A 50,972-nucleotide genomic window follows, 5' to 3' on the forward strand; every position below is an offset into this window, starting at 1 on the left:
GGTGGACGTCCGCCCGCCCGTCGCGCGGATATCCGACGTCCTCACAGGACGTCCGTGTCCTACCTTTTCCTTCACAATGGCGGACGTCTGGTCGGACTTCCGCCGGTGGAGACGCTCTAAGTGAGACGGAGGGAATGCTAGTTTTGAAAATCAAATACTTACGTTCATCAATAAAAAAATGGATAAAGTTGTAAATGACATAAATTTTAATGAGTAATTGGTAAAAATAAAAGAGAAAGTGGGAAAAAATAATAGAAGTAGTATTAGCGGATTGTGAGACCCATGATGTATAGTTAGTATACTTATTTGTTTAAAACTTAATCATATTAGCATTATTTAATTTCGATGGATTACTTAAAAATAGTACTGTACTACTCCTACTAGGTGTGACAAATCGTCCGTGTTATGTCGTTATCGTGTCGACACGATAACGACACGACATGATAACAAACACGAACACGACCCGTTAAGAAAATTTCAAACACGAATACGACACGAACCACTTCGGATCAACACGATACAATAACAAAAAATATGACACAACACAATAACGACATAATAATAATAATATAATATATAAATATTATATCTTATATTAAATTTTAAAATTTTAAAATTTTAAAATAAAAAATAATATTATTATAGTATATTAATATTATTTCTTAACGTGTAACATGAACACGACACGAAGTTTTCGTGTCGTTATCGTGTCGGCACGAACTCAATAAGCCTTGATATATATCCACTAATTTCGTGCGGGTTCGTGTCGTGCCAAAAATTGTCAACCCTACCTCATATGAGTGGAGTAATTTATTTGAGCAATGATAAACAACCAAATTTTGTACAACCAAAATAAGATTATATTAGCTATTTTGATGTGTTAATTAAATATTAAAATAATAAATATAGTTAGTTAACAAATTAAAAACAATTTATTAGTCTTTGGCCTCATTTTTAATTTTTTATTTTTATATTTGAATTATTTCTCTATTATTTTTTAAATTTGAATTAAAGTATGCATTAATTATATTTTATGGTTCAAAAAAAAATTAAAAATTATACACAAATACTGTAATATTATGCACGTTCCCTATACTATATGTATGTCTATAATTTTTAATTAAATATATATATAAATTATTTTTTCTCTCAAATAAATTAATTTTTGGTTGTACAAAATTTGGTTGCATAGACTTGTTGAATTTATTTTTTTTTTATTTTTTGCGAGAGATGTAGTACTCCATTCAATTATTTCTTTAAAAATAAAATAATAAATAAATTAGAATAAGAGATGAAAAGACGCATTGGGATGTAAAATCACATAAAAAACTCCTATCAGATAACATAACACCACTTGTCCTAAAATTAAGCCTGTCTATTCCCTACTCCTACTTCTCTACCTATTTATTTAATGCAATCTGCAAATGCAATCATTTGATTCATTTAATTACCCATATTTTTTCGAATGTGTGTGCGTCTAGTGCTTCCACCTCCTCTTCTACCATCATTTTTAGTCCTTAGTTGAAGTTGAATCGATCTAGTATTACCCAAGATTCAAATTTATAAGTACTACTCCCTTCTCTACTTGCACATTTTCTTTCGATAGGATAGTTAAAAATTTGTTTAAAGATTAAGTGCATGCGAGAACTAAGAGCATCCGCAATGGTCGGCTAGCGACCGGATAGCCGACTCTTCGCGCTGGCCGATCGGCTAGCCGAACCATTGCAATCGGCCAGCGCAAAATCGGCGAGCGGATCGGCGTGGGCTTGCCGATCGCTCGTCGCTGGCCGAAACGCTAGCCGATCGGCTAGCCGCCATTGTGGAGGCCCGATCGGCCAGCGCCGATTTTCGATTTTTTTTTTTTTTAAAAAAATCATATATAAACGCGATTTTCGTTTCATTTTCATTTGCACCACTTGTTTTAACGAGTTTTCTCTCTCTCTAACTTTCTGTTCAAGAGCATCATCGAGCGATGGATCACGCGGGTGGTAGCGGTAGCGGTAGTGGTGGGGATCCTGAGGAGTACGAACGGAGGATGAACGAGGCTATGGAGGTCTACATGAACAGCGGGATGGAGCGGTACATGCGTATGGTGGAACAGCAGGCGATACCTCGCCCTCCTCCACCAGTTGTCCACCACCGAGCAGTGATTGATCGGGATCACGTAGCTGCACATCAGCGGCTGTACGAGGACTACTTTGCAGAGTACCCGCGGTTTCCCGCCAACATGTTCCGGCGGCGTTTCAGAATGCGCAGGGAGTTGTTTATGCGCATCGTTAGGGCATTGGAGCGTCAATATATGTGTTTCCGCTTCAGGCACGATGCGGCTGGCAGACCCGGCCACACCCCTATCCAAAAGTGCACGGCGGCAATCAGGCAGTTGGCCTACAGAGGCGCGGCAGACATGTGGGATGAGTACCTCCACATCGGTGAGTCGTCAGCCCTGAAATGTCTGAAGGAGTTCTGTGGGGGCGTGATCAGCATTTTCGGTGAGCAGTACCTTCGAAGCCCTACTCCCGAAGATTGTCAGAATTTGATGCAGATGCACGGGGAGAAGCATGGGTTCCCCGGGATGTTAGGCAGCATAGACTGTATGCATTGGGAGTGGAAGAACTGTCCGACTGCCTGGAAGGGGGCCTACACGACCGGCTACAAGTCAAAGAACCCCACGATAATCCTCGAGGCCGTAGCTGATTACCGGCTGTGGATCTGGCATGCGTATTTTGGGGTAGCCGGGTCGAACAACGACCTCAACGTCCTGAACTCGTCTCCCCTCTTCAACGAGAAGTGCCAGGGCGTCGGTCCAGCCGTCTCATTCGTGGCCAACGGCAACCGGCATGATATGGGCTACTACTTGGCGGATGGGATATACCCTCGGTGGCCGGTCTTTGTGAAGACGATCCGACAAACAAGTGATGAAAAGAAGGCCTACTTTGAGCAACGACAGGAGTCGGCGCGCAAGGACGTGGAGCGCGCATTTGGTGTGCTCCAGTCTCGATGGGCGGCAATCAAGGGCCCAACGCGTTTGTGGGATGTCGGATGCGTTTCCGAGATAATGTACGCCTGCATTATCCTGCACAACATGATCGTCGAAGACGAAGGCGTACAACTGACTAGTTGGGTCAGTGACGATGAAGCCGGTCCAAGCCACGGAACGGCCACCCCTAGTGTACGAGAGGGGGTACCCCTCGATGAAGCCGGCCGACTCAAGGAATTTGCCAGCATGCGCCAAGTGGATGCTCATATTCAACTCCAAAAGGATATAATTGAAGAGTTGTGGGCACGGAGGACTGCACGACGATAGTTTTTTTTCTTTATTATGCATGTACTTTTTTTTTTTATCTATGTAACTTTTTAAAATGCAATTAATGAATTTTCCCGTACACGTGTCTAAATTTAATTCCGTATTTTAATCATAATTTTAATTCCGTAAATGTAGTATATTTTGAATTGTTTTTATTGCGGCTGGCCTATGGCTGGCCTAAATCTGACGTGGCAGGTGGTTTTTTTAGTGTTGCTGACGTGGCAGAGGAAAGAATGGCTGGCCTATGGCTGGCCTATGCACCATTGCGGATGCTCTAATAAAGTGGTGTTTGATGAGTAGTTGCAAAGAGAATAAAATAAAATAGAGGAAAGATAGTAAATAGAAGTAGAAAAACAGAAGAGCTAATTAAATGTGTTGTTTTGGTCATAAATAAATGGATATGACTTATGAGTCGAGTAATGTCGAATAATTTAAAATGGTATACAACTCACTTAATGAGTGACATGAGATACACTATATAAAAATAGGATAAACATATCACTATTTTTTTATATCCATTACACTAATTTTTTAAGATATTCAATCACAAACAGAAGGAGTATTAGTTTTGGCATTCGAAAATGGTAGATTAGGTTATAGAGGCGTGTTATGATCGAAAATGGAAAGCTAAACTAGAAGCAATGTTTAACAATAAAAAAGGAAAGGCCAGCATATGACATGCAACAAATTTCCTCACTGTTGACATACTATTTTGCTTCTGACTACACTTGACCTTTCCCATTTGGAATGTTCAAAGCTTCTGTACCCACACCTCTCTGCCCCCTATTATCCCCTCTTAATTTCTTCTCTTTTAACCTACCATTGGAACTTTGTGTTTAATTTCTCATTTCTTACACTATCACTATTTGAATTATTTCACATAGAAAATACTACTACATCAAATAAAAAGACTGATCACATGTGAAGGAGAATGCATAAAAATCTACATGTGAATTGTATCATATCATAAATAAATAAACTGAAATGGAGTAGTATGTAAGATTCCCCCTTGTATAAATAATGGTGGAGCTAGGATTTTGAGTGGGCCAAATTAATGTTAAAATGCTAAATTTATTAATATTATTCGAAGACTGATCCCATGAATGTAAAATGTAGAAAAGTAGAATGTAAATGTTAATAAAAAAAAAAACATGCATGCATGAGTAATATACATGGAATCTGAACTCCAAATAAAATTAAAACCGAGGCGATCACTGATTGATTGAAATTGTTGGGTCAAAGAAACTTCGCTAGTGTGTATCACCGATCAATTATAGGACAGAACATTTGAAGAGATTTGTTAAAAACTCCATCTTTTTTTACATTTTTTTTACGTGGTTCAACTTGAATATGGGAATATCACTCAAATGTGAGACCTTTGTAGTTTGTTAATATTGAACATATCACTAATGTCCAGTCTCTTTCGAAGTTATTTGTACAATTTTTTTTATACTCCAAAATAATAAACAAAAAAAAAAAATCTAACGCCGTGTTTATCTTTCTAAACTTGAAATCGTATGTGTTGTTCACATGTTTTTTTCCCGACCATTAGTTTTCCACCGCAATTTAAAATGTGGTTTCGTACGATGTAGGGTCACTAAATATTCACAATTGCTTAGCTTGTTATTTATTTTTATTGCACTATAATTTTGATATATATGTAACCATATCTACTAATCTAATTGTAGTACTGGTAACTATAACTTGTTCATATGCATATTTTATTCGGATATTACACAATATAAGATAGATTTACTAAATGGGTGTGCACTGCTAACTGCTTATTTGAAAATAGTTCCACTGGGCCCTTGTCTATTTTAAATCATATTAGTTCGTTACAAATAAAGTCGATTCATAATTAAAGTATTGTTTGTACTCATATGCATGGTAAAGCTTATGCGTGTGCATGCAATACAGCGTAAAATAGGCCCCCCTTCTCTTTCTCAACGTTAAGAATCAATCTATCGTTCCTCAATAATTTGTCCTAACAATCTAACCATATTCAACATATACTTTCTGCACTAAATCTAAACGTTTGATTGTCTCAATTACTAATTTTTTTACTAACACTACAAATCTAATCGTATACTATGTCATAAACTACATTGTATACAGTAGTTATAGGTTTATAATATTAAATACTAGAATCAGACCAAAATTCATGATTTTTGGAACTAATATCCCTATATAACTCTTACTAGTTAGTACTCCTTCCGTCCCTGAAAATTTGTCACTTATTTCTTTTTTCGTCCGTCTCTAAAAATTTGCCACCTTTTACTTTTATCATTTTTGGTAATGGACCCCACATTCCACTAACCCATTCTCCCTCACATTTTATTTTAAAACTAGTATATATAAAAGTACGACTCACTTGCCACTAACTTTTTCAACCTACTTTCTTTTACATTTCTTAAAACTCGTGCCGATCAAATGGTGACGAATTCCGGCGGAGGGAAGGAGTACTTATTTACTTTGCAACGAGGCTAAAATATTTATATTTATTATTTTCAGTTATATTTTGCGTACATATATAGAATATCCCGTAAGTCGTAGGCATAGCATGATTTCCTGGGATAATGTCGTAAAAATAAAGAGAAAATTAATGAGAGGCCAAATCAAATTATAATTGTTGGTACAGCAATCATTGCGGGGTGCAGAAAATGAAGACTGAGCGATAAGTAATGGTTTAAAGGAAAAATGAATTGTTAACTCCAAGTAGGTTTGGAATTTGGAATGCGAGTGAGAGAGAGGAAGGGAGAAGAGTGGTGATGGTGGCGGTCGAGCAAATCATAGGGCGGCGCGCTTTTATGTTTTTCCTAGCGGCGGCCGTGCTCTTCCTCCCTTCTGTCATAGAATTAACTCTGCCGTTTCCCCCAGTCGTAGTAATAATAATACTATTATTATTTTATTATATATTCTAACTTATGCTACACACATTGGTTTTTTAGGTGTCATACTCATAGGCCATGCCTTTATTAATTTTCCACTCAATGATGCCCATTTATTGCCTTTCCATTTCAAGTTTCTTTTCTGTTTATCCTTTTTTTAATTTTTAAAATACATTTAGTTTCGATTACTTTTTGATCTGATTTTGATTTTTGACATGTTTTTTCAAAATTATTGCAATGATAAAAATGTGATTTATATGTGTGTAATTCCGTGATTAGTGCAAATTAAGTTTCCATCTATAATGTGGTAAAATACCCTCAATTTTTCATCATTTTGGATTTGTAAGAAAGTACAAACAATTTAAAATTTGATTTTATGGAAACCTACACACTGCAAATTTATGATAAGTAAACCTATTTTATGAGACTACTTGAAAAAATCAGATCGGGGCTAGCTCGAAGCTTGTAGACATTATCTACAAGTTAGTGTTTTGGCCCAATGGGCTCATAATTTCAAGCCACAAGAGCTCATTTGTTATGTTGTATATGTGCGATTTATTTAATTAGATTATTTCTATTATATGACATCTAATCTTAATATCAGTAACCCAATAACAAAGAAGAAGAAGAAGAAAAAATTCATCCACTTAAAAAACTGTATCCCAATAACAAGAAGGCAAGGAGTCCAAAAAGAAAATGTATGCATTCCAAATGAATACTCATAAAATATATGTTTAAGTACTGTTAATTTTCTACTCATCCAACTATTAAAGCAGTGATGTAAATATAATTGGTTTAATGTTTCCAAGTGCCATCATCACAAATCGCACAACCCTCTTGCGCGATATCAGTAATCTGGATTCCGGAATCATAAATCGCGCCGTTGACCCAATCAGCTGGAAGCACGCTTTTAGCCCAATACATTTTACCATCGAAGCCCGCTGTCACCACAAACCGCAACTGCAACGCGCCTTCTGGAACCCTACTCGTGTCCCAGACTGCCCCATAATTCCTTCCCATGAAATTCCAATTTGGAGTCCCCACCTGTCAAATTACATTACAATAATTGATTTTAAAAAATAGTGTCACATTATTTCAAAAATTGGATTTGTTAAGTGGAATTGAAGAAACCTTAGCAACGTCCATAGCTTCGATTTGGGTTTGGCCTCCTTGATATAGTAATTTGATTGCCAAATAGTGTGGCTTCTGGCTCGATTCCTCTACCCGGACTGCCATGTTCTTCTTCTTGTAGTCACATGGCACCCTAATTTTTTGGGTCAAAGTATATTTACAAATTAAATCATTGTAATAAATGATTATCATGAATAGTATATAATCAATTAATCATGTATGTGAATGTGACCGTTGAATACGAAAAATATCCGACAACTATGAGCTGCATTTATTATTCACTACTTTTTTCAACATTATACTAAATCATGTAGAGATAATAATACTATGGAGAAAATGTGAAATTCAAATCAATAAAATTGGGAGTTCGGGACCCGCTATAAGCCTAAAACGGTCCACACAAAAGTTGATTATTGGGCCGAATCCTACTTAGCTAATTCATATTGTTTGTGGTTTGTGGTGGGTGCAACAACGCCACTACTAACACTTATCCTTTTAACAAAATCACACTGCAACAATTTTAAATAATTCTATATCTCATAATTAATTCAACGTCATTATTACGGGATTTGTCTACCGAACCTAAACAATTTAATAATCCACACTGTTTCCGACTATGAAATTAAATAGTTTCCAATTCACTAGTACTCCGTATTTATTAGAATTAATAGCATTCCATTTCCTCTTCCCCCTTTTAAATGGTTCAAGAAAATCACCGTTTTTGTTGCAATAAATGAAACGAATCCTACTTTTAAATACACTTTTTAATAACACTATTGGGTTAGTATTATAAACAACAGACTTCAAACAAAAGAAGTATTTAATCAGAATAAAACAAATATAAGATTGTTGAGTGATTCAATTTTGAAACAAACTAAAAATAGGGTTAACATATGCATGTTAGTACCTCCGATACTGGACATTAGCGAGGCCAAGTTTGAGAAGCTGAGGCCCCATTCCATTATTGGCCATCGCCGCGAAAGCTCGGCTGCTGAGGACCAAGTCGGTCGCGTTGTCGTGATTCCGGTCCGTCACCACCACCGTCGCCCCCTCTTCACTGCATATTTTCTTATCGTCGCATCGAATCTGCCACGCCAACATATATCAATCAATCATCAGTAGCAAAATTCAGATTAGATGAATTTAATTTAATAAAATAGATAGCCTACTTGAAAACAAGCGCCGCAGGCAGCTCCGTCTTTGTAAATGGACGGAGCTGCCGCTGCGATGCGGCCGTCGTTGAATCCGATTGCCAGAGAGCCGTAGCCGCAAGCTCCAGCTGCAATTTTTGCCACATATTACTAAATATAAATGCAAATTAATTGAAATAGTATATTGTTACATTGAAGAGCTTGAGCTTTGGAGAAGAAGGCGACTTTTGATTGGTGCACGCAGCGATCGCAGGCAGCGGCAGAGGAAGCCAGAAGTAGAGCTACTAACAAGAATAAACCAATTGCGGCCATGATTTGCTACAACTGTGTGTAGGCAGTGTAGTTAGTGTGTTGTTTTCCACTGGTTGTGAATGGAATTATGCGATTGGAGTGCATACATATATAGAGGGGGTGGAAATGGAATACAGGTGTCAGAGATTTCAAAAAAGCTCAAAAATAGCTGCTACTCCTATATTGGATATATATTGGGAATTGCTGATGCAGAGTGATAGACACACCAAAGTGCGTAAACGCGCTATCAATATCAATAATAGAAAAACACTGACTTCAACATTCATATCGGCGTTTCATTGCAAAATCCCTTCTCCAACTTCTCCACTGATGAATAGTTATTGAATTTTAATAAAAATCTATTTTTCTATACTTCTAAAATGAAAGTAAATGTTAGTTATTGATTTATTATGTGAAATAGATTTAAATATGAAATCATAATTTAGAAGCACTTCCTCCTTATTTCATATTCTAATTCATTCTACTATTAATTTCATAATTAGGAGCACTTGCTTGTAAACAAAGAATAACTGTTATCCAATATACGAAGTGGACGGTTTGAAAGTGAATGTCGACGCACCGACTCTCCCAGTCAAAAACAAGACATTGTTTGCTATATTTGTGTGTGTGTGCGCATTTATTAATATTGTTGACACTAGTTTCCAAAGCAATGAAATGGCTAATTTTAGACTGTAACGCATGTCACACCATAACAAATGTTTCTTACACTATAATCAAAATCTATCCTTTGCTTCTAACATATAAACATCCATCTTTACCATAAAGAATATATTCCCGCACACATTAACATTATTATGTTAAGCAACATAACTCAAGTTGCTTCAGAAAGCGCGGACACTAGCTCTTCCCGCGCTTTCTCAAGTGCTGCCGGCAAATTCTCCGGCTCGCTCCCACCCGCCTGAGCAAAATTAGGGCGCCCCCCGCCTCTCCCGCCACACACCTTCGCTATCGACCCCACAAACTTCCCCGCTTGCAACCCGAGTTTAACCACTCCCGGAGAAAATGCAGCCACCAAACTAACCCTCTTTTCATCTGGACATGAACCCAAGATCACCGCTGCTGGATCTTGCAGATTGCTCACGAGATACTCGGCCGCACTCTTCAATGCATCAGCGTCTATGTCCTCCATGCTCGACACTAGCACTCTGCACGGTAGAGAAGTTTGAAAGTAAGATGAAGGCCAAACTTTCTCGAATAGACAACACGTTACTTACGTTATCTTAGACGAAGATCCTACTGTGAACGCGCTGCTAATGATGCTCGATGCTTTGTAGATCGCTGCTTTTGCACGAGCAGAGGAGACCTCGTTCCTTGCTTCGCGTAAATCCTTGAGAAGATTGTTCACTCTAGCTGTAACATCTTCAGCATTTACCTTTCACAAAAAAGAGTTAATGCCGGAGTCTGAGGTCGTCTCAGGTTCGAGTTCACTGTCTTTAAATAATGTGGCAATTACCAAAACAAGAAATAGTTGAGAATTAGCATACTTTGAGAGTAGAGCAGAGCTGCTTCAAGTAGTTATCTCTGGTGATGACATACTCTATAAAAGCGTCGCCAGCCACGGCCTCAATGCGTCTGACTCCCGAAGCTATCCCTTGCTCGGATATTATCTTGAAACCGCGTATTTCTGAAGTGTTCTTTACATGTGTGCCACCACATAGCTCCATGGAGACACCGGGAACCTCCACAACGCGTACCTAATGGTGTTTTCGTGTTACAAAATAAAATTATCGAACAATCTAAGCTTATGGTAGATCAGAACCACACCTCTTCTCCGTATTTTTCACCAAACATTGCGATAGCTCCAGCCTTTTTAGCTTCAGCCAACGCCATCACTCTTGTTTCAAGGAGTGTCGCCTCTCCAATCCATTGATTGATCAGCAATTCGATCTCTGCAATCTCATTCTCGCGAAGAGGTCGATTGAAATTGAAATCAAACCTGAGGCGATCAAACGCCACCAAAGAGCCGGCTTGAGAGGTTTCGTCACCTACCACTTTCTTGAGAGCAGACTGAAGGAGATGTGTGGCAGTGTGATGGACCTGAAAGAGAAGCAAATACGGTCAATCAAATGGCATAAAAAATCACACGAGACGACACAAGTGAATAAACTCACACCTTTGCCCGTTGCCTCAAGTTTGCATCGACTTCAGCTTCAACTTCTCCACCTACATTGATTAGGCCTTTCACTACAGTTCCTTTGTGAACGAATATGTTGCCAAGTGACTTCTGCACGTCTTGTATCTCCACGACGGCTTCCTTATTTTCCTGAGCATTGGTTACATACAGAAGCCCGTGATCCCCAATTTGCCCTCCCGATTCAGCATAGAACGGGGTTCTATCTAGCAACACTTCAACTTCATTTCCCTCAGAAACCTCCCCTACTGGCTTACCATTTACTAAGAGACCCTCAACCACTGCTCTAGTAAAAAGTGTGTCGTAGCCAAGAAACTTGGTGTCTGGAATGTTATCTGTCAACTCCGCTCCATCTCCAACAGAGAGCTTTACTGTGTTGTGTGCAGCCTGCGACTGGCGTCTCTGATTCTCCATTTCCACATCAAAACCAACCATATCTATACCAACGCCCCGTTCCTCAGCAACTTCACTAGTTATCTCCACTGGAAAACCATACGTATCATAGAGAAGAAACGCGTCCTTGCCAGATATACAAGGCACAGTCCCGTTCCTCTGTCCAGTCGACAACGCATCAGTTAAGATTTCTTCAAGAAGCTTCTCTCCTCTCTCGAGTGTCTGAACAAAGCGAAGCTCCTCCCTCTTCAACTCCTCAAGGATGCGGGGAGTTCGTGTCTTCAAGTCTGGATCAATATTGGTGCTTAATTTGATAACTTCTTCAGCTAAAATTGGCAAAAACGCACCTTCAAGGCCTCCCACACCATCTCTCCTAATACCTAACAGCCTTCCGGTTCTTACTGCCCTCCTGATCAGACGACGAACCACATAGCCTCTTCCAATATTTGATGGGAAAACACCGTCTGATATAAGATAAACTATTGCACGCATGTGGTCTCCGATTATCTGGATCAAAAAAAATAAAAACCGGTTCAATCACTCCATAGACAAGAAATATCAATGAATATGGCAACTCCACCAATAGCGTACTTTAAGGTTCGTTTTTGCAGACTCATCTGCAAGCGAATACGACTCGTATGCCAAATCCGCAGCCTTCTTGATAATAGGAAAAATCAAATCAGTTTCATAATTATTTGGAACCTGCAAGAGAGAAAACGAGTGGCTAAGCATGTGCGACACTCAGACACAACATATAGTACTCGAATAAGTTGTTTCTCTCGGTTCAGCAGACTTGCCCGTTGAAGAATGCGAGCCATGCGCTCTAACCCAAGTCCAGTATCTATGTTCTTCTGTTTTAAGGGTTCGAGTGATCCGTCTTCCTTTTTATTGTATTGCATAAAGACGAGGTTGTAGAACTCTATGAATCTCGAATCATCTCCAAGATCCTGTAACAAGAGTTGTATAAAATAACATGGCAAAAAATGAAAATTTTCTGTCCTAATTAAGATAGCTGCTTACAATATCTGAATGCCCTCTCTCGGGATGGAAGTCGTAATAAATTTCAGAGCATGGTCCGCACGGACCAGTCGCTCCACTCGTCCAGAAGTTATCCTCTTCACCGAGTTTCTTTATGCGGTTTGCTGGAACACCCATCTATGAAAACGAAATATAATCAGAAAAACGTAACATTTTCATAAATCGATATGCCTCTTAAGAATTTACGAATAGGTAGATCAATAAACAACAGAGGTTCTACTAACCTTATCATGCCATATTGCAAAAGTTTCATCGTCATCTTCATACACACTGATCCATAAATTTTCAGCTGGTAGTCCAAACCTATATGCAACAATTATTGCATTAGATGCTAGAAGATTTGAATATAGACACCGAAAACTAAAAATTAATGTGACAAAGCAAGATGATTTTATGAAGAGGATTTTCAAAGGAAAAAGGAACGAAGATGGTCTCTTGGTAATTTTAAGTCATGCACCATTTCTATATGATTATGATGAAACACCTATGCAGGCTAAGGTGCAATTAAAATTACTCTATATTGCACTCCTATATCAGTAGAAAGCTTTGATCAATCATCATATGATACATACTCCACTGTTGATAGTTCCCAGGCCCATTTTATAGCCTCCTGTTTGAAGTAATCTCCAAAACTAAAATTCCCAAGCATTTCAAAGAATGTCTGATGCCGGGAGGTTCGCCCTACATTCTCTATATCATTTGTTCGTATGCATCTCTGAGAGGTGGCAGCACAGGGTACTTCTCGAGGCACCTGCAAAATTTTCAAGTAAACATCGAATGTTAGTTAGCAAACATGGGATCAGTCGTATATTCAATCTAAAATCAGCATAAACTAACATGGGGTATGGAGATAACAGAGCAAGATCTTGAAGGCTTGCTAGCAAAAAGGTTTCTTAACTTGAGAAGGGAAAATGACACATAAACATATACATACTTGGCAAACGTGCAGACATACTCATATACAAACAATCACACGGTTATTAAAAGACCACCAAAACCTCAGATTTTAAGGATTTCCTGGTCATATACTATAACCTCGACTATACGTACTCACGAACCTAACAGAAAAGCTGAGGAAGCGTGTATAGAACCTTCCCAAGGAAAATAGGCTTGAACTGAAGCATTCCAGCAATCGTTAACAAAACTGTTGGATCCTCCGGGACTAGAGAAGCACTCGGGAGAATTTTGTGACCTCTCGCAGCATAAAACTCAAGAAATCTTCTGCGGATGGAGTCACCACTCGTGGAAGGATCCAACAGTTTTTCTTCCACTAACTCCCCAGTCAAGGGCTGAGCTGAAGCTGAAAAGAAAGGGAACCAATATGCATTTTGTGTATCATTCTAAGCTAGAAAATACTACAAGCATTCATCAATAGATGCAAAGAGATATTTACCACTTGCAACGAGCCTTTTCGCATGGGAACGCCTATAGCTGAATGAACAAGGATCAATTGATGCAAGAGATTGCAAGGTGAAGCCTCTGTAATCTCTACTACCTGTATTGAATCATTTCAAGTTACAATGTAACACAAGGAAAAAGGGAACAATACAACTCTTAACCAAAGAAGCAAATATCTAACCCATTTCTAAGTTCTAATCAGTAATAAATGAGTATATGTTATAACATCATAAATCCAAACAGAAACTTTTTCATACACTGGTTTAATTTAAATTGATAGAATAAACAATGTCAAAGCATATGCAAGGCTGCTTTCAGCTAATATTTGAAAGGAAAAATCTTCACCAATCAAGAATGGGGAAAATTTAAGTGAATAAAAATTGGATCATTTTCACTCCAAATAGAAACCCCAGAAATTACAAATAAGAGAAATAGCAGGAAATCCAACAAAATTCAGTCTTGGGTGGAAGCAATGAACAATAAAAACACAGCAAGACAAAATATAGAGGAAGAGATTACGAGAGGCGAAGGGAGAGTAGAATCTTGAAGTCGGAAATGGCAAGAGGAATTGGGCGACATGTCTGGTTTGTAGAGAGAAGGGCGGCTTCAAGCTCGCCATCTCCCTCTTCCACACTCTTCTTCACCCTACAATCTGCTAATTGACCGTTATGTAAGTTGAAGTTGCAACTCCAGATAAGCCTTTTGGTTTTAATATCCACACAATTAACAATCAACTAAAAGATGAAAAAAAGAAAAAAACTTCAAAAAAAAAACACACTTAACAATTAGCAATAATAATAATAACCCTTCAAAAATACAAACTAACAATTCTTTAAAGATTTTCTAGCATTGCTCAACATCAAATAACTACGTAAAATTCCTCTCTCAAACTTTGAGCTCAATATGATTTCAATCCCACATCTTTTTGGGCTTTCGTGGGCTATCAACGTACATGGGCTTATTTAAGTTGAGGCCCAATGCGTTAAATTCTTTGTAGTTTGGGCCATATTCACTCCTAGTTTCGCGTGAAACTGTTTCATTATACTAAAGTTGGATCCAAACATAATAAAAAAATACACGTCACTAAATGCAAACTTTATATTCACCCATCTCACTGTGAAATAGTCTCACACAAAATTTTGTGTTAAATAATACTTTCCGGTTTAACGAAAATTGGAGACTTATCAAGCTATCATGGAGAAGGTCAAAAAAGGAATGTAAAGCTTTTTTTTATAAGAGGGAGGGAACATAGATTATAGTACTACTATATTGTTAATTTGTATATTAAAAACTATGTCTTTAAACCTCTGTTGACAAGTGTACACTTTTGTGTTTCAATGGTTGAGTTTGACCTCAACCTTTATAAAGAGTTTACATTACTTGTAGAATTTTGTTGGTTAATATTTAAATTAAGTCTCACCGATTTTATAGTATTCTCCAAGAAACTTCTCTATTGGGTCAAAAGATATGCTTTTGAAGTTACCAACTATACTTTTATTAGATTCCTCATGTTCGAATAAATTGCCAACTTTGCTTACTTTTTAGAGATGTACTATCATTTTTCTTGCAATTTTGGCAAAGATTCTATTTCCCCCCTTAATATTCACACTCCATTTTATGTTGTGAAGCCAACACACACAGCACAAACCAGCTAGCCTCATTAAAAAATAAAATAATAATAATAATAATAATAATAATAATAATAATAATAATAATAAAGAAACATAGGAAAATAACTTCTAATACCTATATCGACCAACAAAATGGCTAAGAGATAGACCTTTCCCCTAGATCAATTATACGAAATCATCTAATTAAAATAGAAATAAAACATGTTCGATAATATATTTTTGTGCGTGTGTGATTATGATATTTTTTGTTTTCTATAGAGCATCTATATCTGATGGAGTGATGGTGTGCTATTGTTAAATATATCTGAGTATAATTTAAATTTGTAGGTAGGAATTAATTGCGATGAAGGAAAAGTCTTTAATGGCAGCATAACTATTTTAATAATGTATTTATAAGATTATGATGATTAGAGATTTGTCACATACCCTGTGTCGATTTCCATTAATTACAGACCTGAAATTCAAACTATGTGAGCCATATATAGTTGTATCTATCTATCTATCTGTTGGCTGCTATACAGCCTATACAGGATACACTAATTAAAACGTTGTCCAATTTTGATTACATAATACATATACACTTCATTCATATATAGAAGTCCAGTTTTCCCTAAGATAAGGACGACCACCTTCTTTTAGAAATTTTTTCATCAATTACTTTTAATAAGTCAAGATAAAATTCAGCAGTTCTCTCATTAGATATTTCATTTAGACTTGATGTGAGTTTTAAGCAAATGTAAACTAAATTATGTGAAAAAAGTTGATGAAATTTGTATTATATTTTTATATACAATATTAATTTTATAAATAAGTTAATGAAATATGTGTCAAATTGGACAGTACATATTTCTCAAAATCAATAGGCCTAGGTTAAAGATGTGACCACTTAACAATACTTGTAATAATAACGATTAACTGAAATGTGGCTAGATCTATTAATAAGAGGATTCTCAAACATTACTGTTTTAGTGCTATTTCTTATTTTGCTTGAGATTATATATAAGTACATCTCCGATCATTTACACTAAATTCAAATTTATTTTAATGTAAATGTTATATAAATATGATTTTACTTTAATCATTTATATTAAATTCAAACTTAAAATAATAGTATTCTCTATATTATATCTTTTTTACTCATAAAATTTGAAAGTTTTTTGTGTTTAGATTTAGTGTAAACTTAAAGATAGGTATTTTTTTCCCAAAAATAAAAATGAGATTGGTTTTGAAGTAATGTTGGAGCTAATAAATAACCTATCACATTTTAAGTTTTAGTGTACCCTTGGAGATAGGCTAAGTATTAATAAGCGGCAATTGCAAACAATAAATTAAAAGAAATTTTTTTGAAATGCTTTCATTTTCTTTATTTCAAAAGAAAGTAGAAATATAGGCCTGGGGAAATGGTTCTCGGTTCTCGGCCCTAAACCCTAAACCCGAACCTTGTTTTACGGTTTTCGGTAACCGAAAAAATAAGCTTAAGGTTTGATTCCGGTTATTAAGTTTAAGTTAATCTCGGTTCCGGTTCTAACCGAGAACTGAAAGGTTTAAACCGGATAACCGTTATTTTCTAAATATTTAATTTTTATATATTTTTTTAATTTTATTATTTTGGTTTTACAAAAGTAAAAATTAGTTTGATGAATGCTGGTTTATATTGGTTTTGGACTTAGTTTTGTAGACTTTGTTGGAATTTTGGTTTTTTTATGATGGAATAGAATCATGGTTTTTACTTTTTATCCTTTTGATTTCATCACTTATTACTTAATGTATAATATTGCACTTGAGTTCGGTTTCTTCAATGGAACCGAATACCGAACCGATTGGTTCCTCGAGGAACCGAACCAACAAAGGGTTCGATTTCGATTCTGAATTTCAAAAAAAATGAAGTCGGTTAACTGGCTAATCGGTTCGGTCGGAATTGAACCGACCGAATTTCCACCCCAATAGAAATATTTTCTCGAGAAATTTGACCAATGTACTTTTTTATTCATATTGTCGTCAATTAGGACATGATTAAATTATGCTATTAATAGTAATATAACATAAAATACAAATAAAATAGAATAATGCTAATATAAAAACAACATCATGACTCGGATTTATTCAAAGTGGTTGTCCGAGGTGATTTAAATGTTTTTTTTCTATACAACTCATAATATTTTTATAAAAAATATATGGCGTTCGGTTATAACACAAAATTTGAGATGGACTTGTGATGTGAAGCTTCTCTCTCTGCTTGTGTTTGTGACATGATTCCAATTTTATCATTTTATTTCCCCTCTATCTCATAAAAGAAATAAGTACACTACTTTCTTCATTCAATAATTCAACTTATGTACCTAATCTTTGTTTTTATCCTGCCACAAAATCATCACTAACTCTTTGATGGCTGTATTTTGTCATTGGAAACATTATTAATCAACAATAATTGTAAATAGTTACTTTCTTTTATCTTCTTTCCCGTCAACTTGTGGTTTATTTACTTTTTCTTTTCTCACTATTGGTTGAATTAAATTCGTAATATTCAAACATTGATGACCAGAATAAGTTATAGTATTATACTATTTAAATGGAGAACTAGACTGAGTGCATCACATAATGGGTTGATGAGTCTTGGATTTATTTTATTTTTTTGGCTTACAACTGCTACATACTCAAAGTGCACTCTAGCTAGTTAAATCTTGGTTTTCTTGTAATTGGCAGCAAATTATATAAGATTGATATTACCACATTATAAGATTTTTGTGTAATTTTGAATGTGTTGTTTGGATTATTCAGTCAATGTTCAATGCTCATCCAAAAAAATTGAGCGAGACCTCTTAGTTTAAATATCTTTTATTTAGATCAGAAAATGACAAAAATATATATAAAAAAAAACAATTTAAATAAAATAACACTCATGATACAACTAGTAATGCATTTCCCATATTCTTTTCGTAAACAAAGATAGCCCCCCAAACACGACCTTGTCCTTGTATGTGAAAACAATAGCATGTTTCCACGCAAATTCAGTATAATAAAAAGGGCCAACAGCATAAGCAGCCAGCCAATTTCGTAAATTCCATACTTGCTTTATTTCGTCAAAATCAACTAAAAAATTGGTCAACTTACACACACTAACCACCTATTTTTCAATTATTAAATGCTCAACTATACAATTATTCAATTCAATTACACACCCCCACACATCTAAAATACTCCACCCCATTTTAATCAAACCAGCTTTATCCTAAAAAATCAAATTAAAACACCTTAGCACACCATCTCTATAAATGCACCCTCATATTTTCCACAAAGCTTGTGACTTTGTGAGGAAATAGAAATTAGCCACCCCTACAATATTTCAATAATCACACACACTCACCAACACAAGAGAAGCCAAAAATGGGTGACCACCATCCGGCACATGGTGAGACGGAGTCCGTAAATTCGGCTCCGATAACCCCACGGCCGATGTCCGTGGCTCCGACCCCTCCTATCGTGTCGCTCCCTCCCTCGCAGTTCCACTCGCCCTCCCTCACCCGATCGCCCCTCCTCACCCCGGGCGGCACCAACCGCAAAACGCCACGAATCCGGACGCCACGTTTCATCACCCCATTGGGCAGCCCCCTTAGAAAGGCCATCAAGCTCACCAAACTCGACCCCCAAGATGCTTGGCTCCCGATCACCGAGTCAAGAAATGGAAATGCTTATTATGCAGCTTATCACACTTTGTGCTCCGGAATTGGGATCCAAGCTCTAGTCTTGCCTGTCGCTTTCACCATCCTTGGCTGGTAAAATCAATCATATAAATATAGTTACACATATTCATCAAATTTAGTATGGTTTGATTAAATTGATGTTGTGTAATTTACTAATTTTATAGGGCATGGGGCGTTATTGGCTTGACTTTGGCTTTCATTTGGCAACTATACACACTCTATTTACTTGTGCACATCCACGAATCTACCGAAGATGGAATCCGTTACAGCCGATATATGCAATTAGCTAGTGCAACTTTTGGTATGTCACGTGAAATACTATTTTTACAAAATTCGTGTATACATATTTATTTTATTTTAAATAAATAGGTGATAGGCTAGCGAAGTTTCTAGCGTCTTTTCCGATCATGTACCTCTCCGGTGGGACGTGCGTGGCGCTGATCGTGATAGGCGGTGCGACCTCAAAGATGTTCTACGAGACGATTTGTGGGGCCGGGTGCACTTCGAAGCCATTGACGACCGTGGAGTGGTACCTGGTGTTCACGTGCGTGGCGGTGCTTCTGTCTCAGCTTCCGAACTTGAACTCGATCGCCGGGGTGTCGCTGGTCGGGTCGCTCACCGCGGTCGGGTACTGCACCGCGATTTGGGCGGTGTCCGTGGCGGAGGGCAGGCTGCCGAACGTCAACTACAACCCGGTCCGGTCCAAGACGGAAATTTCCAAGATTTTTGATGTGTTGAATGCACTTGGGATCATTGCTTTTGCTTTCAGAGGCCACAATCTCATTCTTGAAATTCAGGTCATTATTTCATGCCATAACTCCACTCTTCCATTTTTCTCTTGAATTTAATGTTTCCTGAATATTCTCCAAGTTTGAAATTTAATGCATGATCACTGATTTTGGCTGATTTAGGCTCATAATGGGACTTTGGGCGAATTGCCATTTAATTAGCCTACATATTTGACTCAATATCTCGATTCTATCATTATTTTCTGTTATATGGATTTGAATTAAAAACTACACATATCTCACATCAATGATGTCATAGCATATAAGTGATTAGTATGTAACTCAAATAAAATATGAATTAAAATCATAAGAAATCTTGACTTGTGACTTTGCGGCAGAATGGACTTTTCAACAACACATGTTTCATGGTTATTTGCAAAACTAATCCTCATTGCATTTCTGGTTTTTACTTTTTACACCAACTTCGACATTAGAATGTGTTAATAATTTCAAATATTTGCACAGGCCACCATGCCTTCCAGTGAGAAGCATCCATCAAGCATTCCAATGTGGAGAGGTGTGAAAGTTGCTTATACGTTAGTAGCGATGTGCTTGTTCCCGTTGGCAATCGGCGGATACTGGGCATACGGTGGCATGGTACATACATTTATTCTAGTTATATACCAAGTATTAAAAAAGAATTAAATCTGACTTTGATTTTGTGTGAAAATTGACAGATTCCACCAAACGGAGGTATGTTAGCGGCCCTGCTAGGGTTCCATAGCCGAGACGTTGCGCGGTCCGTATTGGGCCTGATAAGCTTCTTTGTCATAATAAATGCCATATGCTCTTTCCAATTATACGGAATGCCTATGTTCGACGACATGGAATCCGCTTACACCACGAGGTGCAAGAAGCCGGCGCCCTGGTGGCTCCGGGTGATCATTCGAGCAATGTTTGGGTTCGGATGCTTCTTTGTGGCTGTCGCTATCCCGTTCCTCGGGAGCGTGGCCGGGCTTGTTGGAGGGATCTCTCTACCGGTAACGTTGGCCTACCCGTGTTTCATGTGGCTGAAGATGAAGAAGCCCAAAACATATAGCCCATCTTGGTGGATCAACTGGTTTTTAGGTCTTCTTGGAATGGGCCTTAGTGCAATTTTGACTGCAGCTGGTCTGTATGTTGTGATTGACACCGGTGTCAAAGTTAGCTTCTTTAAGCCTTAGTAAATTATTTAATTATACTAAATAGCTTGATAGGAGGAGTTCAGGGGTAAAAAATTAATCTCTCTCTTTATATATAAAAGTTACCTTCTTCTATTTTTTGAAAAAATGCTTTTGGGGTGATGTTTGTTTTCTTGTAATTTGATTTTTTTTTTCACTTTGGGAAATATTGAATTACGTAGATTGTTAGTAGGTTTTGGGAGACAATCATTGTATTTGTTAAATGTAATATGAAGTTACTTTTATGTCAATTTTCTCCTTTTGGCCATTAATTACCCTGGTTATTTGGTTCTTTTAGTATCACTATGCGATTTATCAATATATTAAAGTATCGAAAATTGACACATGAAGTGTAAGGGAAAAACATAGGTTCGGGTTCTATCGTGGATGCTCTATGTCACGGGTGTCGTGTGTGACCTCGTCAGTGGAACGACGACCTTATCGATGGATCCCTTAATAAGGGCTCAAACTTAACTTTTCTTTACCAAGAATGCAAGGGCCAGAGAAGAATATTTGCATATATAAATATGGTCACTACTACAAACTAGTAATATATCTCCTAATGATAAACACAAGAATCAGACTTGATCATACTAAGTGGCTTGCCCAAATGGTTACCTCTAAGGCTAACTTCACACATAACTTTTCTGTAGAACTTGGGCTTCACCAGTCTTCCTAAGATGTATGCCCTCGATCTTATTACAAAGCTTAGGTTCAGTGGCACCGACATGTCGTCCACACGCCCCTTAGCAACATCCAGAGCCGCTATCCCTCCATAGAGGGGCACCTGCCGCCCCTGAACCACTGCAATCACTTTCCTTTCACTCTTCCTCGACTGATAGAACTTCGCCATCTGCTCCTCAAAATTATCACAAACACGAACCACTTAGTAGTTTTCGATTAATTTTGAGCATTGTCACAAATAAGGTAGCATTAAGTTTTCCCACTCTTTCTAATATTAAGACCATACTAGTATATGGACATACACAACTTTTTGCCGTAGTTTCTAGAAATGGAAACTAATCGACCACCTGCGAAATGACACATCGAACGCAAGAACAATACAAAACAGTTAAGAGCTGCATGTCACTATTTCATAACCAATTCAGCCATGGACACACCACATTGCCATGAAAGCTAGCATTAAAAACAGCATCCACACAAACGCGTGCCCTAGCTAATCTCATGTCGATAAAGTACGAGAGTGAAACAAGGGACGAGGGCAACTCACATGGCCGGACGCGAGCTTGAGGTCGAAGTAGTGAAGCTCGAGGGGGGTGGAGGTGACGTGGACGCCAAAGAAGGTGGCTGGATTGCGATAGAAGATCTTGACCGTCGAATTCAAGGTGAGCATATCCGTTGGTACCCCACTGGCATCCATCCCAGCTTGTACATAAAAATTCTCAAACAAAATGTTCTGTCCACACCATATCATCACACTACTCAGTTTTCAATAAATGGATACACACTGAAACAGACCTTTGCAGTTGGTGATAGTAACATATCAGCACCAATCCTTATCACTTAGTATACTGAATTATTTTGATGCTTCCAACAAAATTAAATTCTACTCACATTATTCCAAAATTGTAAAATCCAATCTATTCACATCATTACAATTCAATCATGTATCTGAAGCAGTATTTTTAGTTCAAAATTTGTAGACTTGATGTGCCCCTTTTTCAAGTTAGGGTTACCAAAAAAAAGGGTGTTCCATTGCTTTTAACCAGTGGAGTAAAAATCCTTTCTTTACGCTTCTCCACTTATGAAAAGCTATTGACCGTTGGAACTACTCATATAACCCACTATACACAATATGAGAACTCGGAGAGCGAGTTAACTCAGTAAGGTCAAGTAACGACAAGAGACCAAAACACCAAACAACAACAACAAACAAACAAACACAAAAAGTGAATCTTGACACAATTTCTTGCTTCTTTTCAAGCATTCGAGGTCCACATTCACCGATCACGCATTCTTGCTCCAAAAACAGTAGACAAACTCGAAATCTAAACTAACCTTAACAAGAATCTTGGGCTTGTAAGCAAAACTCGCCGCCCAAAGAATCAAAGAGAAAATGGTGAACAGCACCACAAATGAGAGCAGAAAGCACGCCACGTAGAACCTCACCTGCAAATCAAAATTAAGCGAAATGGAAAATTAGTTTACTAATTCACATTTAATTGAAAGACAATTGACAAAGATCTCATTTTTTTCACCTGGCCGCCGTCCTCTCTCTCATCCTCACCCTCTCCCTCCTCGCCGCCTTCCGCCTCCGGGCCGTCGTCGTCGTACTTGAGGTGCATTCGGCGCCAGCCGGAGGAGTGGCGGGGGTTCTTGAGGGAGGCGGAGAAGCGGGAGGTGGAGGACTCGCGGGAGTGGTGGATGGGGGAGCAGTGGTAGTGGAAGTGGTGGTGGGCGGGGGAGGCGAAGGGGCTGGAGCCGTACGACATCTTCTCGAGGTCGTGGTGAGAGTGGGAAGGGCTCTGCACGTAGTAGAGGGGCCGCGGCGGCGAGGAGGCGTCGAGGCTCGTCACCTCGGAGTCGGATTTTACGTGCATTGCTACGCCCATTCAAGAGAGGGAGAGAGAGATGATTTGAATTGTTGTCTTCTGTTTTAATACGCTTTTTTAGAAAGTGGAAATAAATGTTTTTTGTGTTTGGATAATTTGATGGGTTTGTTTGTCTCTAAATGTTTGCGTGTGAATTCAAATAGTACTACTATATTTCTATTATCTAATCTTATGATATATTTATATTCTACACAATTGCTGAAATTTAAATTGTAATTATATGATTTTATACATTGAATTTAAATTTTCTTTGAAATTATTGAAATCTCGATTATAGTAGTACTAGTAGTATAATTTTGCTAACAAAATGTATTCAAGCTTAATTTAATGCTGACAAAGCCATTTCAAAATAAGATCTTTGATCGATTATTTTGGTTTTTAATATTGAGTTCGTCGACAACCTACACTACATTTTATACGTCACATCTCCATTTTCATCATATCATGACGCCTATGACCCATACTCTGCTTCAATAAATTTAATTTTTTAATTATCATTTACTACTAGTACTATTTTATAAAATTAAATAACACTATAAAATTTGAATTAAAAAATTTGTAAATAATACATCCTCATTCCTAAGGCTAAATTACTTGCAATATGTATATTACATTTCGGGTCTCAACTTACTCCTATCATTTCTTCTTTTGATAAAAATTTATTTTTTCTTTTAGTTTACTAGTATATTAGTACTTCGGATCTTTTTTACTCTACTAGTAATATTTTATTTTCCTTATACTACTTTATTCTGTCACTAATATTTAAATATCAATTTTTAATTTTGTACTTAATAGAAAATTAGACTTCAAGTATCTTAGAGCGAGGGAGTAGATAATTTAAATTAAAATTTAGATTAATATATACTAGTTTTAATAAAATTTTATTAATATAATAGCTTAATAGATGATGATGCATAATTATTAATTGTGCAATATAAAATCAAACTTATGAACAATTCAAGATTTTATGCTATTACTTTTTGATTACATACATATATTTAGGAGTATATGTCTCACTTATATATTACTCCTTCCGTTCCATAGTAACAAAGTCTTCCGTTCCATAGTAACAAAGTCATTTTGTCATTTTGGTACGTTCCATACTAATAGAGTCATTTCTCTTTTTAGTAAAAGTCAATACATTTTTCCACACCTACTTTACTTTTTCTTACCTTTTTCATTTTCCACTTTACTATCTCTTTACTTAATTCACCTAACACAAATTTTCTTAATCTTCGTGCCGAAAAAAACGCCTCCATTACTATGGAACGGAGGGAATATTAGTTTTATATTCCCTCCGTTCCATAGTAGTAATAGAGTCATTTTGTCATTTTAGTACGTTCCATAGTAATAGAGTCATTTCTCTTTTTAGTAAAAGTCAACACATTTTTCCACACCTACTTTACTATCTCTTACTTTTTTCTCTCTTTATCTCTCTACCTTTTTCATTTTTCACTTTATTCTCTTTTTACTTAACTCATCTAAGAGCATCCTTAACCCTGACCCGGATTTGGGCCGCAAATCCCCTCCACGTCATCATTCCCTCAAATTAGGGGTTTCAGGCCACAACTCCATTAACACCGCAGGCCACAACTCGGGCCACAACTCAGGCCACAACTATTCATTTCACAACATATTTTAATCGTAAAATAGAATACGTTGAACAATTAAAACCGGGAAAATTCATTGTTCAGTCAGAAAATAGGAAATGAAAATTACAAATCCTAGAAAAAAAAAATTACCAATACTAGAGAAAGAAAATTACCAAACCTAGAAAAAAGAAAATTACAAATCCTAGAAAAAAGAACTACTTTTTCTTCATTTGTGCGCGAAGGTATTCGATCATCTCACGGTGCAATTCGAGCTCGTACTCCGACATTCTCGAGGTATCCCTCGATGTCAACTCCGTCAGCTGGCCCATCCGCAACGTAGTACTCATATCCGACATAGAGTCTGATATCTTGTCCAATGAAGGATTGGGTGGCGGCGGCGGCATAGCGGAGTAGCTCGCAGTTGCCTTCCCCTTTGCTTTCCTCTTTGCCACCTTTGTGCCTATCGAACGGCTTACAGTACCAGGAGATGAGAGGAAGAAGTCATCGTTTGTCACGTTGAGGTCGATTGGCGGACCTCCTCCGCTCGAAGTGTAGTGTCCGGCGGCGACTTTGGTTCTCTTCGCCGCCGCTTCAGCCCCACCAGTGTACTTCGGGCTCTTCTCGACAAGCTTCCAAACGTTGAAGTACTTGAAGTGCTTCTTCCCGTCAGCGAAGTAATCTGCCTTGGCCTTGTCCACAAGGTCCATCTCGTTGTGCCCGCTCGGCCACATCCGGACTACGTTAGTCCACTTGCCATTCCACTTGTTAATCTCCTTCTGCACCCGACCCCAATGCCTGCGTAGCTTCACGTAGGTACGCTCAAACGAGCCTTCGGGTCGACCAGCGTTGTACTTATCCGCAATCCGCTGCCAGAACGCTTTGCCGCTTTGCTGGTTGCCGATCACAGTGTCCTTGGAGACGTCGACATAGTTCTTGGCTAGCCACATTGTCTCCTGCGGGCTGTACTTCTTCGGCCCATCCTCATCGGCAACCTTGCCCTTGCCCCTCTGTGGAGCTGGCTCCATATCGCTGATATTGTACTCATCAGTGCTAACTGGCGATTCCATGTCCACATTGGTAGGCAGCCCGGGACTAGGCGTTGCATTTGGATCGGGTGTCGGCGGCACTTGCCAGTTCTGGGAGTTCACGAAATCGTCCATCTGGCGTTGGTCGCTGTTAAACCAATCCATAGAACTCAAAAAGTCTTGAAATGCTAGAGGATTGAGAGTGAGAGTTTGTGTGGAAGAGTTGCAAAAAATGAGCAAATATAGTGTATAAATAGAAAAACAAAAAATAAATAAATAAAAAATTGAAATTTCGTGGGGACTTGCGGCCCGGCCCGAACGCAATTAACGTCGGGACGGGCCGCATCCGCTGCGGCACGGGCACGCATAACACCGGCCGGGACGTGACTCGGGAGCGGCCCCGGGACGCAACTGCGTCCTCGGGACTGTCCCGGGCCGGGACGCACGGTGCTCCAATGCTGTTCTCGGGCCGAGACTCGCGATTTGCGGCCCGGCCCACCTGCGTTATTGATAGCTAACACAATTTTCTTAATCTCCGTGCCGAAAAGAAACGTCTTCATTTCTATGGAACAGAGGAAGTAATAAAATGTGAATGAAATAAGTTGGTGGAATATTGAGCCTACTTATCATTTACGATAAAAAATGAAATAGGACTCGCATTGTTGGACGGACCGAAATGGCTAAACATGACTCTTATTGTGGGACGAAGAGAGTAATTCATTCCACGAGAAGTTTGTAATTTTCGCAGTTATTTCATCCATAGTATTTTTGGCTAAATATGTAATGATTTGACACCTAATTTTAAACATGTGGAAATGTTATACTCCCTCCATCCACAAAAAATAGGACACATTTACCATTTTTGGCCGTCTACAAAAAATAAACTACATTCATTTATAGAAAGTTTTCAACAAATAATAACCATACACATCATTCCACTAACATTACTTCTCACTTACTTTTTCTTCTTTTCTCTTACTTTTTTCTCTTATCTCTTACTTTACCAATGTTACATTAAAACCTGTGTCATACACCAATTGCCCTATTTTTTGTGGACAGAGGGAATAAATGTTATCTCTCTTTGAGCAAATAGAATTCACTTCGGATCCGTTGGGCAAATGACCGTCTTTTGAAATATGGGCCACTTCAAATATATATAAGCCTTCAGCTAAGTAATACCCCATACGATACGGATGGTCGTTGACAGTGAAATCGATGGTTGGGCCTTTACCCTTGTAGCGCTAGTTGAAGAGATGCGATGAGTTTAGGACGTTGATATCGTTGTTTGACCCAACCACCGAAGTAAGAATGTCGGATCTAGAGTCGTTGGTCAACGATGGCTTCGAGGACCATCGTCGAGTGCATGCGTTTGTACTTACTTGTGAACTGGCTTCTCCACGTGGTCAGACAATTGTTCCACGCACAGTGCATACAATCTATGCTCCCCAACAATCTAGGAAATTTGTGCGTCCTATCGCGCAAATAAGCAGGGACTTGCAATCAACAACATTCGGCTTTCGCGAATAAGTGTTGCCGAAAGCACCCACAACTACCTTGCGGCTTGCACAACTTCTTTAGACACTCGCCTCCAGTTGTGTCAGTGACGTGGAGATACTCGTCGAAGATAACTGTCGCATCTACGTATGCCAACTGCCTAATTGCAGTCATGCATTTATGCAATGTCAATCAGCATGACCTACCGACCTGACACGCCCGACGCGTAGAGCGGGCGGGAGATCGGCTGAGGCAGTGCAATAGGGACGATCACCCGACCAATCGTGCATGAATAATTCCTAATTGTAGTTTGATAAGCAACAAGGAAGGGGAGTAGTTATGCATGACTAGTACCCTAATAAATTTCTTACATGGTGTGGGTGGTCTGTGGATGGGGTTCTGAATGTCAGATACCGTGAGGCGCCCAACGTTATCGGGCATTGTGAAAGTTTAAAGACATCTGCGACCAAAAGATTAAAAAGTGCGTTAAAAAGTGGAGCTATAATTTTATTATCCACGAAAATACGGCTTTTGAGCTAGATTCCATTTTTTTCTGAAATAGGAGTATACTATACATATAAAAATTTATCATCAAAATTCATTAATGATAACATAACAAATAAGCAGCTTATTGTGCATATGGTTAATGATTAGGGATTCTGTGTTCTAATAGCTGATTAGTGTATTAAGTCGCTTATGCTTATTTAATTACTTTGTTCTTTAATTCTGGGGCTGCGGGAATGGTTTGCAAAACGACTACCTGAATATTTTTAACAAAACTAAAATATTATAAACAACATTTTTTTTTTAATATGGTTTCTAAACCGTAAGCCGCACTCTGTTTATTTTACCATACTCACTTTTACTGGGGCTACGGAAAATGGTTTGCAAATGATTAAATAAAATGTTACTCCTGCAACTTTTTCTATTTTTTAATTAATATGGTTTCTAGGTTTGTTTTAAAATGACAACAACTCTTAAAGTGACACTGTTACACTACGTATCCTGTAATATTATAAACGCTACACAGTAATAGCCTAAACGCTAAACAACAATTTCTAGCGTATTGGATATTAATGGCTGAGAAAAAATTGTTGTAAATTACTATCTAGTGTATTGGATATTGATGGCCAAGAAACTTTACCCTTGAGCATTTTTTATAATTGTCACATGGCAGCCGATTATTCATCCACGGGTACAAATGATTAACTATAAATGGTGATATGGTGGTATTTTAAAAGGTATTCTCATTTTAAAGCTCCCTCGATTTCTAAGCTTAATTTCACATAACAAATTACATGGAGTAAAGAGAGAAAAAGATACACGCGCGAATCGAATTTTTTTGAGGCTGATCCCTTTGAGAGAGTGAAATAAAAATCCACCACAAAACTACGTTTCTTGTTTTCGTATTATTGGGCTTAACTTGATTAATCGGCCCATAGGAGAGCGATGAGGCCCAAAATAGAGGTATTTGAATACTATAATTTTTTTAATAAAAACATATTTAATTATTCATAATTATAATTGAATAAACGAATTACGACAAAACCAACAAAGATGCAAGAGTCAATTTTTTCCCGTTAAATTAACGATCAATAACGGTTTCTCATATATCTCCACAGTGACTCAAACTATTAATATGTTAGACAAGAAGAAACGTATTACAGACTAAATTATGTTTAGTAAGTTTTTAATAGCGTCATTTCAAATTTCTTACCTGCACACCGGAAAATGGAGGCAAGACATTAGCTTTCCGCAGGGAACTGCTCTAAATAGGTTATTTGTGTTAGTTTCAGATAATTCATTCATTTAATTATAACTATCGGTCTATAGAAGAAAAAATTAAGTAGTAAATGTTTGTGATTCGAAGTGTAAGAGTAAAAATGTATACACATGCATTGGGCTAACTGCTAAGACAGTTGTAGAACTAGGTGGAGTAAAGATATACGCACTTGTTTGGCCCAGTATTCGTTTGTGATTCAAATAACATATTTAAATACTATCCCATGTTTTATTTATTAGAATAGTTATCAAATATTACGATTTTAACATCATAATATTCATTTTCTATTCAAAATTATTTGATAATGATGTACTCTATAACATTCAATAAAATATTTGTTTATCAAAGATTAAAATAAAAGTCATTATAGAGAAACACAGATTAAATACGTGGAACTTGGGAGATTGGTCGCTTTACATTTGCAGATTAGTTTAGTGATGTGCCACTTTATGGACTTGAGAACAACTCTTTTTCTTTATTTTGTTATTCAAAACTTTTGAATTTATGGCCTACATTTGGAATTTGGATTTAGGTGTCTGGAACTTCGAATCATGCAATTATCGTGTTACCTTATGCTCTATCCGTCCGCCATTATGAGTCTTAGTTCATGACAACACAGATTTTAAAAATTGTTAAGAATATGGGTGAAAAGAAGTTAGTGGAATATGAGTCTCACTTGTATATACTCCGTATTAGTTTTACATGAAATATGAGTGGAAATAGTTAGTGGAATATGAGACCCTATTACTATTTATAGTAAAAGTGAATCGAGACTTCTATTCGTGGACAAACTAAAATGGATAAAAGAGACTTCTGTTCGCAGACGGAGAGAATATTATTATATGTTTATTACGTAAACATGTTGGGTATAGTTTCATGTATTATTCAACTATTTTAAAATTTTCTCCTTTAAAATTGAGAATCAAATATTCGAAATGTATTTTTATACTCCATTTATCTTATGTTACTCGCACTTTTTATTATAAGCCGTAAATTTGGGATTGGTTTTTTGGTATACTTAAATTAGTAATTTAAGTGTAGTGAGAAATCATTTTACGAGAAAGCACATAATTAACTTGAATAAGTATAATGAACCGAATATTTAGGTGGACTTGCAACTTAAAATAATATATTTAAATTGCAGTTTTTTGTTTCTAAAAATTATTCAAATATTAATTGATTTCCATGTCAATCCCATGATGATAAATGTTTTAATTATATACATTCATCACGTCAATTAAATGTTTAAGTGAACTCCAAGGATACACTAACATCTAAAATGAGATAGATATTTAGTTCCAATAGTACTCAAAAATCAATTCTATTTTCATTTTCTGAGAAAAAAATACCTATCTTTAGGTTTACATTAAACCAAAATCTAAAAGTTTTTCAAATTTTGTGAGTAAGAAAGACATGCATAATATAGAGAATATTTTTTTAAGTTTGAATTTAACGGAAATGATTAGAATAAAATTAATATTTAATATGAAATTTATGCTAAAATAGATTTGAGTTTAGTGCAATGGTTGGAGGTGCTATAATTAAGATACGAAAACGTACAAATACAAATGTTCATAGAGTATTTTAAATGGAAAGAAAAGTCAGCAAAAAAACTGGACAAAGCATAAGATATATAGCCACCGAGATTTAAGAAAGTTCCATACTTCCATGCTTCAGCTTATATTATATACATATATTAATTGAGATATAACCTCCATGATAATTATAAAATGCAAGTTGAAATACAAGTCAAATTAAGAATATAATAGTAGTATATCTTATCAATGTACAAGTTGTCAAACGCGTAACCCCAAATCCCAATCGTCTCACTGCTGATTGATTATATTTTACTACTACCATTCTGTCCAATAAACAATAGTATAATCTTACTAGTATTTTTATATTTATTTTTAGGGTGGTCTCACTATTTATTAATACATGAAATTATTAATTTTCCTCTACAACATAAAATAATACTCCTAGGGTCAAAGCGAAAACAAATCTTATATCAAAATTAAATTGAGAGGTGATTCATTAGATCAAAATATAATACTCCCTCCGTCCCTAAAAATTTGTCATTTATTTCTATTTTCGTCCGTCTCCAAAAATTTGTCGCCTTTTACTTTTTATCAATTTTGGTAGTGTTACATTCCACTAACTTTGTCTCACTCACATTTTAATACTATAAAACTAATATATAAAAATAGGACATAAATTCCATTAACTTTTTACTATATTTCTTAAAACTCATTTTCACTTTGGTAGTAAATCCCATATTCCACTAACTCACATTTTAATATAAAACTATTATATAGTAGTAGGTAGAACTAGCAGTATTCATTAACATTTTCAAACCACTTTCTATTACTCCATCTTTCTATAAAGAATATGCATTTTGGGTTTGACACAAATTTTAACGTAAAATGGGTAAAACAAGAGAGAAGTAGAGAGAAAAAGTAATAAAAGTATTTTTAGTGGAGAATGAGTACCACCTGAGAGTAAAGAGTTTCAAAATTAGAAAGTGTATATTCTTGTGGGATAGAGGGAGTATCATATTTGGTAGTAGACCTCGCATTCTACTAAATCATCCGTCCGCCAATAAATGTCTCATTTTTTTCTTTTTCATATATCCGTCAATGAATGTCTCATTTCATTTTTATCATATTTGGTAAGTGGACCTTATAATCTACTAACTCATTCTACTCACATTTTAATATAAAACCAATATATAAAAGTAGGTCACACATTCCACTAACTTTTGTATCCACTTTACTACATAAAGTCAAACAATTTCCTAAATTACGTACCGGTCAATTATGCATTTAATCATGGACAGAGAGAGTATATAAAAATAGGACCTACTTCCACTAACTTTTTCAAACCAAATTTTATTATATTTCTTAAAACTTGTGTCATATTATATGGTGACGAATTATTAGAGAGGGAGGGAATACTATAAAATAGGATTAAAGTGAAAACAAATCTTGTACTTGTGATTCAATAGATCAAAATATATATAGATAGTGGAAATTTAATTATTTCTTGTTCATTATCTACACACTGATAGGACATTTTGGGATAAAATGCAACTGACTTACGATTCTAAAATATACTCCAACATATTTTTTCAGGATTATATACAATGCACATATGTACAAAAAAATCAAGAGCCCCTATCATAGGAGTGCACGAAACCCCCTAATGAAATAAAATAAAATGTAACAATATTTTAAAAAATATCACACATAAAATTAAAATGAGAAGTCTCCTGTGAAATCGCTTCACTTCTAGTGTAGATGTGTCCAGATATTCGAGTAACATATTTGTCATTTTATTTTATGTGCAATATATGTGATTGGATAATGTTTTAAATCTGAATTCTGTTGAATCTGAAATATAAGTTGAGTAATAGTATATGTTAAACACTCCCATAACCAAATGACTATAAATAAAAAGTTGGGAAACCAACAAAAGCTACAAACTTATAACTGTAAAAGCCTAACAAATTTAGATAAAATCCACATGCAAATTCCGTGTGCCCCGTCTATGATCACGGACGCGCTAGATTTCCAGCTATAAGCCCAAATATATATAACAATTAGGAAAATCAAAATAAATACTAAATAAACAAATGGAAATTACATATTGATTTCACACTGATACATGTGACTTTGACGCGTACGATACCATATCATCTTAGTCAACTCTTTACATTACAATTCGCGTTCAATAATGAGTTTTGGTAATTAATTCAATTGAGATATTAAACGTATATGATTAAATTGTTTCGATGCATAATATTCACATGCCAAATTATAATGTCTGAAAAAGAAAGTGAATCTTGATCACGTCACACCATTTTCGAAACTAGGAATTCGATCTATAATTACCAAAACTAATACTAAAAGGTGTATTCATATCTTGACATTAATTAAGATTATTAATTAATGTGTATTTACTAAAATATTATTGTTTTTGGCATTGTAGATTTCGTTATGGTGCGTGGAATTAGAAATGAAATAATCCAACACGGGAGGTATAGCTATGCAATAAACTATTGTACGTTGTGCAAAGGTATTTGTACAATTGGGACGTGGGGTATGGGTTTTGGTGGTCTAAACCCACCGCTACGCTATCTATTTCTTGACGCCTTTTGTTTGTTGATTTCACACACATTACATTTTCAACTCGTCTACTAATGCCATTCTGTTTCCAGTTCATCTCCATTCATAATTTAACTTCTTTCTCATCCTCCTATTTATATCAACCCTTCACAAATCCAACCTCACAACCCTCAACTTTGGTTCCTTCATTCATTCATTACGATTGTAAACAAGTCCTTGTAAAAAATGTTGCATATCCTGGTTTTGATTCTGTGTGTGGTCGGAGGCGTGAGAGCCGAGGATCCTTACAGATTCTTCACTTGGAACATCACTTACGGTGACATTTACCCTTTAGGTGTTCGACAACAGGTGTGTATATATCTACATTTATGCATAACAATATCTTGTACATTGCTTTGATCTTATTTTTGTCAAAAAATCACCTCTTTTATGTTCGTGTCGTGTATTATCATGCGAACTGCACATATAGACCTGCCTTTATCTAAAAAATGAAAAATATATCGTCGTTATTACGCATGATGTCGTGCTCCATTTGAAAAATGGTTATATGTGGTCGCTAAATATTGCACTAGTGTGCCATTGCATGACTATTCGAGAAAGGGTGAAATAAACTGTTTATGCATGTATTCATATGTGCGGATATAAATATTTAACTTTTATTTAAATTTTTCATTTTCAGGGGATTTTGATAAATGGGCAATTTCCAGGACCTGATATCTATTCAGTCACAAACGATAACATTATAATCAACGTTTTCAACAATTTGCCAGAGCCATTCCTCCTCTCATGGTAAGTTAGTAACAATTTAATAAAATATTTTTTTTTAGTTTTAATCTTTATAAATTAAAACTATTTTTATAGCAATCGTGATACACATAACGTGGAATAAATTGTAAGTATAATGTAGTCCGTTTGTTATATGCAATTTAAATTGATTATTTCAACAGCACGCCTTTAATTTAATATCAATAATTACTCTCAAGTGTGAAAGTGGGCTGTCTAATTAGGCATGCAAGTTGCATAAATTATTAATTTATAGTTAACCTTTGTAGGACTGCGCGTTACGTAAAGAATGTGCTTTGTCACAATCTAAGTCTTAATGCTTTTAATATATAGTACTAATATAGGCATCTCTCTCTCTAAGTTTGCTAAAATATAATTAAGGGCTGCGCGTTACATGTATTAATATAGACCTCTTAATATACATAAAGTAAAAACTACTCCGTACATAAAATTAATTTGCTTTTATCACAATTAAGTCTAACCAACTGCATTTTTAGCTTGGTCGTGCTTATTTGATGATCACACACACTTGAAAGATTTTCACTATAAAAATAAACTTAAAATGCATGCACGTTACACTGATCCCCAAACTAAAGTCAATTAAATAAAATAAATAATTTTGAAATAATGTTAATTACAATTGCACACCTTGTGATATTCCTACTGTGGAGTCAGGAGTGGGGTCCAGCAACGGAAGAACTCGTTCCAAGACGGAGTATACGGGACAACATGTCCGATCCCTCCGGGCAAGAACTTCACCTACACAATGCAAATGAAAGATCAAATCGGCAGCTTCTACTACTTCCCATCTCTCGCTTTCCACAAAGCCGCCGGTGGATTTGGCGCCATCCGCATCCTCAGCCGCCCCAGAATCCCCGTCCCCTTCCCCGAACCCCACGCCGACTACACGATCCTTATCGGCGATTGGTACAAAGCCAACCACAAGGTCTCATAATCTTAATATTTTGCATCATGCATTCTTGTATTTGGAGTTGCAATTACTTAACTTCCATCCTCCAAAATGGCAGGTGTTGCAGTCGGTTCTAGACTCTGGGAAAATGCTCGCTTTCCCAGACGCCCTTCTCATCAATGGGAACGCTGGAAACAACACAAAGTTTACGCTCGAACAAGGTACGCCTAAATTGAGTTTTACATATTAAGTAAGTTTGAGTTTTAAATTGGAGACGTCCTAAAATAATAAATTGAGATATTACTCCTAAACAAGACTTTTTATTAATTATGCAGGGAAAACATACAGGCTGAGAATATCAAATGTGGGATTGAGAAACTCACTGAATTTCAGAATCCAAGGGCACAGCATGAAGCTGGTTGAAGTGGAAGGCACGCACACAGTGCAGACCATGCTGTCCTCGCTGGACGTCCACGTAGGCCAGTCCTACTCCGTCCTCGTCACCGCCGACCAGCCCCCTCAAGACTACCACATTGCCGTCTCCACCCGCTTCTCCTCCCCCGTCCTCACCTCCACCGCCGTCCTCCACTACTCCACCTCCCGAACCCCTGCCTCCGGCCCTCTTCCCCCCGCCCCTGAAGACGTTCAATGGTCCCTCAACCAGGCCCGTTCCATCAGGTCATACATATGGGTGCTATTTTTTTTAACTACAACCAAAATTTACAATATATTTTTCTGCGTCCGCCCTTTCTAACAGGACTAATCTGACGGCGAGTGGACCGAGGCCGAATCCGCAAGGATCATACCACTACGGCCAAATCAACGTATCGAGGACTATTAGGGTAGGCAACACACCCGGCTTGCTCAACGGCAAGCAGCGCTATGCTGTGAACGGCGTGTCTTTTGTGGCAGCCGACACGCCCCTCAAGCTGGCGGACTACTTCAACATCGACGGGGTGTTCCGCGTCGGGAGCATCCCGGACTCCCCTCCCGTCTCGCGAGACATCCGCAACGACACGGCAGTGATGGGAGCTGACTACAGAGCCTTTGTTGAGATTGTGTTTGAGAACAGAGAAAACATCTTGCAGAGCTGGCATCTTGATGGATACTCTTTCTTTGTAGTAGGGTAAGCTCCCTATTAACTCATCTCATTTCTTTTGCCACATTTATTTAACTTAAGATCAATTACACTATGAAAAAGGAGATTCTCATTTATTTTTGCACATTTTTTGCAGGATGGATGCAGGTTCTTGGACACCAGATAGCAAGAAACAGTACAATCTTCAAGATGCTGTTTTCCGCTCTACAATACAGGTTAGAATATTCTATAATCCAGATTCATAATGTGCCATTTTTAGTACTATAAACTAAGGTTATTTGTTACATAAACATTCATCTAATTGAGTGAAATCATAGTCTTACTTAACCTATCTCATTGCATTTGTAATCTATTCGATTCCCTGTTTGGACTTGTTTGTACTGTTTCATTGTATTTTTACCTTACAAGATTTTGCATTTTAGCATATGGGACTTATATATTTGGAACTGTTTCAACGCAGGTTTATCCCAAGTCTTGGACAGCAATCTATGTTGCACTAGACAATGTAGGAATGTGGAACCTTAGGTCTGAGTACTGGGCTCGACAGTACCTCGGACAGCAGTTTTATCTCCGTGTCTATACACCGGTCAAGTCCACCAGAGACGAGTATCTCATTCCTTCCAACGCCCTTCTCTGTGGGAGAGCTGCCGGCAGAAGCTAGTACATAGTAATGCCACTTGTATAACCTTAAAAGTATAGCTTCAAAATGCACCTACTCACAGTCTCATTCTTTGTATTTCTTCAAAATAAGTCATGTAAGAAAAAGCTATATAAGTTTGAAATATTCCATTCTTTAATTATCATGTTTCATGTTGTGTAGTGTATCAATTCTTGAATTCACAATCGAGTAGTTTTCTCTGTACATCTTCAAAATAAGTTATGTAATGTAAGAAAATGTTACATATGTATGTAATCTTTCATTCTTTTTAGTCCTAATACTAGCAAGAGAAATATGTCGTCTACAACGTGCTAAAATTCGTATTGCTCGACAGAAAACAGACATCATATTTCACGACACAACAGAAGATACAGCATAGTACGACAAAAACTGAATGAATCAGTACACTCATACATATGCACTTGAAATCGAAAAGAGAAACTAGAGTTCATCATCTATAGGCTACATCACCAGAACCCTACTGGGCATGCCTGCTTAAGTCCCTCTCATTCCCGGGATCCATTTGCACGAGAAGATCCCCACTCCTTTTCTGGATATCTAACACGTGATTTGGCTCTGCGAGGAATTCTAGGATCTGCCAAGAAACAGAAGTAGCTCATTAAAATTTTCCGATTTCTTTTGTAATGGGCGCTGTTCTACTAACATGATCAAAAGAGCAGATGATGTACCATCTTCATTGTTGGCCTCCTAGAAGACGAATGCAAGAGACACAGGCGTGCTACGATCATCATGGCTTTCATCTCATCATCATTGTACTCTTCGTTTAGGCTGGGATCAATAAGGCGTTCGTATACACCACATGTCAGCAGAGACCTTGCCTGTAATTTTCGTCAGCAGTCTTGATAAGGTGATAAAAAAAATTGAACATGTTGGCTCAAAATTCAATTTAATTACCCAAAGAATTAGACTTGCTTCATTTGATGCTTGATTTGTTCTAGTAGCTTCTTTCCCAGTTATCAGTTCCAACAGCAAAATCCCATAAGCATACACATCTACCTTCTCATCAACTTTGCCATACATTATGTACTCCGGGGCTAAGTATCTGAACGTCTCGACTACATGAGCCGGCCTTCTGTATGTAGTGGATCGACTGGCTGACGACAGATTGACTATTGCAGCTCCAAAATCAGACAGCTGGAAAACCAAAACCAAAGTACTTACAAAGATAAACTATAGAGAACTTTTCCCTTTTGTTTTGAAGAAACTTTAGTCTTAAAAAAGAAATATCACAATGTTCAAGTATACTGTAAATCTTACTAGTGGCCTTCCATCTTCTTGAAGGAGGATATTTGATGAGTTGATATCAGTATGTATAATCGAAGGATGGCATGAATGAAGGTACTCCAACGCCTTAGCCACACCAAGTGCAACTTGCATTCTCTCACACCATTTCAACTGGTCAAGCTTTTGCTTGAGGCTTGAATCGCTTAAGCTGTAAACGACTGCACGCATTTCTTTACAGTTACAATATCCAAGGATTTGAACTATGTTTTCATGATTCAAGCCACTCAAAACCTCCTCTTCTCGAAGAAAAACTTCTTCAGCCTCATGGGAGCCCGAGTCTCCGAGAACCTTCACTGTCACTGCCTGGCCGTTTCCAAGAACCCCCTTATAGAGCCGACTGTTTGGACCTTCCCCAATCAACATATCAGCACCAAAACTTCCCGTAGCATGCTTGAGTTCTTTGTACGTGAAGCACCTGTCACGGCCTCTCATTTCCACAATGACCGATCTTTGGAACAATGTTGGAGACAAATTTCCACTCTGGGATTGCTCTGAAGTTGAAGGTGCTGTTGATGAGGATGGCATGGACCAAGATTTCCTGACTTGAGGCCTGGACATATGTGGATCGGAGCTGCTGGATTCTGATAAAGACGACACAAATGTTCGACAAACTCTGGAGCTGGATCCTTGCTGTGAGGTCCCCATCTGTTGTAATATGACTTTCCCTCCACTGCCCATTATCAGAAGCTTGCACGTAGGAGGCAAAGCTTTCAGGCATTTGGCAACAGTTGTACTTTCCGGGCTGCTTAAATAAAACCGTTAGAACGTAGTGTGGTTTGGGTGGTTGAGTTGGTGGTGGTGGAGAGTAAGAAAATTACCAGCCGCTGCTGCATCCAACAGCAAGGATAGTTGCAAATGTTACTCTAACTTGGTGTGCTAGCTCTGCTATATAGCAGCTTCCACTACAAATCTTGACTTCAAAATCCACCTTATTACAACATAAAATGAATCAAACAAATATGTCTAAAACTTTCACTATGAACAAGAAGCAAAGAAAAGATTCCAACCTGCTTTGATTTGCAGATATCTTCATACATGTGGAATGTATTGGCATCAAAGGCATCATCTTGGTGCTGCTGAACATGAACTGCAAGCACGCTGTCCCCACGCACAACGACCAACTGGAGCAACCTCAACAAAACTTGTCTACTGCAAGTATCAGATTTCAAGCCAACAATGATTCTTCTTCTTCTGCTCACTGACTTGCTCCCGAGCCGCCCCAGAATCCCTCGAGTCATTCTCAAGTTTCCATCCATAACACGCAGTCGATATTTCTGCTAAAAACAACCATCCCATTGCAGGAAATATCACTTCAGCTCTAGACTAGGCTTGAAAATCTGCCAAACTGCTGTGAGATTTTTCAAATTAGGGAGAGCTGATATTGATAACTGTGGACCCTATGCTTAAATTTGCTGTTGGTTTAAGCATTTAGTGTGATGTCTGGCTGGAAATTGATAACATAAAAAACAAGTAATGCAGCTAACTGCCTTCACTGAAATTGAATAAATCATAACTTCTGTAGTGAAATTAAATAAATTAGCATGCAAACACCGTCTTCTTCTCTAGATTCCTCCATTATTGTTAGGCACGACCATTATTGTTGTCCTTGATAGCCAAACGACAGGGGACTTTCATTAATGATCCAGCCCAAACACCCAAAACCACATTGTTTCGAAGCTCTCTTCACGACACTACCCAACACGACATGATACAAGCACGTTAGAGGAGCACCAGTGGAAGGGATCAAAGGATGAGGCAAGACCACAACAGCAAACTTATTTATTGATCTCGACCTTTGGGGCTGAGTTCAATTGGTTGTATACACAACAGTTTTCACATAATGCTGAAATAATTGCATCTGCACAGGCACAGCATCCGCATAACTGTGAAAACTGTATCACTTAACTCTCTCTCTCTCTCTCTCTCTCTCTCTCTCACACACACACACACACAGGAAGTGGAAATGCAAGTTGATGTAGTAGTAGATACAAACAGACAATCTCTTTCAAGAGAAGTAGCTAATTTTACAAATAAACCACGCAGACAAATTCTGTAAAGCAAGAGGTCAATTGGGATGCATTCACATAAACATACATGGTTGTATTTAAAATGGTTTTTACATAGTTCGCTTTATTATCTCAATCTACTGCATCGAGCTGAGATGGAACACTGCAAATTTGGTGGAGGAGGTGGAGGCGGCCCAAGCTGTCTCGCATAGTCATCAACATACTCACACAGATATGAAACATCAGCTTATTTGCACAAGTCCCAGAGAAAACTCATTGGGCTTCTAATGAAAAGACACGCCTACGCCTTCTCAGCTACCTGCACATTCAGATCGAGCAAGAGTAAGTTGCAGTAATTTTATTTAGCATTAACATCTAGGGTAACACAAAGGCTCGAAAAAAGACACCGTATTTACTATTTAGGCACTCAACACATAAGTGGGATTTTTCTGTTCTTCATGACAAGCCAACCAATGCAATAAGATAAAAGAAATCCCAATACATGATACAACAATTTTTCATCTAAGAACTTTCCTTTATTGAAGGCAATACTCCAATTGTAACTCCAAAACTAATTTGTTCAGATGAAGCATCTTATCCAAAGTTGTGTAATATAATACACACAGCAGCAAAAATACAATTTCTTAAAACGGTTTGTTCAGGCTTGTGATTCAAGTAGTGAAACAAAATCACTGTGTTTAATCACGAAAGCATTTCAAATTTATCATTACACACTCATTACTCAAGGCAACTTTTAATCATTTATTTGTCTAACCACATTCAAACATGAGAATACATTTAACTTTAACAAGGATAAACTTCATGAGAATAAACATAACATCAGAACAAGGATTTGGCATATAATTAAATAATTAACTGACCATGACAATTCCACCCAAAACAACTAGAATCATTCAATTACAAATTTACAGTTAACATTCCTAATAACTTGTTCTCATCCACATGCAATAGAAATCTAGCTAAAGATAACATGCGTATAAATCTTGCAATTATTGCAATCTCATTTTCAAGTAAAATTGGTTTTCACCTGGTTAAGAGGGTTGTCAGGAGATTTCTTCCAGAGTTTCCAAATCATATCCTTGTATTGAGTGTGCGTTAGACCCGGCTTCTCCGCTTTCAACTTTGGGAGCTCAGCTTCTTCAAAAGCCTGCAGACATAAACAACACATCAAAACGTAAACAAAGAATAGCTCAACTCAGTAGGCTATGATCAACTTCAAAAACCACATATTGCTGTAACAATGCAATATGAGCTTATATTAGCTCAAACAACCAATTCCCCTCAAACACCACTCAGAAAAAGAACATAATTACCTTATTTCCATTCAAATCACATATCTAAAGCAGTTAATTCGGCTGAATTCAGAATTCTAACTCTTAAGTCTAATTCCAATTCGAATAATCATACAAATAAAAAAAACCACAAATCAATCATGCTAATCCGGCCAAAATAAGAATCACTCTAAATCTGATTCAAATCGGCATTCAAATCAAGAGAATTCACCAATCAACCCTACCTTAAACGAGGCCTTGAGCCTCTTCTCCGGATGTTTGTCCACCGGCAAACTATCCACAATAGTCATCCGCGCAAGCGCTTCATCAACCGACCTCGCCTCGATAATCGAATCATCGCGATTGGTGTTCTCCACGCTCACCATCCTTTCGTACTCCTCCTCCTTCGCCGTCCGGCTCTGCTTCCTCTTATCCTCCTCCGCGCGACGCTGCAACGCCGCCTGCTCCTGCTCCCTCCGACGGATCAGCTCCGCCTCCGTCACCTTCGGCAGGGGCACCCCGACCCTATTCGCCTTCTTATCCGGCTTGGTGAGGCTCTTCTCCAGCTCCTTCTCCTCCAGCTCCGCCAATCGGCGCGCCTCGGCTTTCCGCGCGTTCGCCTCGGCTCGTTTCTCGGCTTCCTCCTCCCGCTTCTTCGCCGCTTTCGGCTTATTTGCCTCGGCTTCCCGCCAGTACTGCTCTTCCTTCTCCTTCTCCACGCGCTCCTTCCGCTCAGACTCGGTTGCGCTCCTCCGTGCCCTAGCTGCTTCGGCTTTGCTGTTCACACCCATTTTCTTCGGCATTTTCGACGATTAAACCTGCTTTTCACAACAAAATTTCGACAAATTTGTGCCAATCTATCAGATGATTATTTTGATTGGAAATTAGGAATTGCGATTCGAATCGGATTGAACCGAACGCATATAAGAATATCGACTACGGATCAGAATTTGGGGTAATAAATATTTCCACGATGTTTTAATTGATGTTTTAATTGAGTATAAAATATTTTAAATTAACAAATACTTTCTTCGTCCCAGTTTTATAGTCACTTTTTGCCATAAAAGTCCGTTCCACGTTTATAGTCATATTTAGAATTTGCCATATTTGAACATCAAATTTTACCCCATTATTCACTAAAATTACACTCAAATGTCATTATCAGGACAAAAATAAATCACAAAATAAATCAAAAACATAAAATCCCTTAACCCCACCCCCAACTCCCCCAACCCCCCATTTGACTTTCACTTCTCTCTCACTCCACCTACCCGTCTCTCTCTATTCCTAATCTAAGGAACCCTAATCGGCTCCTACTATATTCGCCGATCTAAATCCGACGATTACTCCATCACTGTTCGCTTGTCATGGCCGATGAGTGGGATGATTTGCCGGAGTTTGAATCGTTGCCGTCTTTCGATACACCTCCCGGAACCCTAATCGTCCCTGATACACCACCGGAAGTCATTGCACGGTGGGAAATCGAACGAGCGGTAGATTTTTACCACCGATCGGGAAATCGACGACGATTTGAGGGCGTGGACGGGTCTGAGGTCGTCGAAGACACTGAGATTCCCCCACCGGCTGAGGTCTTCGACGGATCTGAAACCCAGCCAACGTCCATGGGCTTTGACGTGTCTGAACGTCAACCACCGTTCCAGCCCTATGAAGACTCTGAAACGCAGGCTCCGTCAGAGGGCTTTCATGGATCTGAACGTTCACCGCCGTTCCAGCCCTATGAAGACTCTGAAACGCAGGCTCCGTCGGAGGGCTTTGACGGCCCTGAACGTCCACCGCCGTTCAATCCCTATGCAGACTCAGAAACGCCTGAACCATCACTCACCTTTGACGCATCAGAACCTCAACCACAATCTTCATTAAAGGTGGAGTACACCGAGAATGAAAAAGCAATGTTGTTGATCTTGTTGCCTAGCATGAAAGATCTCCTCTAATCTGTGAGTATTTTTTCAATTATAAGCCACCCCCTGTGTAGGGTTTGGAGGCTGTTTCAGTTGAATTGATTGAGGGTTATTGTTGCCTTGACTGTGGTGGTTTGTTTGATACTCCATGATGAAATTTTTCTGATGAATTACATGTAATAATCTGTGTTATTCACTGCATTGGTTGATTTGTTGTGAACTTAGCCACCCCTTAGATGGTTTGGAGGCTCTGATTTGCTCTGTGGCTCCTCTGTGATGAGGCTTTTCTGAGAGTGTTGTATGCTAAGCTATGATTGCTCTGTATTGGTTGGTTTTTTGTGAACTAAGCCACCCCTTTGATGGTTTGGAGGCTTTGATTTGCAAATTTGTTGTCATTGGTTGGTTTGTTGGCTCTGATTGTATGTTTACTCCTCTGTGATGAAGCTTTTCTGAGAGTGTTGTATGCTTAGCTATGATTGCTCTGTATTGGTTGGTTTTTTAGTGAACTAAGCCACCCTTAGATGGTTTGAAAGCTCTGATTTGCTCTGTGGCTCCTCTGTGATGAAGCTTTTCTGAGAGTGTTGTATGCTAAGCTATGATTGCTCTGTATTGGTTGATTTGTTGTGAACTTAGCCACCCCTTAGATGGTTTGGAGGCTCTGATTTGCTCTATGGCTCCTCTGTGATGAAGCTTTTCTGAGAGTGTTGTATGCTAAGCTATGATTGCTTTGTATTGGTTGGTTTTTTGTGAACTAAGCCACCCCTTTGGTGGTTTGGAGGCTTTGATTTGCAAATTTGCTGTCTTTGGTTGGTTTGTTGGCTCTGATTGTATGTTTACTCCTCTGTGATGAAGTTTGTGTGATTATAAGCCACCCCTGTATTAGGTGTGGAGGCTTAAACCTCATGCTGAAGCTTTGCTTAGGGTTTTTCAAAAACAAAACACACACCAATCATGCCTTACACTTGGAGTTCATACAAAATGCAGTTTCTACCCCTGTAACCAAGCCTAGTTACCATACCCCATAGTGCAGCCTAGTAATCCTAATCCAAAATGAAGTCTATAACCCAAAAAACAAGTTTACATCCTAAACACCAAGCTATTTTGATGCTTATACTGTAAACCCCTTGATCCCAGTGGCCTAGTTACACATCTAAAACATTGAATAGATGTCCTATGTCATATGAGACACCCACATCATTCTCAGGGAGTAGTAGATACTCTAAACTTTTCCTTACCAGATTTTCTTCAACTTCAAGTGATGTAGGAAGCCCCACTGTCCTTCTCAGCCTTTCTTTGTTTAAGTGGGGTATCTTGTAGTTGTTGCCCCCATGCACTTCTAGGATCTTGCTAAAACAACTTTGCAATGTTAAGAAAACATTGTTCAGAGTTTGTGGTGTGAGTTCCTCAAAAGAACTCCAAACATTACCCAATAATTGATCTATATTGGTGGCTACTTTATCATCTTGTAGTGATTATATGGCCCTAAAAAAGCCAAGGTCCAATACATTTGTGTCTGGGGAGTTTGCTGGTTGGCTAATTAGATGGAATTTAAATCTATCTGAACTTGCAAGAGCCTCAAATTGTGAGTCAGAGGAGTTTAGGTGAGGTTTGGCATTGTCTTGTTAGATATATCTCCTTGCTTGCATTGGCTGGCCATTTAGCCTTGATTGCTGGAATAATCTGTGCATTATGTGTGAATAAATGAATGAATGGCTAAATGATGACATTACAAATGTCTGATAGGAATGTGAGTTGAAAAATATTGATACCTGATTCAGGAGACATTCTCTAATTGCTTCCTTGTTAACTGATGGGATAGGCTTGGTCTCCAGTGTCCCTCTTGGCCTATTCTTTGACTTCCTTTTGGCTGGAACTTGTTCTGTGAATGGGAATATACCTATTTTACCATCAAAGATGGTCTGCCCATCTGTGCCAAACTGTGGCCTACTTACAGCACACATGAACATCACTTTTGTGATGAATCTTTTTGATTTGCAAGACCTGTAAGGCTCATCCTCATCCGGCAACAGGTAGTATCTGTCTGAAGCCTTTGTCATGTAAAACCATTTCTCATCAATATGAACTGTGTTGAGCATTACATGGTAAGAAGCTTCCCTTCATATATGGCTGGCTGAATATGACTAAGACACCATCTCATTCTACTGATTTTATTTGCTTCAGTGAGAGCTGGCTTTATGGCATTTGTATGTGGCCTTATCAGGTTATTCTTTGCCCATCTACCAACTGTGGTCTTGCTCACTTCCATCTTACTAGCAACTTTTCTATAGCAAGATCTCTCAAGAATAGTCAATTCTCTGAACTTATCTTCATAAAAAATTACTGTACCTGTTTTCTTAGTATATCCTGATGCTCTGCTCCTCATGACAACAGGTTTCCCATCTTGAATGTGCTACTTGGCTATCCCCCATATGCGGGTCACTGTCCTTCTGTGGACTTTGAATCTGTTGGCTGCCAGTTGAAATGAACCATGTGGCAGGGCTCCAGTTCTGCATTGCTGTTGAAGGAACTGCACAATATGGTTCTTCTCTTGGCTGGTCAAAGTCTTGCAGCCCCTCGGCCCCTGCTCTGGTTCTGCCCCTGGAAACTGCTCCTGCTCTATATGTGGCTCCATCTGGAGCATATGCTCCTGCTCTGTCTGTTGCTCCATCTCTTGCTCCATCTCCTCGGCCCTATGATGAAAATTTTCAGAGGGTAATTTAGCTATAAATACCTTTTGGTTGATTTGTTGGTAGGTGGAGTTCAAGTTGTTGGAGTAACGGTGGAGTGAATGTACTTATAGGCATAGTTTAGCTTAGATTTGATTTTGGATTTTTCCCTCCAATTGTTTGTAATGAATTTTTCCCTCCTTAATTTGGAGGTTGAGTTAATGAAAATTGAATTTGGTTCCTCTTTAATGTGTTGAGATGCTTAGGGCCGAATTTACATGGTTGTGGAATGTGTGAAACAATTTTTTTCTTTTTTAACTTTGACATAGCTTAAATGTTTGTAAAGAAAAAAGATTTAACAAGTTGGAAAATTAATAACCATAAGTTTACATAATTTAAACAACCAAACTTATAGAAAAAGACACCATTTTTAAATCTAAAAAGTCAACTCATCTCACTTTCTACCAACCCACTTCATTTATTACACACTTCACCTCTCACTTCATTAATTACACACTCCACCAATTCCTTAAAACCCGTGTCATAACTAATTGTGACTAAAAATGTGGGACGGAGGGAGTATCATATAAAAAGTTTAATTAATATTATGAATTAGTATATTCCATCTAAAATCACTAACACTAATACTTTTTCTTAATTTTTTTCCAAAATTATGCCCTAAAAAATATGATATTTTTTCTCTAAATAATACCTTCTTCATTGCCATATGTGCATTTTATTAAACAATGAATGCACATTCAACTTTCAACTAATATTTGTAGCTAATTTTAGAGTCGAAATGATGAAAAATAAGAAAAAGTAACGATGTTAATGACTTTTAGAAAGAATGTACTAATTTGTAACATTAATCAAACTTTTTGTATGGTATTTATTAACTTAAAATATTTTGTATTTAATTGAAACGTCTGTAAAACTTTTTGCATGTAAGGTGTAATTATACGAGTACTACTAACAAAGAAAATCAGAAAAAATAAAAATAAAAATAAAAATTAAGAAAAATAATATGGCACGGTTTGAGTTGGGCCTTTCCCAGTACGGCCCAATATAATATCTCTGCGTATCCATTTGGGCCAATATAATAGTCCATTATATTTTCATTAAAACGTAACAATACGTAAATATACAGAGAGGATTAAAATAGTAATTTAATTTAATTTTATCCAATAGTAAGAAAGCGTTTACGAGTCCACTTGATTGTCCTTGATTTGGATCACACAATCGGCAGCGGCATCATCCTTGATTTGGATCACACCATCGTCCTTGGTTACTAGTTTGTGGGCGATAACAATCCGAAGATGGCATAGAGGATGAGGGAACACGGCGGCTGCGAGAGTGGCAACTCCCGCGTAGCCAGACCAGACCAACAAACGCTAGGGAGCACGACGATAAAGCATGAGAGGGCGAGGAGCATCGTGGTGGGATGCGTGCTGCTCTGCTGATACATGAGTTGCATAAAGGCAAATAGGCAATGAGTTGAGTGATAATGGAGGAAGGACTCCGACATTTTAGCTGTCAAATCCACGGGGGAACGTGTATTTATAAATCCATGTGGAAACTACAAAAATCAAATGTGCTTTTCAGTTTATTCGCAAACTACTTCTTTTTAGTCCACTTAAAGTTGTAGTCACCAAACTCTATGTTCGGCTAACGTTCAAATTTCAAATGGGGTGATTGGTTTAGAGTTTTTCTCTTTTTCAAATAGGGTGATTGAGTTTAGAGTTAGTTCTCTTTTTTCATAGGAAGATGAATAGAAATTAAAAGGCCGGTCTCGAATTTAAAATCTTTGGCATCAGGCTTAACAACTTTATCACTAACCTAACTCACATACATAGTTAGTTTTGTCATTATATACTACATCTTATTTTCTGTTAAATTCTATATATAACTTATTAGATAAATACGTGCAACCTAATGCATGTTTATATTTTATTTAGAGAATGTTCAGTTTACAAAATTGTATCCCGGGATTAAATATGTAGTGTGTTTGGTTCATGAGATTCAATCCCACAACATAATCCTAGATGAATAATCATGGAATAATTAGTCCTACATTATAGTATCTTGGTACTCTATTATTTTATCTAGGACCTTTTATGTGCCACACATACAATCGACGTCAACTGCAACCGAGGTTGCCAAGGTTGGACGAGTAAGCACCGCCGCGATATGGTTATGGTTCGACTTTGATAGTTGATGTATCGCTTTTACGATTGTTGAATCTCTAGGAATGAGGTTTGTAAAATTCGTTACGTTCAAAAATGGTGCCTCACACTTAAGATCTCCAACGGGGGGACACACGTCCGAGTAAGGAGGGGCGCGCATAAGCCCCGCCCGAGTTAATATTGTTTTTGTTTTATTTATATAGTACTCCTTACATCTCAATTTAAATGTGGGACCATAAGCATGTGATGTAACATAAGAAATTTTACAAAAGACTTTTTTCAATTTATAGGATTTACAAAGGTTAATTTAATAAATAGTTATACTAAAGTATGATATTTATATTAAATTAGTTACTCTTATTATTATTATTATTTTTACGGTTCATATTCTTAAAATAGAAATTTTCCACTTAGAGAAACATATTTCTTTAGTGTGACTCATTTTTCACTATCACATTTTATCTTTCTATTTAATTTCTTTTACTTTACGAATTTTGCATTACAATTTGTATCGTTCAAAAGTTCTTATTTTTAGGAGACGGAGGAAATTAAATTTTAAGTAATTTGTTTCAAGTTAAGCACTTAATTTTATAGTATTGCATTATTACTTGAGGTTTATTTCAAAAAAATTACTTAATTATATTCTATATGGCAATTAAAACAGCCACATATTATCCCTTGAATCATACTCATTACTTTCCACATCACTGGACAAATGCAACAAAGGAATAATTTGCAAAATGAAAAATCTCAATTCTGCAAAACCTCCCCGCTTCTCAAATGAACTTTCGCCAATGAGAAGCTGGTGATGATGATTCGGTAATCGGAAAATCAATTTTCCTTTGGCAAATTATTCTTTCTAATGATTTAAGGGAAAATCTATGTGGTTGTTTTAATTCCCACATGTAATATAATTAAATAAAAAAATTGAATTAAACCTAAAGTATTACTCCTGTGAAATAAGTATGCTGTTAAATAACCAATTTAATACAATATCATTGTTTAGAGTAATAGTTTATGAAACTAATCCAACTTAAGAGTGTCTAGGCGGAACAGTCACACCAAAGCCACAAAAAACTTTTCCGCCACACCATCACAGTAAAAAAAAACTCTTTTGCCACATCATCACCACCACAAAATAAAATCACATTATTTATCACATTATAAATTAATAAAATAATAATAATAATAATAATAATAAATTAGAACGGTAGTCATCACGGCACCGCCCCGTCAACCCCACCTCTGCCACCACACCGCCGCATGCGCGGCTCTTCCTCCATCGCCTCGGCGCCCTCCGTCCCCTGCAATAGACCGCCGCGACGGCCTTATTGTAGACACTCTAACACTCTCCATCATTTCACTCTTGGGTAATATCAACCCCATTTATTGTAAAAAAGTCAGTGCAATTGTGTATCAAACCTTGTTTCACGGTGTCCACAATCATGAAACAGCCACGCCTCAGCCACGAAAAAATTTGTCCGCCTAGTTATTACAGTCATGCCTCAGCCACACAAAACTTGTCCAGCCACGCCACAACTACGCCTCACATTTTTTTAATTGTTGATATATTTAAATTGCACTAGAACAAAATTAATTGGACAAAAATAAATTGTGGATTTGAGATTGGAATGTAATGAAAAAAAATGAATTGGAAATATGTATTTTATAGATAAAAATTAAAGAATTTAAAAAATCGATTTGAGCGCCGCAACTGTCTCTTGGCTTACAATAGCCGTCGCGGCTCCACCATGCCACCGCCGTCCTCCCACCCGGCGCAGCCGGGTCCTCGGCTATGGATGCACCGCCACGGTGCATACGGGGCTTGCAATAGACCGCCGCGGTGGTGCTATTGCGGTTAGTATTAGTAATAGACTAATTAATAGGCCCAAATGATAACATTAATATCACTTGGAAATACAAATAAAAACTATAAATTTCGTTATATATAAATCTATCACAGGAGCTCTATAAAGGGATGATTTATTAACGAGATATTGGACCTGATATTATGGAACTTTAAAAAAATTGAGTTTTTTGCCATGTATTTTAAAGTTGGCAAATAATATCACGAACTTTACCCGAGTTTGTTATTTACCACCGATAAAAAAATTATGGCAAATAATGTTATGATACATATTTTTTTTTTCCTAATTTCTCGACAACAACTTCGAGAGCTTCAAGTTCTTCAATCTTTGATTTTTTTTCTTGAAGTACACCCTCCAAAAGTGCTCTTTAGACTTTAGTCCAATATAGCCGGAATTTTTTCGTTGGTGGGAAATAACACACTCGGGTAAAGTTCGTGTTATTATTTGTCAAGTTTAAAGTTCGTAGAAAAAATCCAATTTTTTTAAAATTTCATGATATTAGAGGCTAATATCTCTTTATTAAATTATGTACTGTAGTGCAGTAATATTTGTCACTTTTATATGAATAAATTTGAGTTGGACTCAATTTCCATTTTTTTATAGGTAAACGAATAGAACTTTTGAGGCTACTTTAGAGCACTCCCAATGCACTCGGCGTTAAATCCG

The 50,972-nt window shown here is 37.5% G+C and overlaps 7 protein-coding genes across 8 annotated transcripts; 2 read left to right on the forward strand and 5 right to left on the reverse strand.

Annotated features, from left to right (window-relative positions):
- Positions 1-6,876: 6,876 nt before the first annotated feature.
- On the reverse strand, positions 6,877-8,990 carry LOC125186936 (expansin-like A2). The gene is made up of 5 exons (XM_048083424.2): positions 8,666-8,990; positions 8,493-8,602; positions 8,231-8,409; positions 7,324-7,456; positions 6,877-7,236 (listed from the first exon to the last, which is right to left on the reverse strand). The coding sequence occupies exons 1-5, from the start codon at positions 8,784-8,786 to the stop codon at positions 6,988-6,990; spliced, it is 792 nt and encodes a 263-aa protein (XP_047939381.1). The 5' UTR covers positions 8,787-8,990; the 3' UTR covers positions 6,877-6,987.
- A 434-nt stretch (positions 8,991-9,424) lies between these two features.
- Positions 9,425-14,435, reverse strand: EMB1030 (Alanyl-tRNA synthetase, class IIc). 2 transcript variants are annotated; one of them, XM_048085791.2, is made up of 13 exons: positions 14,266-14,435; positions 13,742-13,843; positions 13,440-13,648; positions 12,921-13,099; positions 12,573-12,651; positions 12,331-12,465; positions 12,108-12,257; positions 11,902-12,012; positions 10,900-11,817; positions 10,551-10,823; positions 10,271-10,480; positions 10,001-10,158; positions 9,425-9,931 (listed from the first exon to the last, which is right to left on the reverse strand). In XM_048085791.2, the coding sequence occupies exons 1-13, from the start codon at positions 14,363-14,365 to the stop codon at positions 9,598-9,600; spliced, it is 2,958 nt and encodes a 985-aa protein (XP_047941748.1). In that variant the 5' UTR covers positions 14,366-14,435; the 3' UTR covers positions 9,425-9,597. The 2 variants fall into 2 exon arrangements, with proteins under 2 accessions (XP_047941748.1, XP_047941749.1); XM_048085792.2 differs by lacking the exons at positions 13,742-13,843; positions 14,266-14,435 and having other exon boundaries at positions 13,407-13,534.
- Positions 14,436-18,630: 4,195 nt separating this feature from the next.
- LOC125189008 (lysine histidine transporter-like 8) lies at positions 18,631-21,277 on the forward strand. Its single transcript, XM_048086173.2, has 5 exons — positions 18,631-19,150; positions 19,243-19,379; positions 19,448-19,875; positions 20,332-20,463; positions 20,544-21,277. The coding sequence occupies exons 1-5, from the start codon at positions 18,762-18,764 to the stop codon at positions 21,027-21,029; spliced, it is 1,572 nt and encodes a 523-aa protein (XP_047942130.1). The 5' UTR covers positions 18,631-18,761; the 3' UTR covers positions 21,030-21,277.
- A 246-nt stretch (positions 21,278-21,523) lies between these two features.
- Positions 21,524-23,683, reverse strand: LOC125190575 (uncharacterized). The gene is made up of 4 exons (XM_048087905.2): positions 23,246-23,683; positions 23,046-23,156; positions 22,258-22,443; positions 21,524-21,879 (listed from the first exon to the last, which is right to left on the reverse strand). The coding sequence occupies exons 1-4, from the start codon at positions 23,597-23,599 to the stop codon at positions 21,586-21,588; spliced, it is 945 nt and encodes a 314-aa protein (XP_047943862.1). The 5' UTR covers positions 23,600-23,683; the 3' UTR covers positions 21,524-21,585.
- Positions 23,684-33,683: 10,000 nt separating this feature from the next.
- On the forward strand, positions 33,684-37,206 carry LOC125187406 (L-ascorbate oxidase homolog). Its single transcript, XM_048083994.2, has 8 exons — positions 33,684-33,965; positions 34,297-34,406; positions 35,076-35,346; positions 35,429-35,531; positions 35,646-35,988; positions 36,068-36,436; positions 36,546-36,624; positions 36,870-37,206. Exons 1-8 carry the CDS (start codon positions 33,843-33,845, stop codon positions 37,068-37,070), a joined length of 1,599 nt encoding a protein of 532 aa, XP_047939951.1. The 5' UTR covers positions 33,684-33,842; the 3' UTR covers positions 37,071-37,206.
- A 188-nt stretch (positions 37,207-37,394) lies between these two features.
- Positions 37,395-40,195, reverse strand: LOC125187405 (protein CYTOSOLIC ABA RECEPTOR KINASE 9-like). The gene is made up of 6 exons (XM_048083992.2): positions 39,380-40,195; positions 39,191-39,300; positions 38,346-39,114; positions 37,983-38,222; positions 37,757-37,906; positions 37,395-37,662 (listed from the first exon to the last, which is right to left on the reverse strand). The coding sequence occupies exons 1-6, from the start codon at positions 39,626-39,628 to the stop codon at positions 37,546-37,548; spliced, it is 1,635 nt and encodes a 544-aa protein (XP_047939949.1). The 5' UTR covers positions 39,629-40,195; the 3' UTR covers positions 37,395-37,545.
- Positions 40,196-40,330: 135 nt separating this feature from the next.
- Positions 40,331-42,621, reverse strand: LOC125187407 (coiled-coil protein). Its single transcript, XM_048083995.2, has 3 exons — positions 41,916-42,621; positions 41,427-41,546; positions 40,331-40,697 (listed from the first exon to the last, which is right to left on the reverse strand). Exons 1-3 carry the CDS (start codon positions 42,471-42,473, stop codon positions 40,680-40,682), a joined length of 696 nt encoding a protein of 231 aa, XP_047939952.1. The 5' UTR covers positions 42,474-42,621; the 3' UTR covers positions 40,331-40,679.
- Between the last annotated feature and the right edge of the window lie 8,351 nt (positions 42,622-50,972).

This window comes from Salvia hispanica, chromosome 5 (assembly GCF_029641045.1).
Source record: "Salvia hispanica isolate PSC_SH4W2 chromosome 5, Shi_PSC_v1, whole genome shotgun sequence".
Taxonomy (NCBI): domain Eukaryota; kingdom Viridiplantae; phylum Streptophyta; class Magnoliopsida; order Lamiales; family Lamiaceae; genus Salvia; species Salvia hispanica.

What these genes read in the sequence shown, in the direction of transcription:
- EMB1030 (XM_048085791.2), bottom strand. Translation starts at nt 14,365, where the DNA reads ATGGCGAGCTTGAAGCCGCCCTTCTCTCTACAAACCAGACATGTCGCC. An exon ending in TTGCAATATGGCATGATAAG is followed by an intron (nt 12,466 to 12,572) that starts GTTAGTAGAACC and finishes TCGTTTTCATAG; the next exon opens with ATGGGTGTTCCAGCAAACCG. An exon ending in GTGAAAAATACGGAGAAGAG is followed by an intron (nt 10,481 to 10,550) that starts GTGTGGTTCTGA and finishes AAACACCATTAG; the next exon opens with GTACGCGTTGTGGAGGTTCC.
- LOC125190575 (XM_048087905.2), bottom strand. Translation starts at nt 23,599, where the DNA reads ATGGGCGTAGCAATGCACGTAAAATCCGACTCCGAGGTGACGAGCCTC. An exon ending in AGAGAGAGGACGGCGGCCAG is followed by an intron (nt 23,157 to 23,245) that starts GTGAAAAAAATG and finishes TTTGATTTGCAG; the next exon opens with GTGAGGTTCTACGTGGCGTG. An exon ending in AGCCCAAGATTCTTGTTAAG is followed by an intron (nt 22,444 to 23,045) that starts GTTAGTTTAGAT and finishes TGGTGTGGACAG; the next exon opens with AACATTTTGTTTGAGAATTT.
- LOC125187407 (XM_048083995.2), bottom strand. Translation starts at nt 42,473, where the DNA reads ATGCCGAAGAAAATGGGTGTGAACAGCAAAGCCGAAGCAGCTAGGGCA. An exon ending in GGCTCAAGGCCTCGTTTAAG is followed by an intron (nt 41,547 to 41,915) that starts GTAGGGTTGATT and finishes TTATGTCTGCAG; the next exon opens with GCTTTTGAAGAAGCTGAGCT.
- LOC125189008 (XM_048086173.2), top strand. Translation starts at nt 18,762, where the DNA reads ATGGGTGACCACCATCCGGCACATGGTGAGACGGAGTCCGTAAATTCG. An exon ending in GCTTTCACCATCCTTGGCTG is followed by an intron (nt 19,151 to 19,242) that starts GTAAAATCAATC and finishes CTAATTTTATAG; the next exon opens with GGCATGGGGCGTTATTGGCT. An exon ending in ACTGGGCATACGGTGGCATG is followed by an intron (nt 20,464 to 20,543) that starts GTACATACATTT and finishes GAAAATTGACAG; the next exon opens with ATTCCACCAAACGGAGGTAT.
- LOC125186936 (XM_048083424.2), bottom strand. Translation starts at nt 8,786, where the DNA reads ATGGCCGCAATTGGTTTATTCTTGTTAGTAGCTCTACTTCTGGCTTCC. An exon ending in CAAAGCTCAAGCTCTTCAAT is followed by an intron (nt 8,603 to 8,665) that starts GTAACAATATAC and finishes CAAAAATTGCAG; the next exon opens with CTGGAGCTTGCGGCTACGGC. An exon ending in AAGCTATGGACGTTGCTAAG is followed by an intron (nt 7,237 to 7,323) that starts GTTTCTTCAATT and finishes GTAATTTGACAG; the next exon opens with GTGGGGACTCCAAATTGGAA.
- LOC125187406 (XM_048083994.2), top strand. Translation starts at nt 33,843, where the DNA reads ATGTTGCATATCCTGGTTTTGATTCTGTGTGTGGTCGGAGGCGTGAGA. An exon ending in GAGCCATTCCTCCTCTCATG is followed by an intron (nt 34,407 to 35,075) that starts GTAAGTTAGTAA and finishes CTGTGGAGTCAG; the next exon opens with GAGTGGGGTCCAGCAACGGA. An exon ending in AAAGTTTACGCTCGAACAAG is followed by an intron (nt 35,532 to 35,645) that starts GTACGCCTAAAT and finishes TTAATTATGCAG; the next exon opens with GGAAAACATACAGGCTGAGA.
- LOC125187405 (XM_048083992.2), bottom strand. Translation starts at nt 39,628, where the DNA reads ATGGATGGAAACTTGAGAATGACTCGAGGGATTCTGGGGCGGCTCGGG. An exon ending in GTTGGATGCAGCAGCGGCTG is followed by an intron (nt 39,115 to 39,190) that starts GTAATTTTCTTA and finishes TTATTTAAGCAG; the next exon opens with CCCGGAAAGTACAACTGTTG. An exon ending in GGAGGCCAACAATGAAGATG is followed by an intron (nt 37,663 to 37,756) that starts GTACATCATCTG and finishes GTTTCTTGGCAG; the next exon opens with ATCCTAGAATTCCTCGCAGA.